The following is a 69745-nucleotide window of genomic DNA, read 5'->3' as shown; positions in this document are numbered from 1 at the left end:
GCTTCGTAATGTGGAGTCTGACCCTTGCACACTTGGTTCACCTTCCCTTTTGTGTGCCATGACAAAAAAAGTGTATTTTACAATAAAAAGACAAATGGGACTTGTTAGAAAATGTTGCTGTGTACCCCAATCCCAGTGAGGTGTGCTCCTGCTCAGGACTCCGTAGGCAACCTGGAATGGGAACCTTGTTTTAGTGTGCAGAGCTATGCAGGCTCGTTGGGGAGGTGGATTTCCAAAGCAGTCTTCCCACTCCTTGTAGGTGTTTGCTGTTCTAATGGATGAGAAAGCAGGTGCCATGAAGATCCCCTGCCTGAGGGCCTGGAGAGCCAAAGAAGACAATACTAAGTATGATGAATAAATAATCTGACCTGGTATAAGGCAGCTCCCTATGTTCCTGTAGTGCCACAGGAGTCAGGGTTGGCACTTCCACCCCGGAGCCTAAGTGTTTTATACAGTAGAAACATACAGTAGAGTAAGGAAGGCTTCTTTTTTCCTCCTGCCTCTGCAGGGAAGGTCCCCCCCCCACCCCTCAAATTCATCTAAGGCCAGTGCTAGGGAAAAAGCTGTCCTTCCTGTCTGTCTGTCTGCCTGCCTGCCCTCCCCTCCAAAGCAGGACCAGACAATAGAAGACAATACTTAGTATTGTCTTCTATTGTCTTTCACCACCCAATGTGAAAAAACAAAACCTCATTTCTAGGAGTTCAGGATAAGATAAGGCCAGTAGAGGAGAATCTGAATGCCAGTCCCAGAGGATGTTGTTTTGGCTCATTCATTTGCACCAAAGTGCAGCTGCGGCAGCCATAATAGGATTCGTTACACTTCTTCCACAGGTCTGCATTAAATGAAAGAAACTATCATCACTGCTCCCCCCCCCCCCGGCTTTTTCTTCTTTTTTTTACAAAAGGACACGGACCACCTGTTATGTAGTGCAAGGTTTCCTTGTAACAGATGCACCTGACAATCTTGGTGTATAGATGCCCTATGTCCCACCTTTGGCAATACCCATTTCAACATACATTAACACACCCTGACGGATTTGTTTGCCATATGCCACAATATACAATGTGAGTGGCAGCTTGCAAAGAAAACCTCTGTGCATGACTTTCCACTGGAGATGCTCCTGCACTACCAAGTTTTAAATTGCTCTCTCCATACATAGGCTGTGCACACGTTACTGGCTTAAAGTACAGCAAGGACATTCTTTTTCTCAGTTCCAATTTAAGTAAGGCAATTTATGAGGAAACACATGGATAACACACAGTATTTAATAAGAAATGACAGGGCAGATACAGATTGTGGCCAATGTGTGTACACCACTTCCTAAACTGGCAGCGGGAGTGCACTGGATTCAGAGTAAACAGGAGTGTGTATACAACCTAAACTATTGTATTTTGGCTCAAAGGAAACTTTGATCCATGCAGCTCCATGGAATCTAGCCCTGCAATACTTAATTTTAAAAATGAAAAGTGCGGGGGGCCCTAATCTTGCTTTAGCAACACATCAAACCATTGGAGCGGGAAGGCCTTCCAACTAACCAAGATACAGAGTGGACTTGTATCTTACACCGGGGGTTACATTCCCTGCACAAGCAACCTTACTTTCTGGGGCTGGTGTGAGGTCTCATGGGGCCATCCGAGATCTTGCAATGACCTCCAGAGCCTGGGAGAAAAGGTAAGCAAGGTGAAGAGCTTTCACACTCTTTCTGCCCTGATAAAACCAGATGTGGAAAGAGCTTTTAGGCTCTCTGCCTTTCATGCACTTAATTTGTGCCATTTCAACTGGCCAGGCACCAAGTGCATTAAGTTGGAGCAATACGGTAGTCATGGGAGACTTCAACTCCCTTGATATCTGTTGGAACTCAAACTCAATAATGTAAGGTTCAACCAATTCTTCAATTGTCTTGCAGTCTGCCCTATCCCCTTATCCTGCTGAACTGTGTAGATCAGGTAGCTGCAAGCCATCAAATCTCACCTAATCAAGCAATGCCCATGAACACTTGAACCACCACAAGAGATGCTCAGTGATGCTTAAGGCACTGGTCCTGTGTGAGAACACTTAACTTGGGAATCGCTGGGCCCCTAAGACTTACATCTGAGCAAATCTGCCTAGTTCTGGGTTGGGCTGAGTTGGGAAAGGTTCAGCCAAGGGCAACCAAAATGATCTATGAGATGGAGAGAGTCCCTTAAGGAAGAAGGGTTAGTGTCCTGTGTTTTGTTAGCCCAAAAATGGAAAATGACCGAGGTCCCAACCAAAGAAAAATGGCAACTTAAACTGATGGAAATATGCGAAGCTTGCAGATCTAACTTATAGAATAAGAGCACAAGAAGTACATTCATTTAAAGAAGGTTAGAAAATGTTTATTGAATATATGGGGGGGAATTGTGTACACTTGAAAATGTTGGCAGCATTAACATAAATTCAGCAGTGTAAATAAGTTTTGATGGAAGTAATAACGGAATACTGAATGGTTTAGTTTATATGAAATATACAGCGATTTATGCTATACAAAATGAACCATGGAAAGAGAAGAAGGGAAGTCATTGATTGAGGTTGTTTAAATGTATATTCTCAATTGTAAAACAGAAATTTTAAGAAAAAAATATATTTTAAAAAAAGGAAGAAGGGTTTCAGAGTGTGGGACTTTTCAGTTTAGAAAAAAGGCATGTAAGAAGTGACATGATAAGGTAAAGGGACCCCTGACCATTAGGTCCAGTCGTGACCGACTCTGGGGTTGTGGCGCTCATCTCGCTCTATAGGCCGAGGGAGCCGGCGTTTGTCTGCAGACAGCTTCCAGGTCATGTGGGCAGCATGACTAAGCCGCTTCTGTTGAACCATAGCAGCGCACGGAAACGCCGTTTACCTTCCCGCCGGAGCGGTACCTATTTATCTACTTGCACTTACCTACTTGCACTTTGACACGCTTTCAAACTGCTAGGTTGGCAGGAGCTGGGACCGAGCAACAGGAGCTCACCTCATTGCGGGGATTCGAACCACCGACCTTCTGATCAGCAAGTCCATTAGGTCCAGTCGTGTCCGACTCTGGGGTTGCGCGCCCATCTTGCTTAAGAGGCCGGGGGCCAGCGCTTTCCGAAGACACTTCCGGGTCACGTGGCCAGCGTGACAAGCTGCATCTGGCGAGCCAGCGCAGCACACGGAAACGCCGTTTACCTTCCCGCTGGAGCGGTACCTATTTATCTACTTGCACCCGGGAGTGCTTTCGAACTGCTAGGTTGGCAGGCGCTGGGACCGAGCAACGGGAGCGCACCCCGTCGCGGGGATTCGAACCGCCGACCTGACGATCAGCAAGTCCTAGACTCTGTGGTTTAACCCACAGCATAGATGTTTATAAAACTATGCATGGCACAGAAAAAGTGGGCCAGGAAACAGGTTTCTCCCTCCTTCATAGCACTAGAACTTGTAGACGTCCAACAAAGCTGAATGTGGGAAGATTCAGGACAGATAACAGAAAGGACTTCTTCATGCAGCGCATCATCCAGCTATGGCACACACTCCCCCAGGATCCATTGATGGCCACCAACCTGGATGGCATTAAAAGAGGCTTAGACAAATTAATGAAGGAGAGGGCTATCGACGCAATGCTGTATCTCCACAGCTGGAGGTAGAAATGCTTCCAAATGCATTTCTGGAAACCACGGGAGGGTTTGTGCTCTGGTTGGCCACTGTGAGAATCGACCATGTGCAGGATCCAGCAGCATAGGAGCCAATGCCTAAGGGCCCAGGTCCCTTCAGCTCTCCAGTAAAATATTTGAGGGGGCCAGCCCTCTCCAAAGTTGATGGCCATTGCCATTCAATTTGTGTGTGTGTGTGTGTGTCTGTGCACACCATGTTATATGATCAGTTATGTAGGACGGAGCTTACCTGGGCTCCCCAATATTTTATCCCAGTTGGCACCCCTGACCAGCAGGCTGTTCTTACGTTCTGTTAGCTCCACGTGTGAAAACGGATGGTGGTGGTGGTGGTGGAGGAGGAAATAGGTGTTTTGCACATGTTCAGAGGCACCCTTCAATCTCTAGGGGTGAGAGAACCAGGGCAGACTTAGCCATGGGGAGAAGTGAATTCCCGATCGGCTCGCCTCCTGTCCCTGGAGAATTCACCCGAAGCAATTCCCCGCTCGTCGGTTGGCCGCGGCGCCAATGCCTGGCGAAAGGGCGCACTTTGGCGCGTGGGCTCCGCGCGGCGGCCTCGGCGGCGGCTGGGTCTAATCCCAGAGGGGAGAGGGCCGGGCTCCCTTGTTGCCAGGCTGGAGCGTGCCAAGGCGAAGGCGCCACCTCTGGCGCTCAATCGGCCGCCGGCCCGCCTCCCCTCGGCTCTCTCCTCCCCAGAGAGGCGGCCAGGCTCCCCTCGAAGGGCGGCTCAGATCGAGCCCAGCCAGCCGGCCGAGCAAGTGCCATGCAAAGCCGCGGCGGCAGGCAGGCCTGTGGCAGCCTGTGCCCCAACAGGGTGCAGGATCTGGCCGAGCGGCTGGGCAAAAAGCCGGGCAGTAAAGCAGAGAGAACGGTGCGTTGTTGGAAGGAGAAGGCGAGGCTGCGAAGCCCAACCGACGAGCCTCTCGCCATCTGCTCTTGGCAGAAATAAACGCCGGGGGAACCCGTCTCCCTGCCTGCAGCAGCCGTTCTGCGGCGGGAGACAGCGTTGCCCAGCGGTTAGAGCAAGCGCATTTCCCCCGCCCCCGGCCAGGAAAAAAGGCTATTCCAATATGCAACCACCACTAGAAGATGGGAACTAATAACAGCCGGGAAAGGAGTGTCTCTGAGCACGTGCAGAGCCCTCTGCCTGCAATACAACCACCAGCTGCCATCTGAAGTTAGATGGAGGTGTTTCTACTGCAAAGGGCTTAGCCCCGGCACCTTTTGTTTTAGATGCTCTGTCCACATAAGGTTGCCCTTACAACACACTCCTAAGTACCGGTACTTTTACCCAGTAGTAAGGATTCAAAGGGTTATGCCGACCTAGCCCTCTGCATGTTTACTCGGAAGTAATTCCCCAGTGGCGCTTCACTTTCTCTAAAGTAAACGTGCCCAGGAGAGAAACCTTGAAACCTTAATGCTGTTGTTTGTGATTGCTTGCCGGCAGGTGCCACGGAATATCAACCTCAGATGCAACCCAATAGCCATTTATAACGACCCACCTCCGGATTCTGTAGATCTAGGTGAGTGCGGTTTTTTAAAAAAAGTACATTTAACTACCCTCTTTCTTATCGCAGTTCGTGATGTAATGCAGGGGAAACGCAAGAGAACAGTGCTCGGAAATTGCCTCCCCTCCAGCAGGGAAAATACTGGGGCATCATAATAATTAATGTGGCGGGAGGGGGGACCTTGTTCTGAAACATGAATGAGGCGATAACAAGCATTTCATATTTGTGTCAGATTAGCGGAGGAAGTCAAGAGACGGAGGAAAATAATCACGCAGAGGTTGCCTACTTCTTTCCTTTTCTTTGATGGCGTATCTGCTTCATGCTAGTCATTTAATGGTAACTCTTCTGTGCAAGGTGGTTTGCATTTTGAATGAAAAGCTAAAGATTTGTGTTTCAGCTGACTGTGGATCTTTGGTTGGAGCTCAGTGGGTGGTATTTCACCTGGTTTTCCTCAGAGTAGACTCACTGAAATGAATGGACATGACTCATTAATCCCAATAGTTCTTCTCGGAGTACAAGTTAGTTGACTACCACCTATGCGATCGGAAGTAAGCATCCAGGGTTCAATGGAAACTACCTATCAGCTTGCAGCGACTATGTTCCTAATAGATTAAACAGTATGCTTTGTACCGCTGTTGTACGTGCGTACAGAGACAGAGTTGTTTGCTTTTTTTAACTCTCTTGGGGGCGTGGCTAAGGGAGCCCTAATGACCTCCTGCACTTTAGATTTTACAGTTACCGCAGGTGCCTTGCTTGAGAAGAGACCACTACTAAGGTTACTGCTTTAGCAATTTGTATTTCATAGAATCGTAGAACTGGAAGGGACCGTCAAAGGTCATCTAGTCCCAGGAATCGACACAACCAGAGCACTGGTTAATCTGGAATGAAATAGTCCACACACACACACACCACAGGATATGCGTTTCTATACTGACAAATCTAACATTGCATTTTTTAAAACTTCCCAGGCTCTTGCCCTTTTAAATAAACACTGACCTGCCTCCCCCCCTTTTTTTAGCGTTGTCGACCATCGATTGGCAAGACTTAGCCGACTGCACGGGCGTCTTTCAGCAGGAAGTTTCTAGAGGCGCTGCAACAACCCAGCAGGTAGCTGACAACCGTCGCCCCCTCATCCTCTTTGGTTTTTATTGACACGCTTCCCAGACCTGGGCCCGAAGCAGACGTGATGCTGTTCACCCCATTATGCGTGATGACACCTCCCCTTTTAAAGTCGAGGTTGTTCCGGATCGGGGCTATGATGGGGGAAAGAACGAGCAGCGCTGCCTCAAGACACTTTGCAAGGAGAAAATGCTCCCAGGCCCAATTCCACACGAAGAAGTCAACCAGTCTGGCAGTGGCATCATCTCTGATAGCGTCCTCTATCCCACATGGTAGCAGCAGGCCAGCATGTGTAGCACTAGCCCCTGACCCGCTCCAGGCAGCGTGTGCCACCCTAAGGGTGCCCCTTCACAACAGTAGGGCACCAGACTTTCATGGTTCACACGACCAAAGGCGATCCTCCCTAGATTGCGCCTAAAGGGGTTTATTTGGGCGCAAGTACCCCCCTTCCTGTATGGTTCATGGATGAAAGCACACTAGAATCAGGGTCTTTTCTTAAAAGGAGAGAGAGCGAGAAGCGGGAAACCTCAGTTAACAAAAATGGCGCTGTTTATAGTGGGTCCGGGGTATAGTTGAAGCGCATTCAAAGAACATGACTTGCCTCAAAGAATCCTGCGAACTGACGTTTTCCCTTCACAGAGCTACAGTTCCCTGTCAAACTACAGTTCCCAGGATTCTTTGGGATGGGGGACCAATGTGCGTTGATTGTGCTTTAAGTGTATCGTGTGGATCTGCAGTGCAGCTGCTTCCCTTGTTTTCCAGTGCTTTGCAATAAATGCCGGTTGCAGCACAGGACCAGTCCGACACATAAGCGCTGCCTTCCTTTGCAATGATGCTGCTACCTTTGGCAAGGGACGCGGACGAAGTCACTCTCACTCCGCATCATTTTTATTTTATTTTTTTGTGATAGGCTAGGAAGTAACGTCCCTTGAACACAGCTCTTTCCTAATGAATAAACGGGAGCATGATTGCGCGGTTGGGCAGTTTTATCTGGGAAGAAATCTGAGACGCCCCCCAAAAAAGAAAATAGCCACCAGACTATGTAATGTTTCAAAGCACTTTGGATGCAGCCCACAATAAAAGCAGAAGCTAGCTCATCTCTTTTAATGAATGAATCTTTATTTGCATCAGCCACCAGCCATAGCAATAAAACAAAATGCAGTACGCACAGGATAAAGGTAAAAAGTTAAACTTTTTAAGATCGCAACCCAGAAACCGGTTAAATCTGCGTGAGGACCTTTCGCAAACCCAAATTGACTGTCGGTTTAAGCGGTTGATGGGTTCTTATACTGCTAGGAATCTCCTCCTCTTTGAACCCACGCAAGGGGCGTGGCTAGTACGTCCCACCTGAAAAACTATACAGTTCAGGGTTAATTTTTGCCCGGGATTTGCGGAATGCCCCGCTCAAATGAATCTGATTGGCTGGTGAGGCTAGCCAATGAGAGTGCGCTAAAAGACGTAAAGGGAAGCCCCGGTCGCGAAGCGTGCGCTTGGGTTTTCCAGCTTATTTCTTACCCTGAACATTTCAGCAGGGATTGCTGCGCTTGCATCTCCTCCTTTAGGTGCCGCTGAGTAGATAGCGTCTCTTGCTTTCTCCTTTTGCCATGGCAGTGCAAGCTTGCCGGCTCCACTGTTCAGCATGGCCAGTGGATTTTCAGGTGCGTTTTATTAAGTGCGTACACTGAAACTGGCCGAAGAATGCGGAGCGAGAAGAACCTGAGAATCAAGAAGGTTTTTTTTTTCTAACTGTCTCGTTCCTTCTGTATATTTCAGAGCCCGTGCTTGCAACCCGAGCCCGAGTTTGATTTCCAGGAGTTTCGCGATGCCGTGGATAACTTCATATCCGGCAAGTATTGAGTCCAGTTTAAAACTGCGCCTTTCAAAGAGGAAAGGGCAGTTTTAGGACGAACGCTTAGTGTGGGGACACCTGGATTAAAAACCGGTTAAAACTTTTGGGTTTCTGCATCCTGCACGGGTCTGTTCAGAAGTAAACAGTGTATTTATTGGTGTGTTTTTTTGTCTTTTTAAAACACTTTTACCCAGTTAATCTGGGAATCCTTCTTGATTGATAAATATCTTTAAATCAGCTAAGGACTATAATCCTATTTAGTTCACAAAATACTTTTGCTCATTGATTAGGCTAAGAGTTAAACTAGGCATGATGAGAGATCTGTGATTGGATATGTTTTGCCCTCTGATGAAATAGCAAATTTAGGACACTGGAGAAAATTTAATTAGGAAAATGGTGAGAGAGGGAAGAGACTAAACTTCACTTTCTCAGTACCATGTTTCCAGTCAGATCTCACATAACCTTTCACCTATTGGAAATTCAAAACAAATAAGCTGGAGATCCAGTCATAGATCTCTCAGTGCCACAGCTAGTTTGACCCTCAGTGTGGGTTTGTGTTTAAAGATTTTAAACCCCTAGGCTGTAAACCTATACATCTCCACCTTGAAGGAAACTCAGCTGAACACAATGGAACTTATTTCTGAGTAAATACGTATCAAATTTCTGTTAGACAGCATTTTTAGGTATTTATTTAGAAAAGCATTTCTATACCATCTTATCATAAAATATAAGGGTGCTATGTGGTGTTAAAACATAAAACACAATAAAAATTAAAATGCAGGTGATAATTAAGGTGACTGACTAATGAGATTTGCTTTAAAGCACAGGCAGGCAATCTTCAGCCTCCAATGAAAAAGGCTGCTCTTGTTTCAAAAGGTTCAACTAGATGAGATGTTGGGTATCCATATTCAGAATCTGCCACAATTTGTATCAAAGTTAAAAGCAGCTGCAGGGAGTATGGAGACTGATTTGGAACTGCAGCTTGTTCCCAGTCAAACCCCACCAAAGCTGCTATTTACTGTGGGAGGGAAGGACAGGTTAAGGGAAATAATTAAAGCCCTCAGCCCAGATCACCACTCTTCCATGCAAGGGTCCTAATTAGTCTTTCAAAAAGCAAAGCAGATCTTAAACTCCTTCATGTTTTGTTTGCTGTTCGTCTAAACTTCAAAGTCACCATTCATTGTGCCAGAAGCACCTTGTGTTTGACCTGTGCATGTCAAATAAGGAGTCAATCAGCTGTATCACTTGTTTCTTATTGGTCTCCCTAGATCCATCCTCTCTGATGCCACCTCTGCTGGACTGCGCTGATTTCTCTTTCCCTGTGGATGATGGAAGATCCTTCAGCCCTTGCTTTCGTCAGTCTGCAGAGGACGATTCTGCCTCTCAGATGAATGCAGAAAACATCTCTTCCACTGAGCAGTACTGGAAAGACTTAGCAAATCAGAACCAGAAAGCTCTAGGGGATGCACTTGTGGAAAACAACCAGGTATAAAAATAAAATGAATATGGGGGAAGAAAGTTACTCTGAAGCCAGCCTGACTGGTTTCTTAGCAGGAAGCCACTTAGGACAATGACATGGATTTAAGTTGGAACAGCACACTGAGATGAAACATACTTAAATGAAAGCAAGTTGCATTGGTTTCAGTGACACTTGTGTCTAAAGAAAAACCTTAATGGGTCCTACTTGAATATGAATAGCTTTGTAAATGACTTGCAGACTGAGATGTCCATTTGTAATTCTTAAACTATTTTGGATTGGCCCTACTGCAGGGTTGCAAACTTACTTATGCTAGTAAATTTCATTCTACTCAGTGGACTGTCCTTTTGAGTAAAAACACATGGAGTTGTGGAATTTGTTCACAGAAGAAGGATCCAGGGTTTCCTTTAGCTTTCAATAAAATGTAAACAAATCCACCATCCATTATACCAAATGGAAGCAATGGTTGCTTTAATCACAGCTATTCCCAGTGAAGTGGACTTCACATCACAGATTCAAATTCTATGGAAAATGATTTTTCTGTTCACTTTGGCTGGGTTTCCCCCTCTGTAAAATTGCATTTTGCAGGACTTGCTAAGATTGTTGGAAATTATCACCTAAACACACTACAGTTGTGGCTTTTGAAATGTACTTGCAAAGTTAAATGAGTGGTGTGCTGTATAAGAATGAGAGGAGCATATTGACAAAAAATATACATTTAAACTTTCCTCTAAGGCAGTTCAGATCTGAATACAGCCGACTAGCCATTAACAGTGGCCCACCAGAGGCCTGATCAAGAAACCTTTTGACATCTGCCTGCCAGTACACAAACATTCCCCAGCAGCATTCCCTAACCTGGTGCCTTCCAGATGTTTTGGACTGCAATCACCATTAGCTCCAGCCAGCATGGCCAATGATCAGGAATGGTGGGAGTTGTAATCCAACTTCTGGAGGGCACCAGATTGGGAGAAAGCAGATCACTCTTTGTACTCCAGTGACTTTCAGAACTTCATCTCCTATTTATCTCCCGACAGCTCCAAGTGACATTGTCTCAAAAGCAGGACGAAATTGCCTCCCTGAAGGAAAGAAATATCCAACTGAAGGAACTGGCCAGCCAAGCGAAGCAGCTTGCCTCTGTGCTGGATGTAAGTACTGGAATGTCTTTCTCAATTTGGCATCTTTTCTGGCAGTTGTCTCTGCTGATCTGGAAGTCCTGCTGATGTTGTATGGGGAGAGTGGAACCTCTGTCTCTCCACTTGCCCAAGGACACATTCATTTCACCACAGGGTACCAAATAAGGTTCAGGAGCTGAACCCTGGTCATTCTATGGTGCTGTAAATCCCAGTGGGTAACTATGTCAGATCCACAATCCTATATCCTTCAGGAGTATGAGGGTTTTCAGCAGTTTATTCTGTAGGGGGTGCTGTTGGTTTAAAAAACATTACACTTGTTGATTTCCAACCTCCGCTTCCAGGTTGACATACACTCATGCATTGAATGACTTAGAGTGCTTGATATCTTTGTTTCTTGGCAGAAGCTGATGATCCCACAGTGCAAAGACAGCGCAGACCTCTCCCTTGCCAATGGCCCCAACAAGAGGAGCCTCAAGCAGGTGACCATCGCTGAGCAAGAGGAGGAGGAGATGGAAGTGAACGAAATTTTGCGGGAAATATCAGACAGATGCAATGCAGCCTTGCAGTCTGCTGATGACAAGAGAAGCCCAAAGCGCCCTCGGGGAGAGAACGAAACAATCCACATGTACGGTGCTTTCCAGGGCTTGCAGACATGCAGCAGCCACAGTTCCCTGGACCTCCGTGGCAGTGAGCTTGAGGAAGGGGTGTCCTTCACGACCGCCATCAATGAGCACTGTAACATTAGGACGCTGGCCTTCCCCCAAGGCAATGCGTTTCTGGTCAGGACAGCCACTGGGGGTCACAAGTTTAGATGGGTTCCCAGGTGATGAAAGAAGGATGCAATCAGCCAACTACACTTGCCTCTCTTTCCAGTGACTTCCTGCCAAAGAACCGCTCATCTTCCTGCGTAGTGCTGCTTCCACCAAGGCATTTCAGGTGGAGTCTACTGCTGACAGCTGACTGATGTCAACCAGAGTTGCTAATATTTAGCTGGAAGTCCAGACATCTGTTTTAAATGGACAAACACAGAGCATTCTCTGTACACACCCACACACCCACACACACCTACCTTTAAGTAAGCTGATGCCAAACTTCTTGTTACTAATCATGTTTTCTGTTTTGGATTCCTGGCCCATGATTGCACTCCAGAGAGCCAGTGTGGTGTAGTGGTTAAGAGCGGTGGACTCGTAATCTGGTGAACCGGGTTCGCGTCTCCGCTCCTCCACATGCAGCTGTTGGGTGACCTTGGGCTAGTCACACTTCTGTGAAATTTCTCAGCCTCACTCACCTCACAGAGTGTTTGTTGTGGGGGAGGAAGGGAAAGGAGGTTGTTAGCCGCTTTGAGACTCCTTAGGGTAGTGATAAAGCGGGATATCAAATCCAAACTCCTCTTCTTCTTCTTCTCCTCCTCCATAATCGGAAACCATGTCCTGTAGACTTCTGTAACATATTCACTAATCCTTGTTTGATGCCAGATGGGCCATCCAACCTCAGCGTAAAAACTTCCAGTTAAAGAGAGTCCACCACCTTCCAAGGGAGCCCATTCCACTGTCAAAGCTCTTGTTGTCAGAAAGTTCTTCTAATGCTTAGCTGGAATCTCCTTTCTTGTAACTTGAATCCATTGGCCAGGGTAGGACCTGACGAGAGGTGACTGATGAGAACTTGGAACGGACTCCCTTGGAAGGTGCTGAACTCATTTTTATTGGAAGGCCATCTGTCATGGATGCTTTAGCTGAGATTCCTGCATTGCAGGGGGTTGGACTAGATGACCCTCAGGGTCCCTTCCAACTCTACAATTCTGTGATGACATTTTGATGAGAATTCTCTCCCCGCTGCCGCCTGACCATCTACTATTGGGAATCGATGGTTTAACAGGAGCGACCTTGTTTCCTTTTCAGTGTCCCAAAGCTACTTAGGAAGCCTTAACGATTTTCATTGTCTTGGTCTAAAATACATTTTTAAGCAAGAGAGAAAATAGCTGATTTAATGTAAAAAGATCTTCCTCTATTTTCAATGTTCAGGTGTGAGTGCCCTTACTTATATAGTCAAAACAATACCATCCATGCACAAGATGGAGATATCGGCAGGCTCTAGGGAACCCTGGTGTCTGTAGAATGAAAAATGAAAATCATCCTATGCATGTTTAATCTACTCAGAAATGAGCCCCACTGAGCTCTATGGGACTTGCTTGTAGGAGAGTGTGTGTTTGGCAGGGTGGTCATGGTTGTAGCTTCAAGGTAAGCAACCATGCTGCAGAGGTTGTAGAAACTGGAAAAGAGCTAGGTTCCTTCCTCTTGCCCCCTCCCCCCTTTCCCTCAGATGCCTACTGTGCCACAAATGGCTTGCTTTGGTGTGTATATATAGGCATGTAATCAGAGATATTTCCCCCCCCCTTGTAAACTAGCCACATCAATAGACTTATTTGCAAGGCTGCTTGATGCCTGGCTCTGCTAGATGCTGCTTATAATGCACTGTAAGTTATTTTCTGTATATGTATATGCTGTAATGCTTGGGAGAATGTTCTGCATGCACAATTTCCTTCTAAGTTAACACCACAATCAAAAGCATTGAAGTACATGACCCCCTCCTCCATTTTCTTCAAAAGGTCCCTTGAGTAGACCCAGCAGCCTATCTAAATTGAGGGGTAGGGTTTGAAGAAGCCAATTTCTGATTTAAAAAGGGTGAGACTGCAGTGCTGCTATTGCTTTGAGGTATGCAGGTAGAGGGTTGGGTGTCCTCAGGGAAATCTATGAAGGATCACTATACAAGAAGTTCTCTAGCAAAATCCGAAGGTTTCAGCGGAGAAAACAGAGGAGGGATCTTTTTCAGTCTTGGTTACTAATACAGTCCATTGAGACTTCTAAACAGTCATGATAAGTTCTGTGGATCCAGAGTATATACTTATTATTATTACTGTTGTTATTGGAACAAATGTTCTTGGTTTAAGTGGCATCTTGTCTAAAATTTTGTTACCCACATTCTTTCAAACTTATCATTGAAAAATACTAAATCCAGGCATACCTTTTTCTTTTTGTGTGGAGCTAAGATGTTTGAATATAATTTTTATAATACCCAAAAGTTTACAAAACCAGGCTTTGTACACTGATATCTGTATAGTCTGCATTCCCACCCCCACCTAGAATTCCAGTGATGCTTTTGTGTCCATTATGGCTTTTGATTTCATTGTTTTTACTTCTGTGCAAGTGCTGGTGCTCATCTGAGCAAAAAGTGTAACTAGCCTGGTGACCCACTGCCTCTATACTACTTCAGCTTCATTTGAACCAGGAATGATAAATATTTCTGAGTGATATTCAGCTAAGTTTTATTCAGAGCAGACCTATTGAGATTAATGCACCTAATTTAGGCCTCATCTGCTGTAAACATATATAGCAGTATCATACCCCTTTAAACAGTCATGGCTTCCCACCTTCCCAGAAAGAATCATGGGAAGGTTAGGTTGTTTTTCGTTTCTCTTTTAATAAAAGGTTTTTCTTTTCAACAAAATATAAACAGAACATCAAGTTCCCCCAGCTCCACCCCCGGAACAGAAGACTGGGGTGTCAGATTTTGCCATAAATCTGTGTGCACAAGTTGGTGGGTGCCAGTCTTCCGAGTGTTCATTCAAATATTTTATAAACAGGTACCATATGTCAGTAAAGTCGTCCGCATCGGATTTGTTCAGGACATTTTTTGTCAGTTTTTCAGATAAGGCAATAGTCCCAACATTCTGTCACATATTGTGTGTTATGCAGGTGCCCAAGTCCTTTCTATAAGAAGTTGGGCCGCCACCAGGAGAAAAGGGATGAGTTCCTTATAAAGTAAATTGAGCCGATCTTCTTTAAATAGTGTTAATAAACCCAGGCTTGGATTACGTTGTACAACTCTACGATTCTGTGCTGATTTGTAATGTTGCTCATTTCCACATGACCACCACAAACCAACTGCCTTATATCTTCTCCCACATGTTGGTGAAGATGTTTTGTCTGTGCAACCGAATCTTAAAGGTCTTAAATACCCTCCATAAATTAACTCCTCATCTCCGCTTTACATGGTTATTCTTATTACTGAAAACACTGCTGCAACACTCATATAGCTGTGCCAGAGTATGAAATGGCTCCCACTCAGTCCACTTTGCTTAAATAAGTTGGGGCTGTTTTCTTCGCTTGCACTCTTTCCCATGGTGTCATATTGGTCCTGCTTTTGCAGTTAGACTATACGGCTTGTGTTTGCTTCCAAATCTAATCTATGGAGAAATAGCCAAAGTGGGAATACACAAACACAAACATGACCATTAACTTGCATTAGCCTTTAATGCTTTGTAGGAGGCTTGAGTGCAGCATTCCTCATAATGTTCTGTTACCCTTCAATTGTTGGATTTGGCTCTTTTCCTTAAGCTGATCACAAGTCACTGGCATCTCACTGACTTTTATTTTGCTACTTTCTCAGAAGTCTTATTTTTAAATGAAGAAGCAGGACACGTTCAGCCAACTTTGGAGAAAAGGCTCATACCATTTTGAGGTGACTTCATAACGTTAAAAGCAAGATCTCCCTTCATTTGTTCCACACATCGATTTAAACCTGGTCATGTGCCACTGTTTACATTTTCAGTACGTTTTTAGCAGGTAGCTGAAGGTAGGGAGGTCAAGAAGTGTAGCAGTTTTCTGCAATGCTGTAGTAGGTGTACCAAAAACAGCCATCAGCTGTCCCTCCTCGCACTAGACACCTGTTCAAACTCTTGTCAGCTAATGCCTACTTATTTGCAATATTTACTTCACACTCTCTTAAACAAAATCTTGGGGGGAAATCAGAAACTGTAATTTCCCTCAAGTTTATTCACACAGCTGGATCCATTTAAAGAAATAATCAGCATTAACCTTGTGGCTTAGTTGTCATGAAGTTAGAAAATGTTTTTTTAAAAACCTTTAATCAGGAGCTCACTAAATTAAAATCTCTTTGGCGGTCTTTGTCCCGGCTTTTTCTTTCTTAAGTCTGCTCAAACTGCTATTACTTTGGCTACTTGCATCCCCCCCAGCTGAATTACCATATCTGGAAACTTACAATGGTAGCTGTCGAAAGCCCTGATGGTCCAAGGCCAACTGTGCCCATTTTAGTTTATTGCTTATTTCTTTATTATTACAGTTATATCACACTTCTCCCAACCTGCCCAAGAGCTCAAGGTGGAGTACGTGGTTCTCCCCATCTTATCCTCCCAACAACCCTGTGAGGTAGGTTAAGTTGAGGAACAGCAACTGGCCCAAGGTCACCCAGGGAGCTTGAAGGGTACGTTGGGGTTTCAACCCTGCTCTCCCAGATCCTAGTCCAGCCATTATGCTATTGTCCCCAAAGAGACCTTTTTTCTCCTATTCACAATGTAAAATATTAAGTGTCAGATTTCTAGCTCACCTCACATCCTTTGAACAACTTTGCATACAGTTAATAGGAACCACAGTTCCAAAACTGGTATATAAGCTAGCCAAAGTCAAGCCAAGTCCCAATGATTTCAACAGGAGCATTAGGCAGTCATTAGGGATGAGGAAGGGGGATGCGGGTGGTGCTGTGGTCTAAATCACAGAGCCTAGGGCTTGCTGATCAGAAAGTTGGCGGTTCGAATCCCCACAACGGGGTGAGCTCCCATTGCTTGGTCCCTGCTCCTGCCCACCTAGCAGTTCGAAAGCACGTCAAAGTGCAAGTAGATGAATAGGTACCGCTCCGGCGGGAAGGTAAACGGCGTTTCCGTGCGCTGTTCTGGTTCGCCAGAAGCGGCTTAGTCATGCTGGCCACATGACCCAGAAGCTGTCTGTGGACAAATGCCGGCTCCCTCGGCCTAAAGAGCGAGATGAGCGTCGCAACCCCAGAGTCGTCTGCGACTATACCTAACGGTCAGGGGTACTTTTACCTTTACCTTTAGGGATGAGGAGCCTTTTCACAGGTTAGTGGTGGGTGGGACTATGGCCAGTGATGGGTGGGGATAAAGCCAGGAGTGTGCAGGGCTGGAGCCCAAAATAGCAGGGCACCCTCTTTTCTCTCTGTTTTTCTGTCACCTTCCGTTATCGTTTTCTTTGTGACCGTTTCTCCACTTTACCACTTGCATGAAATGAGGCTGCAGGTTCCTCACATGCTTTCATGGTAATAAGTCCTATGAAACTTAATGAGTATGCATGTATAGGATTAAACTGTTAACCCCTTGATTAGATCTCTCCGAATTGAAATCATTGGGACTTCAAAATGCTGGATGTTGACTGGATCGTCCCTTAGTATGAATTGTTCCATTCACACATTCTGGAAGAAGCTCTTGCTGCTTCCAGATGACCTGTATATTGAGCATTCACCTTATTTAATTGCACAAAGTTTGTGCATAGGTTGGATGGTGTTGCATCAAGCAAATATTATCCTAGACTTTCCACTACATTTCCCCACCACTTTCCTTGTTGCAAAAAGTTTGATTGGGGGCGGGCGGGCGAGGAGTGGCTTTGTTGTGCAAGTGCTCCACATCAGCTTGAATTTCATGATCTTGAATATATGATTGGATGCCATCCCAAAACAGTGACTTTTTGGAAATGCCCTCAGTTTCTAACATAAATAAACGTGCTGCACATTTGTGGGAAATTAAATTTGCTCCTTCACTGGGATATGAAAAATAAATTATTTACACATTTAAAATAAATACACCTATTAGGAGCCCTATAGAGACTGCAGGCTGATATTTTTGAGCACATTAGCAAGTCAAGTCAAGGAAGATGAATGAGAGGTCACAGGACCAAAACAGCTGGTTGCCTCCTCTCAACTATCAGTGACATTTCAGGTTAGTTGTGGCAGAGATGAAAGTGAGTCCACTGAGCAGAAAATAGAAGTGAGTGGGAGAAGTCTTTTTATTTTCATCAAATGAACTTTTGCATTCAAGACTGAGGGGTGCCATTCAGAGAAGGCAGTTGCTGCCCCTCAGACTTCCTCCCCCTCCAGGTTTCAAACCACTTACGATGATGATTAAATACGTATTGGTTGCTTAATAAAACAATTTTTTGTCTCAAAGCAACTTAATTTTTTTTAAAGCATACAATACCAAATTTAAATGCGCCAAAATATTTTAATTCTTTTAAAAAAAGATTTTAAAAACCAGAAGATTAAAAAGCATATGATTATTCCTCAGGAACTCTTTTATCTCAGCTTATTCTGGACTTAAAAAGCAGAATAACCACAACAGCTGTTCTTAAAAGGGGGGGGGTACCCAAGGCTAGTCATAATCAGAATAGGCCCAGGTAAATTAATGTGCATGCCTAACTTGGATTCATTCATTTCAATGGGTGCATAAGTCCGTCACCCTCTCCGACTAAATTTTATAAAAGGAAGGATGCTTACTTAATTTTCACATAAATATATATATTGTCCTTTTCTATGTGCTGACAATCTTATGCTTTCTTTTTTTACAATCATTTTTATTAGTTTTACATATAATCACATTACGTAACATCACATCCTCTTATTACGTATATCTCTTTGGCTCCATTGAGTCTAACAACTTCCCTCCCTCTCGCCTAACGGTTTACAAAATTTAATTTTACATCATCATCATTTATTTTTTTGGCATTTCCCTTCCTTTCCTGTTCTTGTTATGACATTTCTTAAAATATTACATTACTCAACCTGAATAGGAAATAATTTCATTTTACAAATCTTCAGATAACCTTGCTAGTGATGTTAATTGCTTACAGTTGTCTTTCAAATATAATATAAATTTGTTCCAGTCTTTTTGCAATGCCTGATCTCACTGGTTACAGATTCTTCTCGTCTGTTTCGCCAGTTCTGCAAAGTCCATGAGTTTCATCTGCCACTCTTCTTTTGTTGGTAATTCCTGTTGTTTCCATTTTTGGGCTAACAAAATTCTTGCCGCACTTGTAGCATATAAGAACAATTTTTTATCTTGTGTCGGTATCTCTTTACCCACTATACCTAGTAGGAAAGCTTCTGGTTTTTTAACAAAAGTGTTTTAAACATTTTCTTTAACTCATTATATATCATTTCCCAGAAAGCTTTTACCTCTTTACATGTCCACCCTTCTTTTCCTTACATTTCCAACATTCATTTTTTGTTCTATATATTTTAGCCAATTTAACTGGTGTTAAATACCGTCTATACATCATTTTCATAATATTTTCTTTAAACGTGCTGCATACAGTAAACTTAATACCTTGATTTCATAACCTCTCCCATTCTTCCAATTGTATATTGTATCCAATGTCTTTAGCCCAATGTATCATTACTGATTTTACCTCTGGCAATCTTCTGTTTTCAGTGCCTGCATTCAGGCTGCACAATTACAGCTGATTAGAAGGTTGTGCACCACCCTCTCTGCCAAGTGACCAAACTTTTTGCTATACAGAAAGAGACGGGGCAATGCGCTAGAAAGTGTGGGAAAGCACTGGCTTTGAGGCAATGTCATCTAACCTCCCTGCAAACAGATAAGAATGAATGTTCATTATACAGCCAACGTTGTCTAATCTCTCTGGAAACAAATCAGGATGAATGCTCAATAAACAGGTCATCTGGAAGTGACAAAGTGGCAACTGTGAAGTCCTAGGCTGTCTCAATCACTAAGTGGTTATATAAAACATAATCCTTTGCGGTAACTGAAGGTTTAGCCCACAACTAGAAAGGCTTTTGGCAAAAATAAATAGATATTCTTTTCAATTTATTGAACAATATACAGCTGTTTAAATAAAGAATATAAAAAACCTCAGGTTACGGCCTTAAAACAGAGATTCAGCCAAGATTACATTGTTTACTGTACCTGAGACTCACCTACAGTGGGCTGATACACTGCTTTAAGTCCGTGGTTACCACATAAGCCCAGAAAGTTTATGAATGCAAATGAATGCAGTTCCAACAATGGCTGCATGCTTAATCAAAGCACTGACGTTTAAATTGCAACCTCTGGTATGCATGCAGTTCATAAACAAAAAGTTCATTTCATTTTTCTGTTTACTTTTCTTCCTGGATGAAATAGAAACACCTATAAAAATACAAAGGGATAATAGAATTGGATCTCAGTAGCAGAACTAGACCGTGCTTTTCAATGCCTTAAGGAAGCTGGCATTCCTTCTGCTGGGAGGCAAAGTGTGCAGGAAGGAGGATTCTCAATAGCTGAAACTGAGAAAATACATGTATTTTGGATAAGTAACGTTCTCCACAATTGCTCTTTGCTGAAGGAATGCTTCGATTGTGCAAATACATTTACAGCCCTGCATTTCACGAGAAGAATGTTTTATACAACCATGACATTCATTTTGTTCGCTTCCATGCTAGTTTGCTGAGGCACTGATTTTCTGCAGTCAGCAGGAAGATGAGTGGAAACAGTGGTTCCATGTTGCACATTTTAACATTCCCTTTCATCTTTTGCCTTTTTCCTTTCCTTTTTTTTATTATTAAAGATTTTCTTGTTTTACAGAAGTATGTGTAATGTCTCTCGTATTTTTTCCATGTAACATTTTTACAAATCCGTTTCATTTGTTGAAACATTAGGGGGGATGGGGGAATCCCCAACATAGAAGCATATTACATTGCCAACCAAATACGCCATATAATCCCATATATACTCGAAGATGAGACAAAACCTAGAGAGGGACACAATTGAAAATACCTGCACCACAGCATACCCACTCCTCCCAAACAAACTAAAGAAAATTCCCACAACACTTAACAGGTACACACAGACCATGCTCAAAGCATGGAAAACAGAAATCTTTTGCCTTTTTAAGGTTCTGAATCTGAGGGCTGGGACTGTGGTGTTGTTGTTTTATCTGCAAGTCATAAGAAGAGCCTGCTGGATCAGGTCAAGGGCCCATCTAGCCTAGCATCGTGTTCTCACAGTGGCCAACCAGATGATATGGGAGATAAAACTCCACCTATTCGTGGTTCCCAGTAACTAGTGTTAAGGAGCATTCTGCCTCTGACAGTGTCATGGCCAGTAGCAACTGGCAGTCTTATCCTCCGTGAATCTGTCTAATCCTCTTTTAAAGTCAGCCACCACTTATTCTTGGGAGAGCAAATTCCATTGTTTTAAGTGAGTGAAAAATAGCCCCCCTTTTTTTGCTTGCCCTGAATCTTCCAACATTCAGCTTCGTTTTATGTCCCTGAGTTCTAATGAGAGAGAAGAAAAAGCTTTCCTCTTTTTCAAGTCTCTCTAGCAATCTTTCTGACTGGAGAACAGAGTATAAATGCTCTTAACAGCAACACTGGATTGCCTGAATACTGTTCACAAGGATATTATTTTAGAATTAAAAAAATGCCAGTGGTGCTGCACGGCAATATGTTGTTTTTATTGCATCACTCACTTTCCAGAATTCTTCATTAGACTGGAATAATGTTACTTAGGACATATCTAATTTTTTAAAATTAAAAACACACTGTTAAACACAATTCACTCCAGTGGGAGGGCATTAGGTTTAGCCATGAATTTCCCCTCTTAAAATAAATGAGACAAAGCACTTAACGTGGAAGTCCTGTTCTTGAAGAACTGCCAGTCAAAATTATAACAGAATGCTAATATAAGAGATAAAAACAAATGAAAAAACGATAGGTGTGTGACTAAAATTACAGCTCCTTACACATGCCTATTCCTATATCATTGATACCAATTAGTAAGCTGTATTCTGGTGCGCAGCTTCGTTAAAGTTCTGCTATCCCACAGGGTCAAGCACGCAGATTATGAAACATTGAATACATTGTGTACAATTAACAGGGAAATCAAACATACCAATGGAGCAGTTGCAACTTGGAAATCCCCTTGGCTGTTGGGTCCTTGTCTACATTCCGAACAATTCCCACAAGTCAAAAATTATTATGAGGAAATATTGAATGGGTCTTTGATTCATAGCCATCATTGTAGTTAATGTCAACTTTTCATATATTTGATGCTGCTGCTGCTACTAATATACATCAAACTGTCTTTGTTGGAGCAGTTCCTGGGTCATTACCACAAAAAATGTAGAGGAAATATCAATCTGCTATTTTTTCATTGACACCTAGGAAATGGTTGTGTCATGAAATTCTACTTAATATTGATCCAATGCATAGTTAGCAGAATAAAAACTTAAACATGTTGCAGGATTCCCCAAAAATAGACCAGAGGCAATTAATATTTCATCCAGCAGAGCTTTACTACCGCTCTTAACCACTACACCACACTGGCTGTGTGTTGGGATAAAGAGGTTGTTGGGATGCTAGACTTGTAGAAGGGCAGCTGATCTACCCAACGAGAAACAATGCAGGTGTAGACCCACATCCATCAGAAATGGTAGATCTGCCTTCTGAGAAGCTAGCTATGTCCATTTGTCCATTTATATGTAAGTATAAATAAAATATATAAATATAAAGCTTATTTACAGTACAGTGGTACCTCGGGTTAAGAACTTAATTCATTCTGGAGGTCCATTCTTAACCTGAAACTGTTCTTAACCTGAGGTACCACTTTAGCTAATGGGGCCTCCTGCCGCACGATTTCTGTTCTCATCATCCTGAAGCAAAGTTCTTAATGTGAGGTACTATTTCTGGGTTAGCAGAGTCTGTAACCTGAAGCGTCTCTAACCAGAGGTACTACTGTATACGCTTCCCCCAATCCCCAGAAAAAAAATTACTGCAAAGACCCATGGGGGCAACTTTTCATTTCGGTGAAAGCTAAATACAAATGAAACCTTCCCCCTGCTGCAGACCCCTCCTCCTTTTCTGCCTTACACTCAGCCTTTGTCTCCACTTTTGGTCTAAATGTCCAGCACCTCGAGCCACTTAACGTGGAGTATTTACCCTTATAGTTTAGTATCAGTTGTACCTTCCAGTGCTCTTAAATGCAAACATGTTCGCTTTAAAGGACAAAAGCAAGGAACCAGAGTGTTGCCTCCTTGGCTATTTATTGCAACACCTGCAAATCCTTATCGTTTGCTCTTCTATGACGGCTATTTTGGTAGCTGTCTCAAGCTTCATACTGCAGAAGTGGCAGTTCTGTAAAAGGGAGGGAGATGTAGCCTGTTGACTTTTTAAAGAGTATAATCCTAAATGGAAGATATGCCAGTTGAGGGCCTATAGCTAATTACTGAGGACCCCCTATTTTTCAAAAGCCAAGCCATGGACCCCCTACTTTTGAAAATTTTGATAACTCTATGATAGTTTCCTGCTAAGCAAAGCAATTTTTTTGAACAAAATGTGGGTCAGACCCTAATAAGCCAAGGATTTTAGGTATACTAAAAAACAGACTAGGGCTGAGCGATATCTGGTTTTCAACATTGTGATATATCAGCAGCTAAACATTGGGATATTCTGATATAAGCTGCTACGCCTCAATGCCACGGGAAGATAGTGCCATGACGCCTTGAAGTGAGGGCGATCAGCTGCCCTGTTCTCCGTTCTGTGTGAGGGAAGGCAGCTCAGATTAGCAGTATGAAATATACTCGGAGTCCTGTAGTGATTTCATGCTCTTTATTGCAGCTTGTAAAACAGTGATTGAATTGCCCCCCAAACCCCAGGCTTTTATATACACTATTTACACAATGAGTCCCATCTGATTGACTGATTCTGCTTCCCTCCTGGAGCCTGATTGGTCTTTTCTTGCAGGCCAATCCGTTGTTGCATTCTAGGATCCTACTTGCCTATTGTTCTAGGATCCAAGCTTCGTACATAACACAGTGTTATCGGCTCAGATCATTGGCGGAGATCATCATGTGATATTGACAGTGCCTTGAAATCAGTTGCCCTGCTCTCCCTCGCATGAGGAGTGATATATTGCTGTGCATTGCCGGGTCAAAACTGTTATTGCGGTGTGATTTCAAAACAGATTTTGGCCAATATATTGAAAAATCTAAAACAGACCATAAAATTTGTGATAGTACCATGCAAAAATTTAGTTGGGGGGGGGGGAGTCAAGTGATGGGGCCACAGACCCCCTGGGTGTGTTCCGTGGACCTCTAGGGGTCCCCAAACCCCTAACTGGGAACCACTGGGCTATATGATTGGGCAGACTCTTCATTACATTACTGCAAAACCGGATCTATTGCCACCAGGACAGATATAAGTTAGAAGTTTGGAGGGCAAGGAACCCCTAAACTTCTGGGTGCTAGATTCTCTCCATAATTCCTGGATCATAGGAGGAACAAACCTAATAATGGCCAAGTTATTAACCCATTAAGAAGGCCATTATAAAACGGGGAAAGCCTCCTTCTGAGGTGAGAGATAGTTAGTAGAGACAAAAGGCCAGAATTTCAGGAGGAAGGGGCAGAATTGTATTTACAAGAATGACTTCAGATTCTGAACTTGCATGATGAGAGTGAGCCGCCCAGAGTGGCTGGGGGAACCCAGTCAGATGGTTGGGGGTGCAAATAATAAAGTTATTATTATTATCATGCAGGAGAAAGGAAAAGAGTGAGAGCGAGGAAGAGGTGAAGTGTGAAGAGTTTGGCAGGAAACCACAAGGTGTATTTTGCCCTGTTCAGTCTCAGACTGAGGGCAAGCAAGGTTGCTTACACGCAACAGCATGCATGTGTGCAGAGGGGGCAGTTTAAAGCTCAGCCTGGGCAGCTGGAAGGCCAGTGCTAAACTCTGCCCCATTTCATTTCATCCTCAAAACCAGCGGGCCCAAGCACTGTGAACCTTCAAAGTTGGAAGTAAAAGTTTTAGGTTAAATATGTGGACAGGCAAAGGGCTCATCTTCTGCTCCAAACTGCCCCACTATGCTATACTTTCAATAACCCCTGCTTTAAAATAAATAAAAATAAAAATATTTCCTTTGGTTAAAAGAGTATGTGCATTGTCTCTTTTCAGGTTGTAGGGTTTTTTTCTACGGATCAGTTACATTCAATGTGAGACATTAGTGTTGCATACAGTATAAGGTTGGGGGAGTAGGGGGCGGGAGAGTAGTAAAACTTAGGGTATGTGTGGGGTTTTTAACCCCCACTTTCTTGATATAGATTCAGCTGAGTTAGTTCTGGTGCCCACAATGTCTAGTGTAGTTTTGACCCTAAATTTGTCTGAACGGTGTGCAAACAGAGTCATGCTTAGAACAAAGACGTTATCACTGCAGTCCCTCGTTAAAATGATAAGTACCCTATCAAACTGGACCTGAAGTGCTGTTAACACACGGCAGGCATTCGTTTTTATATTTCTAGGTAAGAAAGTGTGAACCAAGTTAAGAGATCTGCATGCCACAACCTGCAAGTGAGCTTTTGCACTATTTGCCTTTATTTACAATTGGTAGGGCTGTCTTGCGGACGGGGCACAATGCATGTGGAGTTGGGCAGATGGGAGCCAGGGTCCAATGACATCTTGAGAGCTACATGTCCCTCATTCCTGCCACAGTTCAGTCATGGTAGCTGGCTTGCAGGGTGGAAAGGAAGAAGGTTTGTTGCAGCCTCATAATGATCCCTTCCACCACTTGCCTACATCAGGTGCACATGAGAGCCATTGAATCAGCTGAGACACATAAGCTCCACAGTTCAAAGCCATCAAAACTTCTCTTTGATTGCATGTATCTGAACACTGGGCAATTTTTCTCAAGACCGATAAATGTGTATTTTCCCAATAAAGGGATATTACTTTATGATTTTTTTTTTAAAAAAAGGTTTTATGTCGTGATTAGTGTGTGTGTGTTTTGAAGCTGTATTTCTTCTAGTTCTTTCCCCTCCCTTGGTTGGCAAACTGAACAAACAATTAAAAAAAGATTACTTTCCAATGGTATTGTTGTCTTCAATCGTTAGGCTGCTTTTAAATTGACGTGAAATGCCCACGGGCTGTGCTGCATTTGAAATCACCTGGGCGCACATGAATGACTCAGTAATAAGAAAAGTCAATTGTAAAAAAAACACTCCCTTCAGAGGTGAAAGATTAATGTTAATACTGTTAATCTGTAATAAACCACATTGCCCTCTGGCATTCCACCCCCTCTCCAACTTGATTTTATCCTATATTTGGATCATGGTAGACAATAAAAGTACTTAGGCAGAAAGGTGTATTTGCTTGCGCTTAATTTATTATATATTTATTTGTGTGTGTGTGTTTTTCTAATCCACTTTTCAATTCGGTCAGATTCCCAGCGATTAACAAGTATTTCTTTAATGCAAAGAGAAATACAGGGGAGTCTACTTCATTGCCCTTGGTAACTATGAACACAAAACCAAGTCCATTCTCTACAAACCTTATACAATGGCAGGATGTATTAGATGGAAAACCACCTGCCATTCTTCCAAAACATTTGTCCAGAGCATTCACTCTGGGGCGCCATTGTTGTTTATTTATATAAGTCTACCAAATAGCATTGTTCTCTGGGTGACTGACAAGCATAAAATGCAATTAAAATACAGTGTGATAAAACATGCATATTCATAATGTTATGGGCAGAGTGGAAAGTTGTAAGCTGATAAATCTGTTGTCAGTGCTCAGGCTATTGTATGCAAACTACTGAACTGAACACCTATTTGGGGTTCTGTTTGCATGCTAATAAGTATCCAAGCTCAGTTGTGATTTGGGCATCCTCACTTATTCATACACTTATTGTTTGTTTGTTTGTCTATCTGTCATGTCTGTATCTGACCTCAGATCTGAGTTTTTAAGGAGAGTCAATCAATATAACTTTATTGTTCTATCCAAAGGCAATGACAAACCCACAGCAACAGTACCAATAAAACTATAGAGATTACATCCATAATAATGAGCGAACATCCATGATATAAGACAGAGCTTGCCAGAGACACAACAAGCTCAAATCCAGCTTGATTTCAAATTAAACCTCGGAAACACCACAACAATTTATAGCAATTTTATCCAACTCCTTTTTCCTCCTTTTTAACTTGTTTTTTTTTTTTTTTTTGCAGCCATTGCACTCTGTGTGCTACAATGCTATAATTGTCACTTAAAAGAAACTGGACCATTTCTGCTGAGGTGTACCTGCTTGCTTGTGTGAACAAAAGGTTTCAGAAAACAATCTCTTGGGTCTCTATCGAAGGGGCAGGCTAACAGATAACGAGTAATGTCTTCCACTTGAGGTTGACCACAAGTACAAAACCTGTTTGCATACAGGACCTGGTTTTAGAGGCCATCCAAGACTGCAATGAACATCACTTGGAAACACAGCTCAATAAAAGCATTTCTTAAGGAAGCTGGTGAGAGTTTGGTCAGAGGACTAGCTCTACAATGCTCTGTTCCGAAGAGTGGATACCAAGGGGAAAATCTGGTGTTTCTAATTAGTTGCAGATCCTTTCTGGATTCTATCCAGGAGAGCCAATCCCTTAGTCAACACTTATTCAAGGTCAAAGCAGAACTCAGTTCTGGAAAATAGTAATAATCTAAAACATCTTGACAAGCTGCTTTGGAAAGTTGGTTATCACCCAGTTATATATACTATTATAGCACAGAGCAGGAAAAGATCCAATAGGCATAGAAACATTTTTTTTAAAATATACTTTTAACTGAGCACAGTCTGCTCTTGCCTTAATTGTTGGCCAGCTGGATTCTGTACAAAGGACAGCAATAGGTCTGAGCTCCTGAAGTCCCTATCAGATTCAGTAGCTAAACAATTAAATGACATCTATCAATATTGGAACTTGAAGTCAGAGGCCTACTTTTGCACCATTATGAATGCTCAGGAGATGGACCTGGAGGAGTCATTTTCCATTCTTGACTCAACTCCTTCAGAGCCAAGGCTACTGATGTGGATGAATATGCTGATAACCCAGTTGCTGTCTTCCAAGGAAATGATCTTGGCTCATCACTTAAACAGAAGTCCCCCAAATGATATACATGTGGCCATTCATAACTGGCCAGTGAAGAAATTCAGAGGAATAATGAAAACAGAATCTGAACTACAAGCAGGAATCCAGGCATTTGCAGGGGCTCCCCTGGTATTAGAAAATGGTTTACATTGTTTAGGAGAATGTATATCATATTTTCCTATTTTATTTCCACAACCACCTTGTGAGGTATGTTAGGGTGAGAAATGGTGATTAGTCCAAGATCCAACCACTAAGCTTCATGGCTAAATGAGGATTTGAATTTTGGTCTCTCTGGTCAACACAATATACCCTTCATTGGTTCAGCTACAGTACTACTAAAATACTAGATTACCTCCAAGTATCCTTCTAACATTATAGGATTCTATTATCCTCTTTTTTGGACAATGCAAAAAAGCACCCACCCTATTTTGAGAGGTAAATTCCAGATTTTGCTTATTGAAAATAGTGCATGGAATTGAGTTTCGTGATGAATAGTAGTTTTGGGGTAAAAAAGAATGGCTTGGAGATAAAGAGTTCAAATTGGCTTGCGCAGAGCTGCTCACATGGGTGGGTATGGATTGTGTGCATAAACTTCATTGAATGATAACTTGTGTGCATTTGCAGAAATCTGATTTATAAATGCTAACGATATATATAAATTAAATGAGCGAAAACCAAAAGCCTTTACAGCATAATAAAGTCAGAACAGCACCACTATGACAATTCAATAATGCGATGCAGGAAAAAAAAGCAAATCCATAAGAAGTCGAAACTTGGAACGCTCTAAAAAGAAATGAGGCAAGCTTGTCATAAAAGCACAAAATTTGTTAACTGCAGTCAAAGTTTCTGTTTGCATATTGACAGACTTGCTGAAGAACAACACACTCCCATTGGCATGTGAAACAAAGGACATTCAAGTATAAGGAACAGAAAGTTTGATGTTCTGTGTTAAGTATTCCTTCAATAATGCTAAAAAGCTCCTTTGGGGAACAATGTGTACGCATCACTGCTATTCACAACACCCAAAATTAAGGATTAAAAAAATACAATTGGCTAGATGACCACAGAAGTCATTCCTGCCTCTCTTATCATAGAATCTTAGAGTTGGAAGGGACCCAAAGGGTCATCTAGTCCAACCCCCTGCAATGCAGGAATCTCAGCTGAAGCATCCATGACAGATGGCCATCCAACCTCTGTTTAAAAACCTCCAAGGAAGGACAGTCCACAACCTCTTGTGGGAGTCTGTTCCACAGCCGAACAGCTCTTACTGTTAGAAAGTGTTTATGAACGTTCAGTTGGAATCTCCTTTCTTGTAAGTTGAAGCCACTGGTTCGAGTTCCACCCTCCAGAGCAGGAGAAAACAAGCATGCTCCCTCTTCCAGGTGACAGCCCTTAAGATATTTGAAGATGGCTATCATATATCCTCTCAGTCTCCTCTTTTCCAGGCTAAACATACCCAACTCCTTCAAGCGCTCCTCATAAGGTTTTAGTTTCCAGACCCTTTGCATATACTCCCATTTCCTTGTTTCCTTTAGGCTAGTAGTTAGCATCCATCTGCCTCGAGAGGAAATGGAGTACGCCTGAGTGGGGGTGATGAAGTCAAATCAATGGAGAATCACAGCATCTGCTGTGGTTGCAGAAACTGGTAACATGAAATTGATGCCTCCCGTGCTGTTCTTGCTGCTGCACCAGCAGCAGAATGACCTCTCTGGGGCATGGAGGCCTGGGCTGCCCAGATGACAAGACCTTGCCGATGTGGTCCAAAGGAAAGAAGAGCAATACATCTGGTAGCAGCTTGGCTGCCAGAGTTACCGGAAGGAGGCGTACAAGGTGCCACCCAACCGTCTTACGGACTCCACTCTGGATTTGTGTAGCGTTTACTCCTTAGCCCTTTCTTCCAGTGGCGTAGCGTGGGTTGTCAGCACCCAGGGCAAGGCAAGTAATTTGCGCCCCCTAACCCGTGGATTTGCGCCCCCTAACCCTAACCCCCAGATGTTGCGCCCGGTGCGGCTGGCCCCCCCTGCACCCCCCACGCTACACCACTGCTTTCTTCTCTTGAAGATATCCTGCAAGGCAGCAGATACATGCAGTCCTGAGCTCTGTGAAGGAATGGCAGGATGCAAATGTGGTAAAGATTTGGCCAATGCTAGCATGGAGCAGAAGCTGAACACCTGCAATTTATTATTATTATTATTGTTGCTGCTGTTATTTGCCATGGGTACAAACCAAAGCATTTGTAACAGTGGACTGTTCATTTACCATTCCTCCTCCAGATAAGTTATCTGGTGAAGCAGTGTCCCTTTCCCACATCTGTTTGCACCTACTTAATGTAACATAGGTACTTTAGAGAGATGTTTCTTAAAATAGCACAATAGAGTATTGGGGGGGGGGGAGAGTTCCAGGCTCAGCACATGTCCGGGCAGCTGGCCACTTAAGCTGTAAACTCATCAGTTACTTCCATGGGAAAAACTGTGCTGATGTGATCAGGGAACTCTGTGCAGACAACCTCCAGCATATCTTGCTGGTTTGCTGCTGGGTCAGTTCAGGGAGAAACCATACAGGTAGTTTATGGGTTTTGGGCTTGTACAGGATAAACATTTTTGGTGGTAAGGTTGGACATCTCTAGATAAATAGATAGATAGACAGATATAGGTAAAGGTAAAGGACCCCTGGATGGTTAAGTCCAGTCAAAGGCAACTATGGGGTTGCAGTGCTCATCTCGCTTTCAGGTTGAGGGAGCCGCTGTTTGTCCACAGACAGTTTTCCGGGTCATGTGGCCAGCATGACTAAACCGCTTCTGATGAATGGAGGACCGTGACAAGTGCCAGAGTGCACAGAAATGCCTTTTACCTTCCTGCCACAGTGGTACCTATTTATCTACTTGCACTGGCATGCTTTCGAACTGCTAGGTTGGAAGGAGCAGGGACCGAGCAACGGGAGCTCACCCCGTCATGGGTATTCAAGCAACTGACCTTCCGATCAGCAAGCCCAAGAGGCTCCCTTTAAATAAGCACACAAAAGCGACTAACCTAAGTTTGCTTTTTTACTAACGTCTCAAGAGGCTAGTAGGCTGCTTTTCTGTGCTGGCCACAGAGGAGCAAACAGCATGGAAAGATCCAAAGCATACATTTTAAGGGATGGCAATGGTCTGTGTTACAATTTCTATATTGTAATTTGCTGGATTGGGGAGGGAACGAGTCTCACACCAAATTCCCTTTCATTTATTGTAGTGATCTTGTCAAACACAAAGAATCAGCACCACCTAGTGCCAAGCAGTGTTACAAGCACAGTTCCAGAATCATGCTGTTTGTAGCCAGACGACAAAAATTGCTGTTATGTCTTAGAGACTCAGGTGGTATGCACACTCCTGTTTACACTGCACCCAGTGCACTCCCACTGCTAGTTGGGAAAGCGGTGTACACACGACGTTATCCACAATCCGTATCTATCTTGCAGTTTCTCGTGAAATACTGCTTTTTGATGTGTTTTCCCCGAAACAGCTTTGATTTGAACTGAGAAAGAGATGTTGTCAACGTTTTAAACTAGTAATGTGTACACAGCCTCAGTGCCAAACTACATATTAGATACTATAAATAAAAATCTAGACAGCTGTTTCTCGTAGTGAAAATTGGTTTTGGGAGTGGAGCAGAGAAACTGCAGGGTTCCAAATAAAAGTTAACTTTTTCAAATACCTGCCTTGAGTCTTGTGGGGAGGGCAGGCTGTTGAAGGGGGAACTACAATGGAAACGCATTGGATTGAAAAAGGGTTAAACATCCCCTTGCCCACCCCAAATTACATCCTTAATCACTATAAGAAACAGCTGTCAGAGATGGCATGCATGTGCTTGTGCCTAACATGTTTGGCCATCATAGCTGTGACCCAGAAAACTGGGGTGGGCAGAAAGGCCTTGAAGGAGCTTCTCTGTTGACTTGGTTCGCAAACCCTGTAAAGCCAACCCATGGTTTAGTGTGAACGTGCGAGCTCTTGGAGATGAGATCATGGCCGCTTTGCTGCTCCCCAGTCATTCTACTGCTGTGCTGAGCTGAGCTAAGCCATGGTTTGGCTTAGTCACCTAGTGTGTCATCTGAACCCAGGTTTATGGTTTTGTTCTCCTGGACAAATGACCAGCTATAATCTATAGACCAAAGTTTCTGATACTGGAGGTAATCTAGGCTGCATCCCTGCAATAACGCGTCCTGGGAACTGTAGTTTGTAGAATGGTGCCATATCTTTCATTACATCCTGTGGTAGCCAATTCCATGGTTTAGCTATGTGCTGTGTGAAGAAGGTGTTAAGGTGTGGGTGGACATATCAGATGACACAGCGATTCTTCCAACAGCTCTTGTTTATTCATAGGCCAGAACAGAACTGAACTGAAGGGTTCAGCCAACCTGCTTATATAGAGCTCCACTACAACGCAACTGTAACCATTTTCTGTAACTATCCAATCACTGAACGTCACTTTCAATTCCTTATTTGCATATGTGGACCTGAGTGAAAACTATCTACAGTATCCCCCTGCTGGTCCAGGGTGAGAACTTCAGTACATAACAGAAGGACTTTCTTTCGTCTGCCCTGAATTCCCTCTAAGTTTTTGGTGAGTAAAATGTAACAGTTGCTATCCAGTCAGAGCTTCTCTTCTTATCACCTGGGAAAAGAAAGGGCAAAAAGACTAAGGTGACACACCTGTAATGGCAAATGGAGTTTGCCATTGCCAAAGGCAGAAAAGGAGCATGTACAAAGGCCACAGCTTGCCCTCAGGTCACTCTTTACACACCTGGACACACCTGGCAAAAAAAGGGATAACATTGTAAAGAGCAGCTACCCCTGTGGTTCTCTGTTAGCAAGGGCCAGTTCTATTGTGTACAGTCTCGTAGCTGCCACTGTGTAAAACCACACTCCCCTGTTCCCCCAAACCTCAAACTGTCACTACTTTGTTCCAAAAACCGGTTAAGATTCCTATAGTTCGTTGTCCCACAACACTTACAAAAAGTCAAGCACTTAAAACGCGGAAACGAGAACCTAAGGACATAATCAACTGTACACTACCCACATAATAAACAAAGGACAAAGCAATGCATATTTCATCATAGTGCAAGAATCCTGACATTTCCATTATTGTCTTTATAGCATTATTTGTCAGAAAGGGTGAGTCACTCATCATGGACTAATCCGTGGCACTTGAAGGGTCCCTAGTGTGATCAAGGTAACCTTCCACATTTGAAATAATAAGCACATAAGGAGTTCGTCATTACAGGTGTGCCTTGTCAATTTCCCTGTCCTTGTTCCCTACCATATTCCTAGGGCTTGGGGTGAGTTACGTGCCTGTGTGTGTGTACACACACACCGGTATACACACACACACACACACACACACACACACGTATATTAATGCAAACCACAGAGTCTTGGGTTAAAAACAAATTGTTTCTGGGAAGATGTTTGCCGATAACCCCATGAGACCCACTGACATTTCCCCATCAGTTTGGAAACAAGCAGCCTTTGACTGAAGGGGCCACCAGGGTTGATTTTTCCAGCTTTTAGCTGAAAGTAGCACTGGGATCAGGTGCACACCCCATATGTTTAGACTAGGCATTGAGGGCCACAGTCCCTTCTGGGAAATCTTTTAAGGTCCACATAATAGTGGTGGGCGAGGAGAGAGGCAAAGGTGGCTAGAGCAACAAACGTAAATTCTACCTTTGTACACTCATTAAAGTACACACTACCCTGGGGCAGACCCAGTCTCCCAGCTTGTTTTGGGCATTTCTACTCTTAGGGCCCAGTAGAAGCATCTGATGAGCTGCTGATGCTAAGCAGGTGCAAATACGATCAGTCCATTTGGACTGGGAGAACAGCCAGGAGGAGCCCCATGAAAACAGCATATACATCATCATGAACTTTTATGATTCTTTAAAATAAAAGGGAGGAGTCAAGTGCAATTCTCTTCCCGTTTGTGACTGTGGGCTAAGGGCCTAGTTCTCATTGAGGTGGGTACCTTATGTTTGGATTATACCACCTCAGACTGCAGTGGGTGGATTCTTACAATACTGAATGCTCCTGCATACAGAGTATAGACCCCCTGCACATAGAGAACTAGAGATCAGGGAACAACTTCTAGTTTCTTTCTTTTTTTTAAGTAAGTCTTTATTGGTTTAAAATACAAACATAAAATGAAGGTAAGTATAGAAAAGTTAAATACAAAAAAAACCACAACAACAACACATCAAGACATAAAAGAAAAAAATTAAAAAGACAAAAAAGAAAAAGAACCAAAAATTTATACAAAATTATGTCTATCAAATAAAAATTTCTGCATAAAACTTCCAATCGTTCTCATTATACAGTTTCTGTTGTCATGGTTTTATTGCACAGCTTTACTTTATACCCTTTTTCATACATTCCACTAGAGTACAACTTCTGGTTTCTACGTGGGAAATTTTTAAATGTTTGATATGGAGCTCACCCTTGGGGGATTGCAGTCGTCCCCTTGATTCGCCTAGTCCTCCTGTTAATTTTTTTAATCTGAAACCAGGCTTGTGAATGCTAATTGAACCCTGCACCACAAACCTCAGTCTCCCCCCACAACTAGCCCCCCAACCTGCTTGCTTTCTTACAACCAGTCCAGGAGCTGGCACTGCCTGTCACCTTCCTCTTCCTTAAAATGGGAAGGAGGAAAACGATGGAACCCTCTTGAGCTCCTTAGAGGAAAATGTGATATAGAAATGCAATAAAATAAAATATTTAATGCACCATTTCTGCTTTAAGAACACATTGCAGGCTACACCCACAATAAAACACCAGACTGGAGAGGCCCAAAGTCTCAGTGCTGTCCCTTGCACAACTCAGCCTGTGCCTCTCTTTGGTGCTCCGGTTGTGTGTTCATGTTTTTAAATTCAATGCTTGTATGTTTATTATTACGTTCAATAAAAATCTTGGAAAAGAAAAGAACTAATAATTTGCTGCCCTTTCCAGACAACGCCCCCCCCCTCCAATCAGCCGCGGTGGGGGCTTGTTAGGATCGCGTCTCAAGTTACACCAGCCACGTCCCGGGGAGCACAGCCTGGAAGGGATCTTCTCCCAGGAGATCGGTTGGGGAAGGGGGCGAGCCAGGCCCTTCCGCGCTTCTTTGCCCGCCGCCGCGCTCTTTGGCGCTGCTGTTACCTGCTGTACCCGCGCGGCCCCGCGGCAAATAATGGAGGAGTTTCCGCGTCGTGCAGCAGAAGCGGGGCTTTGCCCGGGATCGGAAGAAAAGACTGAAGGGAAAGAGGAGGAGGCGGGGGCCGCGCCGTCCGGGCGAACGTCGCGCGCCGCCGCGTTCCAACGAAGGGAACCTCCTTGCATCAGAACACCGGTTCAGCCAATCAGGCGTCGGGGCAAGGGATTCCCGCTCTACTTGCCGCTTGTTCTGTCTCTTTAAATGGTTCCAACCGAGGAGAGACCTCAGTGGAGATTGGGAATAGGGTAACGCAGCAAGGGGGTTCTCTGCGGAGACAAGCAGCAGGTGGGCATAGACCGGAGGAGGGGGAGAATAAGGCAGCCTCGGGAGAGCCTCTTGAGAAGCAGCAGGCAAGATCAGAAACTCCTCTAGTTGTTTGGAAACATTCATTCCTCTAGCCTGGGGTGGAGGGGGGGGAGAGGATTCCATCTAGTGGGGGCGGATCAGGAAAGAGAAGCGATTGTTCAGCTCCAGCAGAGCTAGCTAAGTAAGAAGCCAGCAAGCCCCTCTTCAGAGATGGAGTGGAAGTTAGAAAGATTCGCAGCCCGGAAGGTCAAGACGGATGAAAGTGTGTTGTGGGTAAATCTACGTCCTTCAGTCTCTCTCCGCACCCCCATCACTATTTTGTTGTTGCTATCTTTTATTTACTTTTTTTACATATATATCCTGCAAAATTTTAATTTCAACACTCAGTAGAGTGATCTGAATGCTCAGTGCATTAAGGACTGGCCAGCTTTGCAATCCTACCCGTGTCTGCTCAGAAATAAGTCTTATTTGAATTCAGTGGAGCTCCGTCTCTCTCTCTCTCTCTCTCTCTCTCTCCCCCCCCCCCCCGCAAATGAGGTTAAGATTTCAGCCTTAATTAAAACTTCACCTATTAAGGGTGCAATCTTATGCACATAAGACTCGGGAGAAATCTCTTGTTTAAAATGGTGGGACTCATTTCTGAATACACCCACATTAGTTCATGATGTTAGGGGAAAACTACAGTGGGACTGACTCCTGAGCAAACACACATTAGATCACTGTGTTAGAAAACCTTTGGAGGCCAAGACGGGGGAAAATAAAGGTCAGTGCCTCTAATTATTATTATGATGGGTCTGTTAGGGTGTATGCGGCGCTCCTTAAAAATAAGGACCATCTAATTCTAATACAATAAATTGCAAGTTATGGAAGGCTACACAGCCACACAGAAGTTCATTCTCTTTCCCAATCAAGATGTGCTTCCAGATTAGTTAGGATGGGTAGTTTTGTTTTGTTTTTTTACAAAACCCTATACAGAAATGCTGTCCCCTGCACCATGAAATGTAGGGGAGGGTGTATGCGAAAGGTCACTAGGCCTGGGCAAACACAGCACATGGTTTGTTACAAGTCACTAAGAATGTGAACTGGCATCTGCATAGTTCAGACCTGATACCTAAAGGTTGAACAGCGTTATTGTAACATCTCTGTTTGTTTGCTTTCTAGGAGAAAATAATGAGAACTTTGGGGACAAACCTCCAACAGACCAGAAACCTAAGTTTGCAGATTCTGGCTAAGGTGAGTGTTTATAAAACTGCAGAACTGACTTTGCAAGCTTTTGATTGCCTGCAACACTTTTGTGTCCTCCGGAAGAGAGTATGGGAAGTGATAGGCATTGTGTAGTAGTTGTTTCCTCCAGTATAAGCTTACATGGATGTTCTAGGAGCCAAAACAGATGAATGTGTTAACAGTGTATAAATGTTGGTTGTGGCTATTTACTGTTGGGAATGTTTGGTGGTAGAAGCAGTGCTTTGTTCTGGGGGGATGCAGGGGTACGCATACCCCTAAACATTTTGTGAATCTTGGTACTTTTGTCCATTTACTGTATTTATTTTCCCTAATTTGAACTATAAAGTGGTGATTTTCTTGAGTCAAAATGAGAGTACCCCTACACATTTTTTTAGGGGGAAAAAGCACTGGGTAGAAGCAATTCTGTGTTGTATGTGAGAAGGAGCAGACGCTGAATGTGAACACAGGAATGTACCGCTTTGGCAGTGCAGTACTAGCTGGCTGTTTTGGATACCTGTTGTTTTACAGCTGCTGGTTGCACTCCATACTGTTGCATTCCCAAACACCGCAAATGTAATGGGAGTGCGCCCTCTTGTGAACATTACTGGGATGCCCAGCTTTAAAATAGGTGCTTTAAAATTCCAGATTTATTGCCTTGGCTCTGCAGTCAGAATCACTAAACCGTTCTTTAACCACCTTGACAACAGGATATCTTTTAATTTTTATATTTTGGATGTCTTACCCGCTCTTTATTCACGGGGTCCTAAGGCAGGTGGCAACGATATAAAGGTAGTAAAGTCAGTTAAAATGATTCAGAAGAAAATGGTGGGTTCTAATCTATCTATATACATACACAGATGTATATAGTTGAAAGGATGGGGCAAAGAGGTGTGTTGCCTGCATATAAGAAAAGCTATACAACAAGGGTGCCCGTTGCAGCTCTGCCCAGCTTCCCTGTTGTCGGAGTGACCCTGCTGTGAAGCTGTATCTCTGTGTGTGTGGTGGAATGGCAGTGTATTGTTAGCTGGATGAATATCTGAAAGGCACCAGCTGACATTCAGCTGCCAGCCTACGGCACATATTGTGATCATCGGACAACCGCAGGGGTTTGTATAATAAGACCTTCGAAAACGTTCTGGCATTATTTGAGCACACTCATTAGCTGCTTTGCAGAGTTCTGAATGTCACAACAGTCTTCTTCAAGCATAGTTGTTCAGAGCAACAGTAAAATAAAGGAATAAAGTGATTTTTATGAATGGGTCTGGTCACCCTGAAGTGCTTGAGAGGTTCTGCAAACTAGGATATATCTAATCTTAATGAATGTAACTTACCCAATATCAGTGACTGCATTAAAAGTAAATCCATTTCCATATATGCAGGGCACTGGACACCTAATATTGATGCCCTCTACAATATTCCTTTCATTATCCCATGTTGTTTTACTTCTGCACTGGGCAGCCATAAAAAGGTTCTTGTAAGCAGCCATTGCCAACTTAGTGCCCTCTAAGCTGTTTCAAACTACAACTTCCATCAGCTCCAGCCTCTGTGCTGGCTGGGGGTGATGGGAGTTGCAGTCTGAAACAGCTGGAAGGCACCAGGTTTACAAAGTCTGGTCTAAAAGCGTGCACTATTTCTGAACAGCTGTTTATTTTAACAAGAGATGTCGTTTCGTGTAGCATCTCTCACCCTGGCATATCCATTTGATTCCGTTTGACCTCTCTCTGTGTGTTTGTGTGTGATGGCTTGGCAGTGTACTATTAGTTAGCTGTTGTACCTATTCCAGCAACTAAATACACTTCCATATCATTGCATGACCATGCGTCATAGGCTAAATGCTTTCCATTTGTCTCTGATGGAAGAGGATCGTTAACAGCCACTGCTGGGGAAACGTAGAGCTGCACGCTGCGGCTCTGGAAGTGAAACTGAACTTCAATAAAGACTTTCGTACTTAACAACGAAGCGGCGTTGGTCCTTTGTGAGCTGGGACCTCGGGCAGCTCTGACACCACCAGTGCCTGCGGCGTTGTGAAAACTTGCAATAAGATAGTCTGTTTCTGATCCAACTGTCGGCTTTTATGCATTTGTTCCCTGTTCTTTCCAACTCTGGGCAGTTGCTTGACTCATCTCTTCCAGACTAGCTTGTCTGCTGAAGTGAATATATTGCCATATGGTGAAAGGGAAGAAAGGAATAACAGTAGAAATAACAGCGATGGCCAGGGTGGGGAACCTCAAGCTTGGGGGCCAAATGTCGCTCTCCAGGCCTCTCAGCTCCCCCAAGCAGTGCCCCCTCCCCAGGCCCTGCTCTGTGATGTCCTTGAGTGTTTTGGCCCAGCTGGAATGTGTCCTTGAATTGCAATTATGCCTCTTGCTTGCCTGTGTGAATTGTATGTAGAAACCTCTGGCTTTTGCATGGCTGGAATATAGCCTACTGTACGAAGATTAAGAGGGACATGAATGGCGCTGTGGGTTAAACCACAGAGCCTAGGACTTGCTGATCAGAAGGTCGGCGGTTCGAATCCCTGTGACGGGGTGAGCTCCCATTGCTCAGTCCCTGCTCCTGCCAACCTAGCAGTTTGAAAGCATGTCAAAGTGCAAGTAGATAAATAGGTACCGCTTCGGCGGGAAGATAAACGGCGTTTCCGTGCGCTGCTCTGGTTTGCCAGAAGCAGCTTAGTCATGCTGGCCACATGACCCGGAAGCTGTACGCCGGCTCCCTCGGCCAATAAAGTGAGATGAGCGCCGCAACCCCAGAGTCGGCCACGACTGGACCTAAGGGTCAGGGGTCCCTTTACCTTACAAAGATTAAGAGGCACACCTGTTGCTCCACCTACTGGCATGCATCCCCCAAAAGGCAATGTGGTCCTCAAATTGGGAAAAAAGTTTTCCATCTCTGCGCTGTGGCTTTGGGAGTCCAACGCAGGAGATGGGGATCTAGCCCCTGAGATCCTCTGGCACAAAGATAAGTCGCATCCTTGGTAGATTAAGCAGACTTAAGACTGTCTCTCCTCAATGCCAAGGATGTTTATAAGGATCAAGGGATTTCAGAAAAGTGGCATTCAGAAGCAATGTCATATACAAAGGGGAAACTCTCAGTCAGACTGTATGCTAAAGACTTCTGGAGGACCCATATCACTGGCGTGTGCAAGTGTCTATTACAAGAGAAGTCACTGCTGTTCTGAAATTCTGCTTTTTCTGCACGTGCAAATTATTCCCAGTGTGTAATGGGAGTATTTATAACCAGCAATGGTTACATTCATTCTTTGTTCCACATTCTAGTCTGCATTACCCTTCACACATGTACAAAATATGCAAGAGAGATTCAATGCACATTTGAGCCTCATGTTTCAACACTAAAGTTCACACAATCTTCTCCACGCAATCTTTCAATGTGTGAGCCAACCCCACTGTACAACTCTGCACAGTGAGGTGTTTTATAGTGTTCTTGTCTCCATCGTTATTAACTTTCGGGGGAATCCCTGTTTACCCAGGTATCTGGTGGCTGAGGAACACTCCTGGCAACCCCAAGATCATTGGTGGAGGAATATTTTTAACTGCTTTTAGAATGTTTTAAACTGTAGCTGCTTTTAGATTTTATTTTATTAATAATGCGTTAACTGTTTTAGAACATTTCTGCTTTGCTTTTAAATTGTGCCTCTGTGGCACAAGGTGGGATATCAATTCAATAAATAAACAAAAATATTCCCACTTGACACCTGCAAGCTCAAACAACTTCAGAAGGAGTTCTAATCATGTACCAGTGTATGAATACCATACAAGGAGGATCTTCTCCCCTATTGCCATTTAGGATTCTTCCTCAACTTGGGAAGAGCTTTAGACATGTACATCGGTACACCAACATAACCCCTTCTGATGTAGCATGAACATGGGGACATCAGGGAAGTGTGGCAATTCCATAGCCACCTCCACACCTTCTTTCATCATGCTGAGGTTTGTGGGGGGTTTGTCATATGTTCCCTCTCTGAATAGACTATTTCAGCAAGCAGGGTATAGTGGTGCCTCGGGTTAAGAACGTAATTCATTCTGGAGGTCCGTTCTTAACCTGAAACTGTTCTTAACCTGAGGTAACACTTTAGCTAATGGGGCCTCCTGTTGCCGCCGCGCAATTTCTGTTCTCATCCTGAGGTAAAGTTCTTAACCTGAGGTACTATTTCTGGGTTAGTGGAATCTGTAACCTGAAGCGTCTGTAACCTGAAGCATCTGTAACCTGAGGTACCACTGTATTAGGATGTGATATTGAGCAATTGCTAACTTCATCTGTTCAAACAGCATGGGGTGAAATGTTTGAACTGCTGAGTTTACCAAAAGCCCAAATAATCCTTATCTATACAGGACATGACTGACACCAAGCAGCACAGGAGACAAACATCACAGGTGGATGATCAATATTTCCCAATAACTGAGGTACGGATTCTTTTGTATGGGACTCCCAATATGAACTGTATTGGTAACCTACCATTCTCCATGCAAAATAAAGTAGAGAAACAATTATTACACTTTTTAGTTTGTTTGTTTTTTTGTAGTATGCAGAGGAGAACTTACTAATGGTTAAACTTGCTATGCTCTTACACTGGTATTTATGAATGGCCTGCCATGACCATGGGATGTGGAGGGGAGGGCATGCAGGATATCTGTCAGCAAGGGACTGTGTTAAGGAAGCTTTTGACATCATGACAACAGTTTCCCCAAAGTCAGCATTTCTTACTGGACCTGTAGGGAGAAAGGGTGTCCATTCATTTGTAAAGGTTCCTTTTTGGAGTGACTACTGGAGTAGAATCTGAACCTGAATTTGGGGGCCCCAAAGATTGACCACCAAACTAGGTCCTGTCTGTGTGGCCCCCAGAAGAATGTAAGACGGAACTTTTGCCACGCTAAACACTGACAGTTGCCCCACCTCTCTTTTCACCAGAAGTCCCGCCTCCTTTTAAGATCGCATTCCATAATTCTGTTTCTTGGTCGTACTACAGCAGTGATGGGGAACCTTGGGTCAAATCTGGTCCTTCAGGCCTATCAGTCTGGTTCTTAGGAGTCTCCCCCCCCCAAAAAAAAACTTTTGGGTGGTTATTTCTGTAAACTCTGGAGTTCTTCCAAGCCTGCTGAGACCTCCCTCTTGTATGTGGATAGTGGTGCTTTGGTTTCTTAAGTGTCCACACTCACAAGACTGAATTTGCTATTAGTATGTAGGAAAATTATAATTTCCCTCTTTCCCCCCCTTAAGCAGTATGCTCCAGTTTACTCGATAGTGCATCATGTAATAGAAAATTATTTTGGAAACCAGTGTATAGAAGAGAACACTCCAAACAGACTTGGCTTATTCTATCTCTTTTTTAAAAATAAAACTTCTTCATAAAAACTATTTACATTTTTTTTATCCCCCCCTTCCACCTCACCCCACCCTCCATGGAGCATGCATTTTCTGCTGTTGTTGATAAAATGCTAGATTTTATCAGCTTTAAACAGAATGATTCAATGGCAGGACAATTTCTCACACTGTACTTTCATTATTGGGTTAAATAGTGTTACTTGAGTTATTTGGAAAATGGTGTTTTAAGTAACCTGCTGGGAAAGAAAGAATACCTTATTTTGATTCGTCTAGGACAGGGGTAGAGAACCTGTGGTCCTCCAGATGGGACTACAATTCCCATTATCCATGACCATGGGCCAGATCCAGGGCTCAGTTGGGTGAAGTGCACAGCATACCGATCCTTCTCTTTGCTCAGGTGGTTTAAGAGCTGCTCCTTAAACAGAAGAGTTTTCTGTCGAAAGCTACCAACATTTTGTCCAGTAAGAAAAACCACTGCTTGTCCAGCTTTTACCATTATTAAGCAGGAGTGTACTAAGGGCCGAGGAGAGATGTTGCCCTGTGGAATCCAAAAGGCACATCAGCTTTGTCAAAGGTCTTCTCTTTTTTTCAAAATGATCTGCCTAACCAGAGCGGCTATATCTGGCTTGATGCTTTCTATGGGCTCTTCGGGTGTCCAGAACTTCACGACTTTCCCATCTGGGCTGATGAGATACTTCCAGAAATTCCACCGAGGCATAGCTTTGGAGGAATCTGCAAGAACAGCACAAGATTAGTTTGTATTGCAAGCAGAAGGGGCGCCATTCAGATTTTTAAAAAAATTAAAAAAACAAAAACAAAACCCCCTTATAAGAACAGAAGAATGTTAGAATCCTAGAACTGTAGGGTTGGGCTCCAAGGGTCATCTAGCACAACCCCCTTGAAATGCAGGAATCACAGCTAAAGAATCCCTGACAGATGACAGGAGACCCAGCTGCTGGCTCAGGCCAGTGGTCCATCTTAATCCAGTTTCCTGTTCTCACAACGGCCCACCACTGCCGTTTTCAGAAACTGGTATTCTGAAGCATACTGCCTCCAAAAGATGCGTCAAAGTGCCACTGGTATCAATAGGAATGATGTGCTTAGCTCCCACTGATTCTCTGGACCGCCAAATTCTTCCTCCTGATGAATTACAGTAATATGAAACTAGGCTTCTGGAGCTAATCGTTATTGCTGATCAACACACAATCCATAGCTGCCTTTCCACATCTCTGCTCATCTCTCCACTTTGCTCAATTCAGTGGGGTTAGGATTTCATCTTAAGGGCTAGAATCTTGGTGGTGGTGTTAAAAAAACAAGATTCTTGGGAAGCTGGGTTCTGTGTCCACATTTTGTTTGTTTTCCTGTCCACTTTCCCCCTAGAGGTAACGCTGTACATGCTTACCTATTAGAAATTGAAACGCTGGCGATGCTTCACTTCCTAGAATCTTTATTTTCTTGAAAATGGGGAAAGTGACTCTGTAATTTGATTTTGCAAGATATTCAATCCGCCGGCTTGTGTCTGGCTCCATCTCCCCATACTGATTACAGGGGAAGGCTAGCACTGTGAAGTGGTATGGTCCAAACTCCCTATGCAGTTCCTGCAGCATGATGTAATTTTTTTCTGTGTGCTGGCAGTAACTAGCCACGTTAACAACCAGAGACGCCTTCAGGGAGACAGAAAACAGGGCAGTGAGAAAGAAAGAGGATGAGAGACTGCTTATGCCGAGGTTAACAAAATGGCTTTACATTCTGACCATCTCAGCTATTTAAATGTAGGAAAAGTATACATGTTCAGCTAAGCTTCAGTTGCAGAAAAACAGCCATCCATCTATTCAGCATTGTTTTAGCCACTGGCTGCCACAAAGTAAACTTCTTCAATTGCAGGAAGGAAAATATTAGTACCAGTGATTACTGCTTAGGACTGTTCTCCCCTACTCTGGAGAAATTGCAGGGATTATGTAAACCATTAGCACGACTTCAATTCACCGAAATACATTGGCCAGATTATTCCTAATGTTAACAAAATCCAATTGTTCACAGTAACAGATGCATTTTTTTTAAAAAAAGAAATGGGACTATTAAAAAGTCCAAGAATCAAACTCATCAATTGTTTGCATTTCACAATAGTTAGCCATTGGATTCTGCAGACGTTTGCAGCTTCTGTAATGAAACAAGAGAATCATTTTGATGACTTACAAAAAAACAGGCCTGTTAGAGCAGACCAAGAGTCCAGCTGGATCAGACCCTGTTGACAACAACCAGATGACTCTGGAAGGCTCACAAGCAGCACAGGAAGGCACCCCCCCCCATAGATGCTAGATCAGGAACGGGAAACCTGTAGTTCAACAGGTGTTGCTGAACTACAGCTTCCATTTGCCCTGAACGTTGGCCGTGCAGGTTGGGGCTAATGGGAATTCAAGTCTAACAGATCCTGTTCTAGATGTTCATTGCATCTGATATTAGGAGAAACCTTGCCGTTGCTGAAACTACTTTGTTGGAAGTTAGAACGTCTCCATTCACACCAGCAAATATTATGAACTGTTTCTTGTACTCAGGAGACTTGGATTCCCACTCCCAGTATTCTTCTGACTGCTAAAATAAATCTACATTCACAGTGTTGTTGTTTTTTACAACCAGCCTGCATCTCAAAGGACGTAAAATGTCATTATTATGCACGGAGAAGACAATAGCTCCATGCAAAGATTTCAGAAACAAAATACGTGTCACTTACTTTGCCTCTGTATTTCTCCAACGAAACGGCCCTGCCTTTCGGATCCATCACTTCAAAGGAATAAAAGTCTTTGACTTTGGGCTTTAAGTACTTTAGTTGCAGCAGTCCCAGTATGGCTGTGAACAAAACCATAGAGAAGAAAATGATTAAAATCCTGGTTTTCAGCCTCGAGCTTTTCAAAGGACACGCTGTCAGAGGCAGAGGCAGAGGCGGCTCCATTTTGGAGGATTTTGGGGGAAGTCTCAGCAGGCCTGGAATGTGAAGGAGGAGCTGAAACACAAAACTCACAGGAGCTTGGGAAGGGAGGTGGAAGAGGGAGCCAGAAGGCAGGCTGTGTCCTGTCCCCCCCCCCCGCCCCCAAGCCCAGACTTTGCCTAAAGTTCTAGGCTGCAAGGCCTAGAAACTGGTCTATTCTTTTTCTTTAGAAGAAATTTATTGACAGCAAGTCAGCATTTTAGATCCCCTTTTTTCCATTTAAATGCAATGCCTTCTGTTTTACAATTTGGCAACAAACCATATTTTCTTCTCGCTTTCCTTCTCCCCCACATTTTTCTCCCAGACTGTCATCTGATCTATGGTTATGCAGGGGATTAGAATGTTGTTGTTGTTGTTGTTGTTGTTGTTGTTGTTGTTGTTGTTGTTGTTGTTGTTTTCTTCTTCTTCTTCTTCTTCTTCTTCTTCTTCTTCTTCTTCTTCTTCTTCTTTTTCTCCTTCTTCTTCTTCTCTTGATTGGTTTCATTAGAAACTGGTCTACTCATCTTGCAAATGAACTAGTGGGCATAATCAGATTATCAGAAATCGCTTTGTTAATGTTAACGAGAATGTATGTAAAGGACCTTGAACAGTTAGAAAGAGTAGGCTAGATCCAGGGTAAACAAACAAGCACAGGCATGTCTACTCAGAAGTAAGTCCCATCAAGTTCAAAGAGGCTTATCCCCAGGTTAGTAGATACAGGATTGCAACCAATGCTAGTTGCACTTAATTGCCACTGGGACAAATAGGGCTTTTATCCTGTCAGGCTTCACACATTTATTTCACTGATACCTAAATGCCGCTAACTCACAGCACAGTTTCTATACCAGGCTAATAAATCCCTCTGAGTTAAATTGGTCTTATTTCCAGGTAAGTGCAGACTTACTCTGGAAGCAATCTATAAATAATAATAGCAACAACAATAACTATTGAAACAATATTTGACTGTACAAAACCTAATCCATTAATTTATAGTGTGTTTAATAAATATAAGCAACTTTAAACTATTATGTATCACCGTTGTTGTCACTTTACTGCTTTTTGTTTTAAACAGACTCCAGGCAAGACTTCCTATTCACATTTTAAAAGTTGCCTTGTGAAGAAACTGGCATCTTCTCCAGTTGCTAGTAGCCCAATTTCCACAAGGTGGCAGCAGTCACGCAGCAGAAACCAAGTGGAGCAAGGTTTTGCAGAGAGTCCCACTACCTCAGATGATGGGCCTGATCTGATGAAAATCCATGACAGTTCCAAGTCAGTGTACAGAGAAGGGTGATTCCCTCAAAGTAAAGGGGTTATTCTAGTCATTACTCCATAACTCCAGATTAATAAATGCAAAAAACTTGAAAATGATATACAGGTGGTATTTTAATAAATACCTAATAACCTAGCCAAGATGTAGAAGACTATATCAAGTAAATGCTGGAAAGGCAAACAGTCTGAAGGATCATTTTTTCATTTTCTGGTGGACTTGTAGAAAAGCGACAGGCTTTTGGGAAATGATACATAATGAATAGAAGAATATGTTTAAAATTGTGATCCCCAAAAGTCTGACATATTTCTTTTGGGAATAATACAGGGCGGAGGTCCCAAAAAGTTGGTTAGATTGTTTATGTATGCTACCACAGCAGGCAGAATTCCGTAAGTGCAGAAATGGAAAGAAGAGGTTCCAACAAAAGAGGAATGGACTTTAAAACTATTGGACTGTATGGTGATGGCGAAACTGACGGCAAAAATAAGAGACCAAAAAAGGTGAAATGTTTGTGGAAGAGTGGAGATCCTTTTCAGACTCTGAGAAAATGCTATAGTCAAATGAAATCGCAGGCAGGACTGCAAATATAAGCAAAGGAATGAGAATGATAAAGGAATGTAATGTAGGATATATGTTATAGAAATAAGTATTACATTTAAGGTGGTAGATGAAGGATTTGAACAGAAATGTCATGGAAGTAAGGATGGGAAGTCAAAATGTTAAGGGAATGTTGCATTGAAACTGAACTGAATTTGCTAAATTGTAGGAAAATAAATAACAATTTATGGATCAAACAATGCACAAAAAAGGACAGATCTCTGCTTTCGGTCTCTGTAAGCTGAGTTTGGTAACATGGGGAAACTGTTCAACAATGGAACTACAGCTGACAGTGAACAAAACAGGTGATTAAAGCCTAACATTGTTTTGGTGTAACTGAACAAATAGAGCTCAACTAGTTTGGCACAGCCTGATTAATATTATTACTAGTCTAACAACAACAACAACAACCTTCCACATGTCTCAAGGTGACATTTAAAGACCAGGTTCCTGAAAACCTGCGTCTTCATCTCCTGACAGTTTCCTGAAACTTGACACAAACATCCTTAAAACACAATTAGAAGTACCGTACTTCTCCAGTTAATCTGTGCCAGGAAGCAAGTCCTTTGCACTTATGTGCACTGTCATAGCTGGAACAAGCTAAATTGTCATTTGCCAAAGGTGGGCTGGCTGGGTTTCTGAAGGGTCTGTATTCAAGATGAACCACAAAAGCCACTGAAAGCCAAGTGCCATGAGAAATGTGGGTGGAACTGTGATTTGCGTATGAGCTGGAAATCACCACAGAAAGGGGGGTGGGGAACCTTTCTCAACCTCGGGGCTGCAGCCTGCTGTGGGCAACCTGCCGGGAGTCGCCTGGGACCAGATGCAAAAGCGTTCGGAACAATAGATGTGGCTCTTACTGTAGGCTACATTCCAGCCATATGGAAGTCAGAGGTCACTGCACACCCACCTGCATTGTCTCTCCATCCAAGAAGGCCTTATCTGAGTTCATGGACACAGCCAGTGAGGCAAAAAGAGTTGAGGAGGACAAAGAGTGGCCAGTGAAAAGTGTGGCTGAGGAGAGGGGACACTGTTAAGTTGTGGATGAACATATCAGATGACACAGCGATTCTTCAAACAGCTCTTGTTTATTCACAGGCCAGAACAGAACTGAACTGAAGGGTTCAGCCAGCCTGCTTAAACAGAGCGCCACTACAACGCAACAGTAACCACTTTCTGTAATTATCCAATCACTGAATGTCACTTTCAATCCCTTATTTGCATATGTGGACCTGAGTGAAAACTATCTACAGTATCCCCTGCTGGCCCAGGGTGAGAACTTCAGTACATAACAGACACGGCCTAGGGAGGGTCCTAAGAGCCCAGATGTAGAGGGTTGGAGGCAGGGCTAGCCTTAGACATTTTGGCACCTGAGGCAGACCCCAAAATGGTGCCTCCTTCCCTGCTGAGGAAGAAAGGATGAGGAAAGATCTACATCAGGAGTAAGAGAGGAAGAAAGATCTACCTTGGGAACAGCTGCCCCTGTGGATTTTGACACCTGAGGCGGTTGACTCACTTGATCTTATGGGTGGGCTGGCCCTGAATAAAAATCTACATTGGGATCAGCTGCTGCTTTCACCTCACCTGGGTGGCTGGCCCTGGTATTTGGCCCCCGGGACTGAGGTTCACCGCCTCTACTCTCATACACACCAAACTGCCTGAGCACTGTTCTTGCTGGGTCTTCTTCCGAAAGCAGTGCCTGTCCCTTCATAAGCTCCGAGGCAATGAGAGAGGATGCAACCACCCAGCCTTCTGCCCTTACTGACCCTCCTCTTGCCACCCTCGTCTGTCTGCTGTTGCCAGCAGCGCTGTAGCTTTGTCCCCATTGTAGTTGGAGACAGTAGGGCAGTTAAATAATTTTAGGCTCTGGTTTTATATTGCCGTCTCCAGATGCCAAGATGTGGTCTGATAGGGCCCCGTAGTTAGATGGTAATGTTCATTATTGTGAGCCCTTGTGGTCCGTCTGCAGAGTGGGGCCCTAAAGTCCTGGCACCACTTCTGGGAGAGGAGATGGGATGAAGGGACTACTGAAACAATGGTGTGAGAGGCACAGGATTATACCCTCCCTTGCTGTTGCAGTGTTTTAAAGAGGTGAGTCGCCTAGTCTTTAGGGGACGACCCGACAAATACCCAGTCAGCTTTTAAAAAACGAATCAGCAAAGTTTGTCCTGTGTTACAAGTTATGGTGCTGGTTAAAAGACTAGAATCCGTGGCTGAAAAGCTTTTGGTAGCCCTCAGCTATGCTTGCAATAGTTCAGTTACAGGATTATGGTGCTTGCATCTAGAGGACGACTGTTGGGCTGCAGTTCAACATATATTTTACTCAAAAGTAACTTCAACAGAAATCAAATGGGACTTGAAAACCAAGGGCTGTCCTTTTCTCCACCTTCTTCTCGGATTATAATACAGAATTTACAAGCGTTAAGCAAATCTGTACTGTTTTTCTCAAGGGAATATGGCATCTGCAACAAAATGTTGCAGCGTGGAGTGCTCCTGTTCAGGATTCTAGTCAGCCTGGAGACTCCATTTCCACATGGGGCTCGAACCCACAGCTCTGAGATTAAGCGTCTCATGCTCTACTGACGCAGCTACCAAGGAGCTTTTGCTGGATCTGGGAGCAGACAGGAAGCCAGTAGTCTCTTCCTGCTGCCTGTTTTAAAGGTTTCAGGAAGGCTGCGTCCAAGGGAGAATCAAACGGCTTCTGGTGAGCCTGCCTTTCAAGACAAAGCAGGCCTGTGGCTGAGAGATTCCTGAAAAAGCATACCAGTGAGGAATATGTGTTTCTAAGTTGAAAGTTAAGTTCTCATATAAAATTCCCTTCATGAATTTCACATTAGCCTCAAGAAGCATATCATGTGAACTGGGCATTCACAGGGCAGTGGCAATTCCCAATATTAGGATGCCTGGGGAAAGTGTTGCCTTAATCATGGTATTTGCTGCTAATAAAGACTTTTATTTCTCCATTTGTGTTTGTTTGAGTCCACATACTGTTAACTCACACAGTGACTCTCAATGTTAGTTTCGTTTTCTAGTTTGGTTTCTGGTGAGCTCAAATGCAGTGGAAACTTATCTACAGATCTATGTGAAATGAAAACAGTGATCTGTTATCTTTCCCCCCAATTTGGTTGAGTTTCTTCAGGAGTCATGCATGGAGGGGTGAGGCGGTGGCAAAGTCAATGTGGTGCAAACGTGACAGTGAAGTTAATCTGTTGTTTCCTGCAGGTGTATTTTCACTACACCATCATGCCTCCTCCCCTCTCAGTCCCACTAAGCAGCGGCAACTAGGCCAGAAGGATGTTCAGTAAGTGGCACAGTCCCACCATACCATCTGCTACTGAATATAAATATGCCATGCAGGAAATCAGATTTGGCCGCACAGTTGACATCACGGGGCTACTTCAGAGTGAGGGCAATGTCCTTGCTCTGAATTGGCTTTATGATGGTGCCACATAATCAATCAGCTTTGGCTGCATGAGGACATCACAACGCCCCTTGAAGCAAAAAGCACTAACTTTGCTCAGTATAGGTGAACACCAAAATCAGAGGCAGATTTTGGTCTTTCAAATTTCAGCGGCGACCTATGCGAGGCCAAAATTTGCCCCCTGCATCTCACCTTCCACCCTGCTCAATTCACTACGTTATAATTGCGGTGCCCTTCTTACATTATCTTTAGCTCTCTTTGTGTGTAAATGTGGCAGAGAGGTATCCTATCTATCCCCATGCTCTAATTTCTTGCCTAGTCCAAGGAGACCTCTGTATCTCCTGCCTATTAGCTCCTATTGAGGAAATGCCAGCACCTGAACTATTCACTTCTTTTGTCAAGCCCAACACTCTGGCTAGAAATTGACTTACAGTAAGGGCGGGGAACCTGCAACCTTCCAGATGTTGCTGTACTACAACTCCCATAATCCCTGGCCATTGGCCAAGCTGGCTGAGTCTGAAGAGAGTTGGAGTCCACCATATCTGGCCACAAGTTGCTCCCCCTGCCTTAGGGCTAAACCATAGTGGATGTTTCTGTCACAAATCATCATAGCAATCCCATATCAATATATGGTGGTCAACAGATGTATTGTACTTTTGGCAAATTAGACCCTGTTACACATGGTGGATTAGAAAATATCAGTCTTTTATCTCACATATTTATCTTCTGTTAAATGTTTGCCACAAAGGATTTTCCAGGGATCTAAAACATGTGGGGCACTTCATGAGTACAGTGGCTTCCCACTTCAGATGTTTGCCCTCCAACTCATCTAGGCCAAAGATGATGGCAATGGGAGGCAGTGTTTGTGCCTCGTCCCTGTTTTCCCATCCCATTGCATGTTGACTTAACAGTAAAGAAGTTCTGAAGAGCCAGTCCCTTAGTTGACACTCACTGAAGGTCAAAGCAGAGCTCAGTTTTGGAAAGTAACAATAGTCTAAAACATTTTGACAAGCTTCTTTCCAGAGTTAAAAAGGTAAAGGGACCCCTGACCCTTAGGTCCAGTCGTGACCGACTCTGGGGTTGCGGTGCTCATCTCGCTTTATTGGCCTCGCTTTATACAGTTTCTGGGTCATGTGGCCAGCATGACTAAGCCGCTTCTGGCGAACAGAGCAGCGCACGGAAACACTGTTTACCTTCCTGCCGGAGCCGTACCTATTTATCTACTTGCACTTTGATGTGCTTTCGAACTGCTAGGTTGGCAGGAACAGGGACTGAGCAACGGGAGCTTACCCCGTCGCGGGGATTCAAACCGCCGACCTTCTGATTGGCAAGTCCTAGGCTCTGTGGTTTAACCCACAGCGCCACTAGGGATATAAATATGGATCACCTAGAGGCATAAGAAGTCACTTAAATTGTGACTCTCTGAAGTGCTAGGGTGGTAACAACACACCCAGGACCCCCTTCTTCCTTACAGAGAAGAAACTTACCACAGTTAAGTACCAACGTTTGCTTCTCTGATTTGCCCCTTATGAATTTCATATGTTTACAGTAGTCAGGTTAGGAGTGCAGTGGGTGAAGGAGGATAAGCAAACCCTCCTTTTGATTCTGCAAACAATGAGCTTGAACACGTGGATGACATCAAAGGCACAACTCCCATTCATTCAAATCAGGCCCCAAGTTTGCTTCCCATGACTGTGGCTGAATGCTTGATGATGTTGTTGTTGTAATCAGGCTTATGATTTAGGCTGCTAATTTGACTCCAAGCTCAAGGTAATAGGTTGTATGTGGATGGTGAAATTCTCTGGGCCAGAGGCAAGAAAAACTCCTAATTATACAGACAGTAGACTGAAGATTGGAACTAGATTTTAGAAACGGGAGTTCAGATCACAGATCAGCATTTAGATCCCACAGTTGGCTTTGGGTGCTGAGGTATCTGCTTCCCATCTGTTAAATGGGTGTTATAATTCAGCTACAGAGATGAGTAAGATGAGCATAAACTGAATCACCAGCTTCATCAATATGTATAAAGAAAAGCTTCATCAATATGTATAAAAAATGAGTATCATAAAATCATGTGATCAGCTAGTGCCATTGTTCATGACTGTGTCTATCCAGGAGAGGTGGTTGGCTGTGAGTCGAGCATAGACGCCAGGGTATCGGTGACTTTCACATTTTCTAACAAATGAGAGGATTCCAGTTTGTTCCCCATGGCATATTAAAGGACTACCAGAGTCACCCTGAGGAAAAGAAAGGAAAGAAGAGATTGGATGTTACCATTAAGCAGAAGCTGATCTATATACCTCCCCTACGGTCATAGTATTCCAACAACAAATTCAGTTCTGCAATTAGTCATTTTAACAAAATATTTTAATTAAAACAGTGACTGCAATGCAGCACAATACAGTCTATGGCAGGCAAAGGCAGATGGCACACCCTATGAGTCCCAGAGTGTTTACCTGCTACTGACACCAGACTAATAATTATTATTATTATTGATGCTGATGATGCTAATACAATAATATCAAGCAGCATTAATCCAGATTGGTCCTCAGTCCCTAAGTTAACACGCTACATTTTAATAATGACTTCAACCAAGGAAGGATTTTGCCTAGCAAATCGGGATAAAATAAATAAAACTACACAGCTGTAGCTTGATTCCCCAAGTCATACTGGATAAAACACTAAGCATTGTTAAGATTATGAACTGAAATCTTCATCAAAAGCTGCATGCCTTCTTCAGTGTATTCAAAACTTTAAGCAGCTAAAGTTTTACTTCATAAACAGGCAGAGGCTCAATTCTTAATAAGTGAGGGCCATTTCATTTCATTTTACTTAAACTGCTTTACAGACTGATTGATTACAGAAGTTTCTAAGTGGTGATTAATTGGTTTTAATTGCACTTTGAGGCTGTTTCATTCTGTCTTAAGCGACTTCTGGTATCTTACTATAGTAGAGTATTTGTTTGTTTGTTTGTTTGTTTGTTTGTTTGTTTGAAGTGTTAAAGGTGAACATTCCTTCTAAAAATGAATCAAGTGGCTGTACTTCATTCAATGCCTCAGGTTTATTATTTTTTTATTACTGAATATTTTTTTGGGGGGGAAATTTAACTGATTCCTCGGTCGATCAGTTGAAAGGCAAAAAAATCTTCATGGGGGGGGGCAAGCAGCTGTATGATTCCATGAGTGCAGAATTAGTTGAAAGAAACAAAGACTCTCTTACCATACACCTGTCCCCGCCGCCTTTCTTTTCGCCAGCACACAGCATATTCATGGTCAGAGGAGGGTGAGAATTATAGTGGTGCTTGTCACTGCAGACCTTCCTGCTAATGATGGTGACGTTGGCTCCATGCAGTGTATCATATCCGCTTCTTCTATTAATTGTTCCCCACCCAATTACGACACACTGGGTTCCACCCTTGATGTCATCATATGAGTGGGTAAGTGGAATGGTTTTTACAGGTGGAGGGTGGCCTTTTCCTGACTGAAACTGAAGGAATCATAAAAAGGATCTATAGTTGGGATCTATAGACAAGAAGAGGCCACAGATTTCCATGCAATCTACCTTAGGCTTCCTTCTAGCATAATATTAAGTAATAAATAATAATAATAATAATAATAATAATAATAATAATAATATTTCCTTTATGAATCGCTCTCCATGAGGCATCCTGAAACTATATATATATATATATATATATATATATACACCCACCCACACACCCACCCACACACCCACCGTATATACCGTATATACCGTGTTTATGGAAGACAATCTTACTCAGCTATGAGTGATCGCCAAAGAAGAATATATATATCAGCTACATATAAAGAAGTTAAAATAACTGTAAAATGCTTTTGAGGTTTTATTACAATCAAACTGCTTGTAAATTTCGTTAAATGAACACATAAAACAATTGCATATATAAACACACACACACATGCAGTTTAAAACGGCGATAGCACTTACATAACATCGACTTACCTGCAAAAGCATAATGTCATTTTCAAATGTCTTCGGATTAAATCCTGGGTAAGAAAATGTTTTGGTAATGTTAGCCTTGTGTTTTCCGTGCTCCATTTTAGTTCGTGAATAAGCTCCAAAAATCATGTATGTTTCTTCATCCCTGAAAAAGCGAGCCACTGATAAATTCACCACACTGATATTTGATTTTCACCATTCTGAGTGTTTGCATACTCTTCTTTATCCACATATTTATATATTTTGCTGCCTCAGACGGGTGAGCAGTCATTTGAAGCTCATCACATATTCAGTATTAACTCTGCAGCAGCTGCCATTTTATTACCTTGTTCATTCTAATTTGTGACCACTCTTTTATAGTCAGAAAGGGGTTTCAGCACTAATTAAAAGATTGATTAAAAAAACTAATGTTATAAAATGGCGGCTGGCAGAAAGCTTCTGGCAAGTGTGTGCTGAGCTGCAAAAGGTTGACTTGTTTGACAGGTCACTGCCCATGTCAGAATCATGAAGGACTTATACACCTGTGGAGACTATGTTACTCTTCCATTCTTCTGGAAAAAGTTGGATTTGTGGAAAATACATTTATTTGCTTAATTTGTATCTTGTCCTTCCTCCCAAAGGAGCACAGCGCAGAAAACAAGAAGCGATAAAACAATGAAAACATCTTTAAAACAATTCCAGTACAGATGCAGACATGTTGAGAATGACCGGAGAACAGCGTCGTCTGTTGCCTGTGAAAAATGAGTGAATAAAAATGGAAATTCCATACTAAAGGTGGAAACCAACGTAGCACGAAGGAAATTGTTCCATTTCTGCTTGCCCAATGGAATTATCTCTCTTCTCCCCACCAACTCACACTGCTCTGGGGAGTCTTCCAACTGTCTAGAGTGTACCAGCCAAGCATCTCTGGAGAGAACGGAACCAGAATGGAACTGATCTTCTCTCCTCATTGGACATGAGCAGCCACACGTGCACCAGCCAATTTAACTAATGACCTTCGCCCTGTCACTTGTCACCACCCAGTTCATTTCTGCATACATTTTTGATACCCAATGTGTGAGGAGGTTCATATGAGGGTTGGCGCTTCCAGAGATTCTGATACCAACCCAAGTAGAACTTTGGAGGTGACAGTCAACACCTAAATTATACTCAGAAGCCAAGTGGATGCTAGTGAAGATCTTTTTAATACTGCAAAGATATGTTCTAAGCCAGGGGTCAGCAAACTTTTGCAGCATGGGGCCTGTCCACTGTCCCTCAGGCCTTGTGGGGGGCTAGACTATATTTTGGAAAAAGAAGAAGAAGAATGAATTCCTATGCCCCACAAATAACCCAGAGATGCATTTTAAATAAAAGCACACATTCTACTCATGTAAAAACATGCTGGTTCCAGGACCGTTTGCAGGCCGGATTTAGAAGGCGATTGGGCCAGATCCAGCCCCCGGGCCTTAGATTGCCTAAGATTGCAGTTGTTATCCACATTTCAAGCCCACAGTTGGATATCCTTGTTCTCTTACCCTTCTTGAATTTACAAGCTGCTGCTGTAAGCAATGGATGTTATGAAGCAAATATTGCTACCTGACTTGAAAAGGTCCTTGAGAATTGATGCCAGGAAGAGGTTTCTACAAAGCATCAGTATTTCTCCAGACTTACGGAAAACAATGGGCTGCTGTTAACACCCAGTTCTCTTTGATCAAAGTTCCTCCACATGACACGCTATTTCCTTTGATGAGTGCAACCATATATGATCCTAAAGGCTGACCTTCTTCTATCCATTCAACTATATCTTGAGGTTGACCTGTAGGACATAAGTCATTTGATCAGGTTGGATTTGTAAACTGCTTTGAGGTTTTTCCCTCTTACAATCAAATGGTATATATATTTTATGAAATAAGTAAATACAGTGGTACCTCGGGTTAAGTACTTAATTCATTCCAGAGGTCCGTACTTAACCTGAAACTGTTCTTAACTTGAACCACCACTTTAGCTAATGGGGCCACCTGCTGCTGCCGCGCTGCCAGAGCACAATTTCTGTTCTCATCCTGAAGCAAAGTTCTTAACCCGAGGTACTATTTCTGGGTTAGTGGAGTGTGTAACCTGAAGCATATGTAACCTGAAGTGTATGTAACCCGAGGTACCACTGTAAGTAAGTAAGTAAGTAAGTAAATGCAATGTGCTGCAGGCCAGTTCATGAGTTATGGGTGTGTGGGCATAACTCTCACCCTCCAGTTCCCAGGAGTCTGTGAGGAGGGGAATGTGCTTTAAATTTGTATGGTGTGCCTGCAGCCTGAGTGAAACTGAAATTGACAAATGGGTCCATCTTTAGATGTACTTAACATATTCTGTTTCTTTGGCACGGTGGCTAGTTTAGTTCAGAATTCCACATAACTCTAAGAATGTTTTAATACACCCCGCCCTGGCCCACAGCCTCTCCTCTGTCCTGCCGACCACCAAGGCAATTAGGCTAGCAGGGAAAAACTTGCACTAAATTACTTTTTGGCCATGTGGTTGTTCTATATACACCATGCTCTACATATATAGGAGGAGGAGAAGTGGGGTGTGCAGGAGACATATACAGCAGATATAGCAACACTGACTTACCTTTCTGAATTTTGAGGAGGAAAATGGTCATGGAAAAGCACAAAACAAAGACACGCCCCATTGTCTGCGGCCCCCCACAATGAGATGTCTAATATGTATTGAGCATAGGAAGGAAGTGAGATTTCATTTCGTCGTCTCAAGGGCATCCTTTTATAAGCTCGCAAATTTGAAACACCCACAATGAAGCCTCTGGGCTTTCTAGAGAGCTGTTATTTATAGGCATCAGAGAGAGTCTGGGGATCTCAGTATGTATATCAACAGTTATTCAGCTAAGAGGTACAAAGAGAGAGAGAGAAAAAAAATAATCATTGCTATAGCTGTTGCAGTTTTCAGGAAAAAGTACTTTAAAGTTGGCTGAAAACTACAATTCTGGCCAGACTGAAGAAAACACCTACCATTAGCTGGCATGATTATGACATCACCATTCAGTTCCTGATGTATGATGTATGATGAGATAATAGTGCATCATTCTCTGACAAGCATGCTCTGACAGATAACTAGCCCAAATCAATCTGTCTCAGCGACCTCCAGCTGTAAAATGGGACAGGTGTATTCTAGAATATTGTAGGAAATAGTATAAATGCTTACACCTCCTTGTGAGGTGGTCCGAAACAGTTTTGGGATAATAAATTGTGTCTGTGGATAGCCTTAGTTGGGTATCAAGAACAGATAATTATGCAAGAAAGACTGGGAAACACTGCCAAAGCTTTTCTCTGTCCACCTGTACAGAGGGGAGCCCAGCCAGCTGAAGCAACACTTGGCGGGTGCAAACCAGGTGCCCCCACACTGGTAACTCCAGAATGGCATGGCCCGGTGTGCTCTCTGCGAGCACTGTTTCCTCTGACACTAGGAGAGGAGCACCAGGCATCATTGTGCTGTGGGTGCCTATTTTGCGCCCCCTCAAGAATCTGCGCCCAGGGCAATGGCCCCTCTGGCACTCCAACTGTATGCCCCTGAATGGACTCACTACCACCTCTTCCCACAGTTCAGAGATAACCTGCTTTTGTTCCATGTTATAGGGCTTTTTAATGCTCTGTGATGTGGTCTCAGCCATGGCCAGAGCATAGCATAGAGAAGTTGGTTATCCTCAGAGTCCCCTGTGGTTTTAATTTAAAGCAGGTGTAAAAAAAACACACCCTTCAATGTTGAATTCATAAATTACAAAGAAACAAGAAGTTCCGGATTCAGTTTCTGTTACATGCATGAAAGTTGCTGTCACTGCTATATAAAAACCTTTAAATCAGTGGTTCTCAACCTGTGGGTCCCCAGATGTTGTTGGACTACAACTCCCATCATCCCTGAGCTCTGGCCTTGCTAGCTAGGGGTGATGGGAGTTGTAGTGCAACATCTGGGGACCTACAGGTTGAGAAAGGTTGTTTTAAATGGTCATTAAAATGCAGATTGTCAGGAATTTGGCCCCCCAGAGCACACCGGGAGAGTCAGCCTCGGAAACTGAGCTGAGTGAGGAAGAGGTTGACTCTGTAGATGAGAACTGTCTGTTTGATTTTAGAGAGAGCAGCCCAGGGCCCCTCCTCTCCAGGGAAGAAGCGGTTAGCTCCCAAGGGGGGGGGGAAGAGTTGGAAGTCAGCCAAGGCGTTGCTAGGCAACCAGCAGATAAGACGGTGTCGGAGGCTGAGTCTTCTGAGGAAGAGGTAGCTCAGCCCTGCAGTCCTAAAACGAGGAGATTAGAGAAGCTCCGAGAGCAATGGAAGGGAAGGAGACAAAAGGTGGGATTTTGGCGTTCTTCCTGTTGGGGGAGGAAAGATGAGTCAGACTGAGCAACTAAGATTAATGAGAGCAGGCAGAACGCCATGCTCTGGATGTGTCTTTCTTTTAAATAAACTTGTATAAAACTGACGGAGAGCCTTCGTTGCTTATCAGGCTGCTCGCCTGCCAAAGATCATTATACAAATTGTGTCTCATATGTGGCAGGATCGGCCAGAACATAAGGCCAGACATCAGTTGGAAGGAGCAATGAACTGAGAGTGCAGCTTCTGCTCTCTCAGTGAGACAATTAGACCTCCACTAGAACTCTAGGGTGGCAAGCTATGCCTTGCCAAAAAAAAAGTATCATCCCCCAAAAGACAACAACATATGGCAACAGTTTGCCCACATGCTGATTTTTATGTATAGAATAGATGAAACTTTAGAAATTATTACTATAATTTAAATGGGGCTCACTGTGGGCATGCTATTTCCAGGCCTCACCCGCTCGGCAATCTTATGGCACTTTCAACCAGACATGGAGACGACAGTCCTCCAAATGGAGGGTGGCCCTCTGTGAAGTATGACACCTGGCCCACAACCCTGCTAGATGTCTGTGGCCTGGTTCACACATGCAGCTTAGCAAGGGTGCACCCTGAGGTGGTAGGCAAAGTGGGCTGTGTCATTTCAAAATGCTGTTTCTGAATGCTCTTCCTCTGCAAGTAAACCCACAAGCACATTATGAAAGATTCTAGTCAAATCTGCTCGCTCGTGTGCTGCTTCTCTGCTTGCAGAGTATTGATTGTATCAGAGGCACTAGCTTTCAAGGGCAATGGGAGGGGCAAGGTTGTGCATGTGACGTCAGAATGTTGGGAGGAGCTGGGGGCTGAGCCAAACACAGTGGCCGCATGGCTTCAATGGCTGGCAGCTCTTCCTCCGACTCCTCTTGGGGCCGCCTGAAATGATTTGTTGCAGTCTAGTACCTCAGAATTCTGCCGCTGCATCCCCACCTCATTCTGCTGCATGTGAATTTCATATCCTTCAAATTTTCTTAATTGAGAGATGGTCCTAGTACATAACGGGCAAGGATGAATGGCATGCTGGCATCTGATCTGTCTCGAGAGAATGGAGTGTGCCCTTGGGAGGGAAATTGAACCGCTGTGTTAGCAGCACCTAAGTGACCAGGTTGCAAGTCTGGGCAGTGTGTATGGAGGTCCTGGGCTGCCCAAATTCCAAGGGGCCCTCTTGGCCTTGCTGATGTGGTCCAAAAGAAACCAGAGCAATACAAATGGGACCAGCTTGGCTGCAGGAGTTGCCAGAATGAGGAGTTGCCTTATATGAAGGTGCTATCCAACCGTCTTAGGGATGCCGGATTTGTGTAGGGCTTACTCCTTAGCCCACTGGTTTTCAACCAGTGTACCAATGCCCTCAGGGTACCCTGAGGTGCCCAGAATGATGGTCAGGGGTGCCACAGGCAACACTGGCCTCTGTCCCTCTTTCCTTCCCTCCCTCCTTTGATACCCTCTCACATCTCTGCCTCCCAAAGGCTTGCATAGCTGTTTGTTGCAGCAGCCCTGTCTACAAGCTCCCTGGGTGAATGGTGCCTCTGGGGCTGGCCAGGGGGCGCTGGTTGCCAGGAGCTGAGGTGGCTTCGGAGTAAGCAAGCAAGCGGGCGAGGGAGCCCAGCCACCAGTCCACCAGCCCTTGCTGTTGGGAATGGACAGACTCCCACACCCCTGTGAGGCAGTGGGAGGAGGAACCTCCCTTTGGGGCAAGGGGGGCAGCTCAGATACCAGGGAGCGGCAGCAGCGACTGCCTGGAGGACTCCCAAGGAGAGGGGAGAGGAGAGGAGAGGAGACTGAGGAAACACTCCACAAGGGAGGGTGTTCGAAAAAGGGTGAGGGGCTGCCAGCTCTGCAGGCAAGGGGTGACATAACTGGGCTCCTGAGCCCCACAGGGGTGCTGCAGGGAGAATGTAGTTGGTCAAGGAAGACGTGGACTCAAAAAGGTTGAAAACCTCTGCCTTAGCATTTTATTTTCCTGAAAATATCCTGCAAGGCAGTGCAGGCTTAGGACCAGAGTTTTCCTTCTCCCAGATGGGCTACCTGCCCAGGCGGACAAGCCCCATCTGCCCCTCACTTCCCTCTAGACCTCTAGACCACTATAGGTCTTGTCCGTTCAATCTGCCAGAGCCTGTGTTTGCATGCAGGGAAAGTCATAGCTCAACGAGGGTTTGAGATCCATCGGCTACCCTCACCTGGTTTAGCCAGCCAGTTGAAGCCGTTCCTGGGGTCTGGCCACTCTCGCATGCTGAGAGCTTCTAGGAGGTGCAGGTGACTGTTGAGTGCAGGGAGGGGGACCAAAGGTGGACAAACTATCCAAAAGCAGCACAACATGGCCCCCACCAGAGAGACAACCCCTCCCGTAACATCCCATACACCCCGTGGGTGTATGAATGACATGAACGACATACTCATGAAGTAAAGCAGCTAGCAAGGTTTTTTGTTGTTGTTGTTTACATTTGATTTTATTAAAGGCAGATCAACAAGTATCTGGAGAGAGAATCACAAAATCAAACCAACCATCTATAGGTTGCCTCTAATTGTCTTTTGTATCCAGGAGATATGCTTCTTTGTGAGAAGAGTATAGACGCCAGGTTGACGCTTATCACCACATGCTGATTTTCCACCAAAGGATACAATGGCTTTTTGTTCCCTGTTACATATCAAAGGACCACCCGAGTCACCCTGGTGGGAAAAAGAAGAGAGAGCCTTGACAAGACTATTCCTTGTTGCTGATTCATATCTTTCCTTGCTCACACTCTCAAAATGATAGTAAAAGGAGAGTTTTGACAAATTAAACACCTGCATTTCATGATTTCCCTACAGGACAGTCCTTCAACTGTTCTCCCACTATACAGTGGTACCTCTGGTTAAGTACTTAATTCGTTCCGGAGGTCTGTTCTTAACCTGAAACTGTTCTTAACCTGAAGCACCACTTTAGCTAATGGGGCCTCCTGCTGCCGCTGTGCTGCCGGAGCACAATTTCTGTTCTTATCCTGAAGCAAAGTTCTTAACCTGAAGCACTATTTCTGGGTTAGCAGAGTCTGTAACCTGCTTGCTCCGTTCACCAAGTCCCCTACCTTCCCCCATATTAACCCCCTTTCCACCCCAGCTTGCTTTTCACCTCCTCAAACCCATTTCTGAAATCACTTCTCTCTTTTATTCCACAGCCTGGCTTTGCAACCCTGTTTTCACCTTTGCCCCAAGTCCACACTTCCTCCCTGCTCTTTTTCAGCAACCCTCCTGCACATAAATCACTCCCTAACCCTGGTAACCTCCTGCATCTTCCTCCTCCCACACCTTACCAACTACTAAGCAGACTTGTGTGTTTATTTGTGTGTGATGGTAGCTAATCAGGTGCCCATCATAGCTGTAACAAAATCAAGGTCTGATTAGGCATTGGCTTTTCTTTAGTTTATGCTGAAACTCTGCAGAAACATTTTTCTCACACCTTGCCCAGACCTGTTTTTTAAGGGCAGGAAAGGCACTACAAAATAATTGCTGTTTCTCTTTAAACTGCTGTTTCCACCCTAATCTTCATTGGGATATTTTAATAATAATAATAATAATAATAATAATAATAATAATAATAATAATAATAATTTATTTATTTATTATTTATACCCCGCTCATCTGGCTGAGTCTCCCCAGCCACTCTGGGCGGCTCCCAATCAAATGTTAAGAACAATACAGCATTACATATTAAAAACTTCCCTAAACAGGGCTGCCTTCAGATGTCTTTTAAAGATAGGATAGCTGCTTATTTCCTTCACATCTGAAGGGAGTGTGTTCCACAGGGTGGGCGCCACTACCGAGAAGGCCCTCTGTCTGGTTCCCTGTAACCTCATTTCTCGCAATGAGGGAACCGCCAGAAGGCCCTCAGCGCTGGATCTCAGTGTCCAGGCTGAACGATGGGGGTGGAGACGCTCCTTCAGGTATACAGGACCAGGGCCGTTTAAGGCTTTAGAGGTCAGCACCAGCACTTTGAATTGTGCTTGGAAACGTACTGGGAGCCAATGCAGATCTCTCAGGACCGGCGGCTGCTCCCAGTCACCAGTCTAGCTGCCACATTCTGGATTAATTGCAGTTTCTGGGTCACCTTCAAAGGTAGTCCCATGTAGAGCGCATTGCAGTAGTCCAAGCGGGAGATAACCAGAGCATGCACCACTCTGGCGAGACAGTCATTTAATTCCCAATTGGGGGGATTTCACCAAGGAAACACTGTATTTAAAAGTCTTGAGTAAACAGAGCTACAACTTGTTTGAATTATTCCTCCTTATGTGTATTACGCTACTGAATAAGGTGTCAGTCACAAGAGAGTTCATATTTCAGGACAGAAATGGTAAATAAACAAGCTTACCACACACGCATCCTTTCCTCCCTTCTTGTCTCCAGCGCACACCATAGTCATTGTCACAACAGGACGATTATAGCCATCATTGCATTTTTTTCTGTCAATGACGGTGATGTCAACTTCACGCAGGGTATCAGATGGCTTCTTCTGTCTGTTTTGAGTAATTCCCCATCCAGCTACTTGACACTTGGTTCCTGCCTTGAGATCATCGCCCTTTTCGGTAAGCTTAATGGTTCTCACATCTTTGTTAATCTTTGCTGTTCCATTAAGCTTAAAAGAGATGGAAGAGAGAGCGGGGTGTGGGTGTGTGTAGGGAAAACCAACACTTATTATTAGCAGGCAGTGTGGTGTAGTGGTTAGTGTGTCAGATCAAGACAAGGGAGAGCCAGGTTTGAAGCTCCATTCAGCCATGAAACTCTTTGCTGGGACAGTCACCGTTACTCAGCCTAACCTACCTCACTAACAAAACTGCTAAAAATGTGCTGATCTTCATTTTGAAACATTTCACACTACCGTATTTTGTGAGCAACAGTGGGTTAAATAAGTTGAAGTTTAATGAATTTATAAATACACTTTTTAAAAAAAAGAAGTTTTCACAATGTTCTGTGCAGTAACAGAGAACACCAACCAGACTTCACTTTTGAAATAACCAAGCAGCCCATGATAAACTCAGGATGCTATCAGCAATTCAGAACATCATATCGGCAGCTTAGTTTACATCAGGTAATGTAAGGGAGAGTGAGGGGAAATCTTCAGGGTCCTCCTAAAAATACTGATTCCACTAACTCTCTAGTCAGCAGCTAATTTTATGGGGCCCTCCTCAAAATCACTTTGAGGAAGAAAATGGACCAACCCCAATTCCAATGAACTGCTCGCTAATCTGGGTGTGGACAACTTGGTCCTCCAGATGTTGCTGAACCACAACTTCCATCATTCCTTGCCTTTGGCCAGGCTTTCTAGGGCTGATGGGAGTTATAGTTCAGCAAAATCTGGAGGGTCAGAGGTTTCCCACCCTTGTGTTAGTCCCATAGTTATGAATAAGTCACTATACCAGGTGCACTCCATGGTCTCTTGTGACAGTCAGATGCCAACAACAGCACCTTGTATATGCCTCACTCTCTTGTGCAATTGGAGAGTGAACTAATGTTCTTCACTGGGGGGAGATATGGCCCCTCCTGGCCTCCTATTACTGAATCCTACCATAACCCCCTCTGGATGCTGCCAGATCTTCCCTTACAGCCACCCCCTGCTAATTGGATCAGAGGAAATTAGTCATGTTCTACTCCCATTAAAATCAGTGTGGCAGGTTAGCCAGAAAACCTCCCTAGATTCTGCCTCCTGGGCATCTAAGTAGATCTCAGCAGGCTTAACAGCTTACCCAACCCTCTCCCCATCTCTCTGAACATCCAGGCTTATGGTTGGGAGGGGGAGCGTTTCCTATCACCCAGACAATGGCGCTGTTATGCTCAATCTTTATGATTCCTTTTCTCTACCTTACGTCTTTAACTTCACTCCACCAGTGTTACCCCGTTGCCAAGGCAACCGGCATATCACTATCATAGAATTTCATAGAATTGGAAGGACGTCTAGTCCAACCCTGGCTCAGTTCAGAGATCATGCTTGGCCAAGTGTGCGCCTCTTGCAGCAGCTGTGAGGAGTCCACCTATCATGATGTTATCAGTGGGTGTCACTGTCAGCAAACTCCCAAAACTCCTCAGGGAAAAGAAGAAGAAGAGTAGAAGAAGAGTTTGGATTTGATATCCCGCTTTATCACTACCCGAAGGAGTCTCAAAGCGGCTAACATTCTCCTTTTCCCTTCCTCCCCCACAACAAACACTCTGTGAGGTGAGTGAGGCTGAGAGACTTCAAAGAAGTGTGACTGGCCCAAGGTCACCCAGGAGCTGCATGTGGAGGAGCGGAGACGCGAACCCGGTTCACCAGATTACGAGTCTACTGCTCTTAACCACTACACCACACTGGACACAACATGGTTGCTTCCCTTAGCACCTATATTAGAAGTATGTGCCATTTGGAGATATACCTGCAGAAGCATAAGGTCATGTTCTTTTGTCGTCTCATCATAGCATGGGTGAGCAATTTGTCTAGCAACCCAAAATTTCTGCTGGGTATCCTCATGTTTAGTAAATGAATGAGCTCCAAGAACAACTGTGGGACTTTTCTCTCTAAGAAGATAAAGAATATGGATAAGTTAAAGGATGTCCAAAGTTCACTAGCGTATGTCAGTTTCACATATGTTCATTTACAAATCCATTCCCTTTCTGCATCAATCTGCATTTTTATTAAAAACCACAAAAATTTTACCTTTTTGAACTTACTTTGCACAAAATAAACAATTTAATGCACTCTACCCCAATCTGCTCCCCAATGTATTTTATTCTGAAATATGCATTTTTATACACATTTTAACCTTCAATATTCATTTTTATATGCATTTTCCTAGGTTTTCTTGAGCCAAGAACTGTATTGCAAGATTTAGAGATATGTGCAACACCCAAAGGATAGCTGTGCTCTGATATTAAGCTGGTAATTGCAAATCTGCTAGCATCCCTACATGGGCAGTATTAAGTTTGTGAACCACCACCACCAAAAACAGAAACAGAAACATTTCTTGAAACTTACAGACAATGGGCTGCTGTTAACACCCAGTTGGGTTTGATCAACGTTCCTCCACAGATCTGGCGTCCTTTGATTAAGGCCATATAAGGTCTTGAGTGTGGTTTCGATTCTTTCCCTCCAACTATATCTGCACATTGATCTGAGAAAGGGGTGGTGGTGTTAGTCATGCTAATAATCACAATGGGTGGCATACACTGCCGTAATAATAATAATAGTAGAAAAAATAATAGAGGAAAATGAGTAATGAAGGAAAAGAATGTAATTCACTCCAGGAAGCCTGTGTAACTGATGGCCCATCAAACTGAAAAGTGCTCCCTGGCCATGTTATTCTGGTGGCCCAACCAGGTGATTGACAACCTGCCTCCTGTTTCTGCAATTCCAGGCAGTATTAAAACAGGCTTAGCGTGCCCTTGGTGAGCTGCCGTAAGTGGCTGGTGGGCTTGATGGATCTTGTGCTGACCTCCTGCAAAGGATGAAGACAGGTGCATACAGAAAGGCAGAGATTACTGGGTGCTCGCTTTGTGCTCAGCAGACGCTGAGGGTGGTCCCAATTGTTAGATCAGGGGTGGCAAGTCTCAGGCCCAGGGGGTCAAACTCAGCCCTCCAAATCTGGCCCTTTGGACTCTCCCGAAGCCGGACCACCTACTCACTATACTGTGCCTTTATGATCATAGTGTGATCAGAGGCAGTAATACGAGCTGACCGAGATAGATCAGTTGGTAGAGTAGAAGGCTCTTAATCTCAGGGATGTGGGTTCAAGCCCCACCTGATGGGGAAAGATTCCTGCATTGCGGGGGGGGGGGTTGGACTAGATGACCCCTGTGGTCCCTTCTAACTCTACAATTCTACAGTTCTGTGATTCTAAATACTAGCTGCTGGGGATGGGGAAGGTGCTGCCCTTCTGTTTACCCTTCTGATCAGAGACACAATACAGTGGGAGCTGAAGCCATTTACATAGCCATCACACATGAGGCATTTGACAGAGCAGCAATGCTCTCAGAGGGAAGGGTAGCATTTCCCCAGCAGTAAATGCTGCCAGATGAGGTCTGCGATATAGCTCAGCCAAAAAGGTACAGTATCAGGCTCATCTTTCAACTTCAAGTGGACCAAACTGGTGTGCAGGTTCCCTTACTTTGTAAATACTGAAAGGAGCACACATGTTGTAAATCAATTGCCAGTTGCTTTAAATGGTTTTAATATTGCATTTTTAAATTGTTGCAACCCACCCTGGGACCTGATGATGAAGGGTGTGCAAGAAATCCAACTAATATATTTTAAGCTATTGAATAAATGATTGAACAAAAACAAGATTGCTTTGCTTAACCACTTGATTGCATTACATTGCAATCCCTCTCTCTCTCTCTCTCTCTCTCTCTCTCTCTCTCTCTCTCTCTCTCTCTCTCATATAATGGGACACTTACCTCTTGGAATCCCGAAGAGAAAAATGGCACTGAAGAACCACAAGTCAAAGAAAACACCCATTGTTGCTGCTTTGTGTTCCCCCACATCAAAGTATCTGGTATATATACACAGTGAGGTTTTCTTCTTCTTTCTCTTTATAGATGTTCATTTAGAAACTGAAACACCCACAATGTGACCTCAGAAACGTGTCAGTCATTTCCAGGCAAGAAAAGTTTGTGTCATTTAATGAACCAACATGACCAATGAATTGGGGAGGGAATGAGAGACAGGCTTACCCTGTGTTCTCAGGAGTGCTTTACTGATATTTCCTACCATACCTGAGGTTGCTGTGTAAAACTGGGTGACGACTATTGAACCTAGTGGAATGTTTTGGGTAGGCAATTGCTTCCTGCTGAGTCAAAAGAAGGTTTGAGAGAGAACGGACTTCCACAGACTTCTTCTGTGGAAAGGAGCTTATAACCTATAATATTACTGTGATAAATGAGTAGATGATAATGTTAGTTCCATATTTGTGAGAAATTGACCTTTTATTGTGGAAGCATCTGACCTCTGGAACTCCCTGCCTATTGATATGAGAAAGGCACCTTAGTATTTTTGACACCTACTAGAAAACTTTTTCATTTATCGTTTATTTTTTTGTAGGCAAGCCTATCCAGACACATAGTTTTATTACATATATTTGCTTTTAAGATCTGTTGACGGGGTGAGCTCTGGTTGCTCGGTCCCTGCTCCTGCCAACCTAGCAGTTTGAAAGCCTGTCAAGTGCAAGTAGATAAATAGGTACCACTCCAGCGGGAAGATAAACAGCATTTCTGTGTGCTGCTCTGGTTCGCCAGAAGCAGCTTAGTCATGCTGGCCACATGACCTGGAAGCTGTCTGCAGACAACCGCCGGCTCCCTCGGCCTATAGAGCAAGAGGAGTGCCGCAACCCCAGAGTCATCCACGACTGGACCTAATGGTCAGGGGTCCCTTTACCTTTACTATCCAGACATGTAGTTTTATTACATATATTTGCTTTTAAGATATGTCGATTTGATCTATATTTTGATAATGTATCTACTGTTTTTAAAGCCTTATTGCTGTTCATTTTAAACATTTGATACCATTTGATATTGCAGGTAAAGATCTGGCCTATTGGACCAATGAGGCTTCCCACCCCCATATATGGCTTGCTTCTTTCTCAGTGTCCTTAGTGGGGGGGGGGTCAGGTAAACCTCCGCCCATATCTAAAGGATGCATGAGGCAACATGGGCTACTCAGGCAGGAGCTGCCACTCATATCTCTGCCAGTGAAAAAAAGACAGTCACGGAACCAAGAAATTACACAAAACAAAAGAATTGCCGTTAAAATCCCTGGAACGAGAAGTAATCGACTATAGAATTAAATTAAATAACAAAAATCAAAAAAATTAAGGAAAAATTAACCTGGAATTAACAAAGACTTAAGGAGATGCCGGCTACAAAACTCGTTTTACTGAACTAATCAGTTTCCTCAGAAGGAAATAAAGAAATTATAAACCTTAAATGATTTTAAGTGATATCAAACAAACTCAAGAGCAGGGCTGAAACGCTTCCTTGAGTTTACAAAAAAGGTATAAGAGCCTCAATGACAAGTTTTAAACATAGCCCTATTTAAAAGAACATTATAAACCTTAAATGATTTTAAATGATTTCCAGCAAACTCAAGAGCAGGGCTGAAACGCTTCCCTGAGTTTACAAAAAAGGTATGAAAACCTCAATGACAAGTTTTAAACATAGCCCTATTTAAGAGAATCAAGCGGTAGTAACAAGAAATTGAGGACTCGGTTGTAAAAACTCTAGTATTGCTTTTACAAAACGGTTTTAAGAAAAACTTACAAAGGAATACGAGATACCGGTAAGTTGTTTAGGTTTCAAACAAACTCAAAAACAGGGCAGAAACTCAAAAACAGGGCTGAAGCGCTCCTGACCGCTGATGTTAAAGACTCATATCTCTGCCGGCTGCACATTTGGCAGGATTGAGAAGGGACTCTGTGCAGATCTCAGCACAAGTGCATAAACTCCCTCCACACAAAAATTTGTGTGCTATTTGATTCATCCACATGAAAATAAATGCCTTTGAAACACTATAGGCACCATGTGCCAATGAGCCAAAGAGGCAGCAGCAACTGAGATGGTGGAGAAAGATGCTCCTCAGAGCCTTCTGTGAAGTTTACCTTTTCCCCACAGAAGTCCTAATATTTCTTATGTCCACCAGAGGGCTCTCAAACTCACATATACTATATATTACCTTTAGTAATTTGTCTCTGGATGAATGATTTGTTTCACCCTGCTAAAAAGCCTTGGTTTGCATAGGAACTGAACATAAAATACAATATGGGGGGGGGGGGTAGTCAGGAGGGCTTCTCTATATGATTGCAGTGTATAATAGGGTTGCCATATTTTTAAAGGGGGAAAGTTGTTGAGGCGTTTGTGGTTTTTTTTTTGCAAAGTTGTTCAGCTTTTTGAGGTATTTTAAAGAGAATTAGCCAAAATATAGATTTCCGACATGGACTGTGGTATGTCCAGATTTCCCCCAGACATTTCAGCGATTTTCACCCAGACACTGTTTCTATGTCTATCCATATTGTCCATAGTATTTGTTACATTACAAGTGAGATTAAAATCCTGCTAATGTTTTCATCTGCTTACAGTGGTCTCCTAAATAAATTATAAACTTTTCCCATTCTTTCTTGAATTTCTTGTCTTCTTGGTCTCTGAGTTTTCCAGTCAGTTTTGCCATTTCAGCGTAGTCTAACCGCTTAGTTTGCCATTCCTCTCTGGTAGGGACTCTTTTTTCTTTCCATCTCTGGGCTAGTAGCATCCCTAAGAAGCACCATTTCATCACCACTGTATGAAATTAAATTGGGCTGGTTGTTGGTAATTTATTGATAAACAGTTGTTTATTAATGTTGATATGTGATATGACGTGGGTGGCGCTGTGGGTTAAACCTCTGAGCCTAGGACTTGCCGATCAGAAGGTCAGCGGTTCGAATCCCCGCGACGGGGTGAGCTCCCGTTTCTCGGTCCCTGCTCCTGCCAACCTAGCAGTTTGAAAGCACGTCAAAGTGCAAGTAGATAAATAGGTACCACTCTGGCGGGAAGGTAAATGGCATTTCCGTGTGCTGCTCTGGTTCTCCAGAAGTGGCTTAGTCATG

At 43.6% G+C, this 69745-nt stretch overlaps 5 protein-coding genes across 7 annotated transcripts; 2 read left to right on the top strand and 3 right to left on the bottom strand.

The window, feature by feature from the left end:
* The first annotated feature begins 4276 nt into the window (after nt 1–4276).
* MCIDAS (multiciliate differentiation and DNA synthesis associated cell cycle protein) lies at nt 4277–14611 on the top strand. 2 transcript variants are annotated; one of them, XM_083576253.1, is made up of 7 exons: nt 4277–4518; nt 5095–5170; nt 6174–6262; nt 8048–8120; nt 9392–9609; nt 10635–10745; nt 11135–14611. In XM_083576253.1, the coding sequence occupies exons 1-7, from the start codon at nt 4411–4413 to the stop codon at nt 11558–11560; spliced, it is 1101 nt and encodes a 366-aa protein (XP_083432379.1). In that variant the 5' UTR covers nt 4277–4410; the 3' UTR covers nt 11561–14611. The 2 variants fall into 2 exon arrangements, with proteins under 2 accessions (XP_083432379.1, XP_083432380.1); XM_083576254.1 differs by lacking the exons at nt 4277–4518; nt 5095–5170; nt 6174–6262 and adding an exon at nt 7679–7932.
* A 19855-nt stretch (nt 14612–34466) lies between these two features.
* On the top strand, nt 34467–46594 carry CDC20B (cell division cycle 20B). 2 transcript variants are annotated; one of them, XM_083576337.1, is made up of 4 exons: nt 34467–35274; nt 36163–36234; nt 40575–40646; nt 45603–46594. In XM_083576337.1, exons 1-4 carry the CDS (start codon nt 35212–35214, stop codon nt 45819–45821), a joined length of 426 nt encoding a protein of 141 aa, XP_083432463.1. In that variant the 5' UTR covers nt 34467–35211; the 3' UTR covers nt 45822–46594. The 2 variants fall into 2 exon arrangements, with proteins under 2 accessions (XP_083432463.1, XP_083432464.1); XM_083576338.1 differs by having other exon boundaries at nt 34987–35263.
* GPX8 (glutathione peroxidase 8 (putative)) lies at nt 41724–44554 on the bottom strand. Its single transcript, XM_083576322.1, has 3 exons — nt 44297–44554; nt 42968–43229; nt 41724–42297 (listed from the first exon to the last, which is right to left on the bottom strand). The coding sequence occupies exons 1-3, from the start codon at nt 44513–44515 to the stop codon at nt 42134–42136; spliced, it is 645 nt and encodes a 214-aa protein (XP_083432448.1). The 5' UTR covers nt 44516–44554; the 3' UTR covers nt 41724–42133.
* A 5251-nt stretch (nt 46595–51845) lies between the features above and the next one.
* LOC310744658 (granzyme A-like) lies at nt 51846–56793 on the bottom strand. Its single transcript, XM_083576301.1, has 5 exons — nt 56392–56793; nt 55444–55588; nt 53797–53938; nt 53035–53301; nt 51846–52052 (listed from the first exon to the last, which is right to left on the bottom strand). The coding sequence occupies exons 1-5, from the start codon at nt 56450–56452 to the stop codon at nt 51894–51896; spliced, it is 774 nt and encodes a 257-aa protein (XP_083432427.1). The 5' UTR covers nt 56453–56793; the 3' UTR covers nt 51846–51893.
* A 3800-nt stretch (nt 56794–60593) lies between these two features.
* LOC310744659 (granzyme A-like) lies at nt 60594–66809 on the bottom strand. The gene is made up of 5 exons (XM_083576302.1): nt 66570–66809; nt 65152–65287; nt 64553–64694; nt 62518–62781; nt 60594–60842 (listed from the first exon to the last, which is right to left on the bottom strand). Exons 1-5 carry the CDS (start codon nt 66628–66630, stop codon nt 60681–60683), a joined length of 765 nt encoding a protein of 254 aa, XP_083432428.1. The 5' UTR covers nt 66631–66809; the 3' UTR covers nt 60594–60680.
* Nucleotides 66810–69745: the final 2936 nt, after the last annotated feature.

Source organism: Podarcis filfolensis, assembly GCF_964270895.1.
Source record: "Podarcis filfolensis genome assembly, chromosome: 11".
NCBI classification, from domain to species: domain Eukaryota; kingdom Metazoa; phylum Chordata; class Lepidosauria; order Squamata; family Lacertidae; genus Podarcis; species Podarcis filfolensis.
This window is presented reverse-complemented; position numbering and strand designations above follow the sequence as displayed.

Coding starts and splice junctions, on each gene's coding strand:
- MCIDAS (XM_083576253.1), top strand. CDS start 4,411: ATGCAAAGCCGCGGCGGCAGGCAGGCCTGTGGCAGCCTGTGCCCCAAC. Junction 8,121..9,391: donor CGTGGATAACTTCATATCCG/GCAAGTATTGAG, acceptor TGGTCTCCCTAG/ATCCATCCTCTCTGATGCCA. Junction 9,610..10,634: donor CACTTGTGGAAAACAACCAG/GTATAAAAATAA, acceptor ATCTCCCGACAG/CTCCAAGTGACATTGTCTCA.
- CDC20B (XM_083576337.1), top strand. CDS start 35,212: ATGGAGTGGAAGTTAGAAAGATTCGCAGCCCGGAAGGTCAAGACGGAT. Junction 36,235..40,574: donor GTTTGCAGATTCTGGCTAAG/GTGAGTGTTTAT, acceptor TTATCTATACAG/GACATGACTGACACCAAGCA. Junction 40,647..45,602: donor AATATTTCCCAATAACTGAG/GTACGGATTCTT, acceptor TGTTTTAAACAG/ACTCCAGGCAAGACTTCCTA.
- GPX8 (XM_083576322.1), bottom strand. CDS start 44,515: ATGGAGCCGCCTCTGCCTCTGCCTCTGACAGCGTGTCCTTTGAAAAGC. Junction 43,230..44,296: donor TGGAGAAATACAGAGGCAAA/GTAAGTGACACG, acceptor GTCTCCCTGAAG/GCGTCTCTGGTTGTTAACGT. Junction 42,298..42,967: donor AGCGTTTCAATTTCTAATAG/GTAAGCATGTAC, acceptor CTGTTCTTGCAG/ATTCCTCCAAAGCTATGCCT.
- LOC310744658 (XM_083576301.1), bottom strand. CDS start 56,452: ATGGGGCGTGTCTTTGTTTTGTGCTTTTCCATGACCATTTTCCTCCTC. Junction 53,939..55,443: donor ACAGCAGCCCATTGTTTTCC/GTAAGTCTGGAG, acceptor TCGCTTTTTCAG/GGATGAAGAAACATACATGA. Junction 53,302..53,796: donor ATGACATTATGCTTTTGCAG/GTAAGTCGATGT, acceptor TGATTCCTTCAG/TTTCAGTCAGGAAAAGGCCA.
- LOC310744659 (XM_083576302.1), bottom strand. CDS start 66,630: ATGGGTGTTTTCTTTGACTTGTGGTTCTTCAGTGCCATTTTTCTCTTC. Junction 64,695..65,151: donor TTAACAGCAGCCCATTGTCT/GTAAGTTTCAAG, acceptor TTATCTTCTTAG/AGAGAAAAGTCCCACAGTTG. Junction 62,782..64,552: donor ATGACCTTATGCTTCTGCAG/GTATATCTCCAA, acceptor ATCTCTTTTAAG/CTTAATGGAACAGCAAAGAT.